Source organism: Pelobates fuscus, chromosome 10 (assembly GCF_036172605.1).
Source record: "Pelobates fuscus isolate aPelFus1 chromosome 10, aPelFus1.pri, whole genome shotgun sequence".
NCBI lineage: Eukaryota > Metazoa > Chordata > Amphibia > Anura > Pelobatidae > Pelobates > Pelobates fuscus.
Window position 1 is genome coordinate 139,506,524 of NC_086326.1, and position 72,089 is coordinate 139,578,612.

The following is a 72,089-nucleotide window of genomic DNA, read 5'->3' on the forward strand; positions in this document are numbered from 1 at the left end:
CCAGCCAAGAGCCAACCAGCTGTGAGTCAACCAATCCAAGCTCAGCCAGCCAAGAGCCAACCAGCTGTGAGTCAACCAACCCAAGCTCAGCCAGCCAAGAGCCAACCAGCTGTGAGTCAACCAGCCCAAACTCAGCCAGCCAAGAGCCAACCAGCTGTGAGTCAACCAGCCCAAGCTCAGCCAGCCAAGAGCCAACCAGCTGTGAGTCAACCTGCCAAAACGCAGCCAGCCAAGAGCCAACCTGCTGTGAGTCAACCAGCCCAATCTCAGCCAGCAAACAGTCAGCCAGCTGTGAGCCAACCAGCTGTGAGTCAACCAACCCAAGCTCAGCCAGCCAAGAGCCAACCAGCTGTGAGTCAACCAGCCCAAACTCAGCCAGCCAAGAGTCAACCAGCTGTGAGTCATCCAACCCAAGCTCAGCCAGCCAAGAGCCAATCAACTGTGAGCCAACCAGCTGTGAGTCAACCTGCCCAAACGCAGCCAGCCAAGAGCCAACCAGCCCAAGCTCAGCCAGCAAACAGCCAGCCAGCTGTGAGCCAACCAGCTGTGAGTCAACCAACCCAAGCTCAGCCAGCTGTGAACCAACCAGTCCAAGCTCAGGCAGCCAAGAGCCAACCAGCTGTAAATCTACCAACCCAAGCTCAGCCAGCCAAAGGCCAATCAACTGTGAGCCAACCATCTGTGAGTCAACCTGCCCAAACACAGCCAGCCATCAGCCAGCCAGCTGTGAGCCAACCAGCTGTGAGTCAACAAGCCCAAGCTCAGCCAGCAAACAGCCAGCCAGCTGTGAGCTTACCAGCTGTGAGTCAACCAGCCCAAACTCAGCCAGCCAAGAGCCAACCAGCTGTGAGTCAACAAACCCAAGCTCAGCCAGCCAAAAGCCAATCAACTGTGAGCCAATCCACTGTAAGTCAACCAGCCCAAACGCAACCAGCCAATATTCAACCAGCTGTGAGCCAACCAGCTGTAAGTCAACCAACCCAAACTCAACCAGCCAATAGCCAGCCAGCTGTGAGCCAACCAGCCCAAGCTCAACCAGCCAAGAGCCAATCAACTGTGAGCCAAGCAGCTCAAACACAGCCAGCCCAAGCTCAGCCAGCCAAGAGCCAACCAACTGTGAGCCAACTAGCCCAAACTCAGCCAGCCAAGAGCCAGCCAGCCAGTCTTGTATAGTCAGTTTGCATGAAATAAGAATTAGAATTTAAGGCTGCAAGGAAGCTTGTGCTTGAAAAACATTGCATGCCAATATATGTTGCTTATTTACTGATTAAATCTCTTATTCTGTTTACTATCAAATTAATGTAATCATAATAAATTAAATTATTTAACGCAACTTAAGATTGCTTTTCATCTCTGTTACTGAATTTACCTAAAATAAATATACAGAACTAGAATTTTAATTGTAACCTTGGTCAATGACTGAATGGAATATACACACCCCGCGTGTCTCATGGTGTCATACAATTATTACATTATTAATTATAATAATATAACAAAGAAATAATTCATTTAAAAATTATTGTAAAAATATGTAAAATTCATTAACCTAAAACTAAATCAGACCTCACACCTATCAGAAACAGTAAGTAGAACCATTACATACCTTAACCTATTGATGCTCATTGTAATACTGGGGAGGCAGAAGCAGAGGCAGAAAGGTAGTATTTATAAAGATTAGAAATAACCTCCCCTTAAAAAACTTAATATGAGAATGTTTTCTTACATGAAGCCAAACCTCCAACGTTATCATAAAGCTAGTAAAATGTTCATAAATGCAAAGTAAGCTCTTTACTGTAAAACAAGCTCAAAACTATGAACATATATATTTAAAAAAAAAAGAAAAATAATTATCTAACTCGAAAAAATGAAGTCACAAGCATAAACTTGCACTATCCGTATTGTGTGCACCCGATGAGTACTTGATTAAATATCAAGTTCTTTATAATTATCTAGACAAATAAAATGCAATTTACTGTAAACCAGGCTATGGATATCCTTTCTTATAGTATTGAAAGAGCTTAACTATTCCACAGCAATAACAAATGTATTATCTGTAGCCGACACGAGAGCCCCCATATAGACGTTCCTGTAACTACCAATTCTGAAATTATGTTAATTATTTTATGAGAATTGTTATGTTGTAAATCTATTATCAGTATTTGCAAAAAGAGAAAAAAACAAACCACACTCCAATCACGTGAAGGTCCGGGTACTAAACTGGACCAAGGGCCAGCACCAGCCCCAGGGAGTAGATATCAGTAGAAACTACTGTATCTTCAAATGTGTTTATTGGGACAAGTTAAACACCACGTTGAAGATACTTGGAGTGGTTAAAAATAGCGTCTACCGCACCCAGTTTGAGTATACAAAAAGTTATACCGACATAGATCTTCAGAACTTTAACACAGTAGACCTCAGAATAAAAGAGATATAATAATAATAAATTATTCTGAGGTCTACTGTGTTAAAGTTATCTGAAGATCTATGTACGTATAACTTTTTGTATACTCAAACTGGGCGCGCTAGACACTATTTTTCTTGTTTTCTGTTCATTCACGAGGTCTGGGAATCCTTGTACTGTTTACTGCAGCCGGTACTCGTAATTTATTTTGCACGCAATAGTGAGCGCCTACCATTTCTGTTGTACAAGATACTTGGAGTGCTTGGATCCTCTTTCTACCAATGGTAGATCTATTATCAAGCATTTCAAAGAGATGCAGAGTGTAGGAGGCAATGCACACACTCACTTGGGGAATACTCCCACCTGGATATTCCAAACCATAAGGGTCAACTCATAATCAATCCAACTGAAACAAATACATACATCTAGGCACCCCCAATGCTTTCTTCTTAATAGGCCGTCTGTTATTTGGAGTTCAGAGGAAAAAACATTTCAACACTATCCAATGCCGTACCTTTGTCAAGTCTAAAAAAGGCATTGGACAGTGCTGAAATTTTGTCTTTTCCTCTGAACTCCAAATAAATGACTGCCTGTTAATAAGAAAGCATTGGGTGTGCACAGATACCGTGTTTCCCCGAAAATACACCCTACCCCGAAAATAAGCCCTAGCTGGATTATCAGGGTGGGCTGCAATATAAGCCCTACCCCGAAAATAAGACCTAGACCTTTAAATGCCTCAGCCGCCTGAGCGCTCTATAGAGAGCGCTCAGACGGCTGCCGCACTGCCTCACCTCCCCTTCCCTGTAGCGTGGCCGAGCTCCTCTCCGGTCTGCGACCTGCCCGGACTGACAGGAAGTGCACACTGAGTGTGCACTTCCTGTCAGTCCGGCCGGGTCGCAGACCGGAGAGGAGCTCGGCCACGCTACAGGGGGGGTGAGGAGAAGATTGGAGGGGGGGGAGTATTACAGGGAGGGAGGGAGGGGGGAGAATATTACAGTGAGGGAGGGGGGAGAATATTACGGGGAGGGAGGGAATATTACAGGGAGGGAGGGAGGGAGGGGGGAGAATATTACAGGGAGGGAGGAGGGGAGAGTATTACAGGGAGGGAGGGAGGGGGGATAATATTACAGGAAGGGAGGGGGGAGAGTATTACAGGGAGGGAGGGGGGATAATATTACAGGGATGGAGGGGGGAGAGTATTACAGGGAGGGAGGGGGGAGAGTATTACAGGGAGGGAGGGGAGAATATAACAGGGAGGGAGGGGGGATAATATTACAGGGAGGGAGGGGGGAGAGTATTACAGGGAGGGAGGGAGGGGAGAATATTACAGGGAGGGGGAGGTGAGGGTCTCTGGGGGGGTTTCACAGCGCGGACACCGGCTGACAGACTGGCTCTATAACGGGGGGGCTGCAACACCAACACAGTCCGTGGATTCAACACCGCCCGCCGCTGTCACCCAGACACCGCCACGACATCCTCCCGGGCCTGTCCGTCACCATAACCCCCAGCGCGCTCATAGCGAACTGGCCCCCAGGCCAAACACTCCGACCAGCACCACACAACGGCCGCCATGTTCTGTGACATCGCACTGGGCGAAGGCGGGAGCTACGGAGGGAGGGGGAGGCGGCTTCTGACTGTGCGCGCGTCAGTCAGGGATCTTGGCTATTCTGTTTGCTCCCCTCCTCCCACCAGATGTCTTCAGCACACTGGCTCTGCTTTTTCCTCCTCTCCTCCCGCGGACATCTGCGCCCCCCTCCCTCTTTAGTGCACGGAGCGGGCTGACGTCATCACAGCCGAACTTCTTCTTCTACCGGTACGGTAATCATCAAAAAAGAATAAAGCTGTTTGTTTTTTGTTTTTTGTTTTATGCATAAATAAGCCCTACCCTGAAAATAAGCCCTAGTGTGTTTTTTGTGACTAAAATTAATATAAGACCCGGTCTTATTTTTGGAGAAACACGGTATTAAGTCTATCAAGAGGACAGGAAGAGAGAAAAAGAAAAAAAATATTCCTTTCCTTTCTCTTTTCTTCCCTTCTTTCCCTCTTCAACTTCATCATAAGTTATGAGTCACTCTTCTTTTTCTTGAGCCCTTTATTGTGACAAATCTAAATACTTGTTTAATTCCTGTTTACCTGTTAAATAGGGTTAGATACATCCCAGACCTATATATTATTTTAAAAAAATGACTAATTTACTAAACACTCTGGTATCCTCTATTTTGTATACACAAGTGACTGTGGGTTGTTGTTTTAGCATTGACATAAATTGGTTTAATCTTAATTTAATCATCCGATAGTCGTCATCAAAATCCATATGGACACAGAAAATCTCCCTCATTGGATTTGCAAAAAACAAAACAAAACCAAACTAAATATTTTATTAATTAAATCACTTAGTGACAATTATAAATGTCTTCCTCTATCGCCCTCTCTCTCTCTCTCTCTTTCATTCTTTTTTCTTTCGTTTCCTGTCTCTCAAATATATAAGCATATGTGCACAACTAAATAAGTAACCACTCTATTATCTACTATTGTGCATTAGTGACTGTAATGCAATGCTTCAGTGTTTATATATATATATATATATATATATATATAAATACAAAAATCCCCCGCACTCACGCTTTAACCACTTCAGTGCCGGGCGCATCTACCAGGGCTCCATATGATACAATTCCAAAGTAGAAATGGCTGCTCTCCGGTCTTTAAAATTAAAGTTTTATTGAATAAAGTTTAAAATGACGACCAACGTTTCAGTCCCCGTTCGGGACTTTCTTCAGGGTCAAAAATAACGAGACAACACCCTGTTGTCTCATTATTTTTGACCCTGAAGAAAGTCCCGAACGGGGACTGAAACGTTGGTCGTCATTTTAAACTTTATTCAATAAAACTTTAATTTTAAAGACCAGAGAGCAGCCATTTCTATTTTGGAATTATATATATCCATTTGTCTCATTATGACCCTGAGCATTATATTGTGACAAAAACATAAATTAGCAAACTTTGAGTTAAGTCATGCAAAACGTTGTGCATGTGCCTATGTATAAAGTTGTGTCTGTTATGTGCGTGGCTGTGAGTGTAATTATTACATAGATCTTGTTTCTAGGTGCGAGTTACACAAAGTGAATGATTAGATGTACATGGGGGTGCAGACACTTGGTCCGGCTTAGAACAGAAAGATTATTACCTCAATGGATAAAACCTCCACTTTAAATATTGTTTACACAGCAGCTATTTACATCGTGAAGAACTATGATTAATTAAAAGGAGCGTTTAAACAATAAATGGGATTTTGAGGTGGCATGTAACATTTAGAATAGGCTAGTAGTTCAGTATTTCAAATTCTAGGTCCTTGCTCTAAGCAATGTTATTTAGAATAACAATACTGTATGTACTATGACCATGTTTTATGTAGTTCTTTAGCCAGTTAGTGAAAGACTGTTATGCTCACTCACGTTTCTGGCCAAGCTCCTGCTTCCAGTCTCCACTCCAAGGGTTCCAACACCGGCCGCTGTACCTCGCCCCCTTTTAACCCCTTAAGGACCAAACTTCTGGAATAAAAGGGAATCATGACATGTCACACACGTCATGTGTCCTTAAGGGGTTAAGATGCAGCGCACACACGCCAACGTCATGACGCTAATGACATCACAAAACTTTAAAACTTTTTCAACCATAGTTCTTTGTCCTGTTGTGGATCTACTCACAGTTCCCAATAGCGATTTGCTTTTCAGTGTGTTCTTGTGTTGATCTCATCTTTCTGACTATTCTCATTTCTGTATTCCTGACCCGGCTTTGGTATCTCGCTACTGTGTTTTATGGTTCCCTTGACTCGGCTTGTAACACACGGTGAGGTGAACTTTGTAATATGTTTGTGCCATAGGGCAAGTAATGGATATAATATAGATCACACAATTTTAACAAAGACCAAGTTTGACTAAGGCCATCTATAGAATTTACATACTGCTGTCATAGTTTGAAACAACTGTTTGACATGTGAAGCACAAAGTATTTAGGTTTGTTTTTCATTAACAGCCATTGTGAATCCTGTTTTACCAGAACCAGCCCAGAGCCAACCTGCCCCATTTCAGCCAGTCTCAAGTCAACAAGCTCAATGTTAGCCAGGTCTTCCAGCCACTACCCAGACAACCCCATGTCAAGCCAAGTCAGAATATAAGAACTAAGGACTTTGCCAGCATACATGATATGAAAGCATTCATGATATGAAAGAACATATGTGTGAATATAGCTCACTAATTTAATCAATGAGCTTTTTAAACTGTCTGAACCTGGGCCCTAGGAAGCCCCCTTGTTTGCCTAACCGGTAATCCAGCTCTAAATTAAGTCCTTGGCCTAATCAGCCAAATAACCACTAACATAGAATATGAAAAAAAGCTTAACACAAAATATGGCACATCACAACACATGTAGAAGCCAAACAGTGGTGGGTGGAATATAGGAACAAGATAGAGGAGGACAGGGAACCCAGAGAATCATAGCAACATTAGGGATCGGGGAGTAGGGGAGATTTGGAGCACCAACTCAGCAGAAGTCAAAAATCGGTGTAGAATTAAGAATGCATTATAACGAACAACTGCATGTATATTCTTATATAGTTCAGACAACAGAATGCATACACCAGTTAACAGTCCCATCAAAGAGGCTACACTTCTGCAAAGTTAATAAAGGCACTGCGTTGCCAAACATGAATGATGTTCAAATTGCAAATGTATTGATGTCTTACCCTTCCCTTTCTTTTTCTGTTCTGTACCCAAATGTAACATTGCAATCTGCAAATTATTGACAACTCCCCCTCCATTCTCTTGTTCTGAACATCAATTATCTGAAAATCCAATAAAAAAAATTTAATGTAAAAAAAAAAAAAAAAAAGAATGGCACACATATTTTTTTGTGACAGAGAAATGAAATAATGAAAACTCTTCTTGGAGGCAAAAATATTTTTCTTAGGTTATCCCAAAAACGAGAATTTCACATTGCTAATTAACACTTACATTGCATAGTGATAAAAAAAGTATAAACTTTTAATTGTATAATTAGATATAAATTAGATATAAACTTTTAATTTTATAATTATTAGTAAAACAAATATATTGCTGAATAAATGACTTTGAAATAGTATAATTATCAAGTCATAGTAAAGTGCAAATTTGTTTTGCTTTATGATGTAACTGACCTCACCTTATTGATTAGGGAGATGCTGAGTCCACCCAAAATCCCACAATGTTATATTCTTCAAATACCTTGGAGAACAATGTAAGGGACACAAAGTTCATGGTGAATCATGAAATGGTTAAGCAATTGAAGGGGGTTTGAGGGTGGAACATCTGTCAAAAGGTATGTGAAACAATGTTGGCAAACTTGAAAAAATTATCCCAAATATATGCATAATATAATGACATAATCTGACATTTCGTATCCATTAGCGAGTATTAAAGAGGCTCCTTTGTGGAGAAAAGTCAAACATTCATTTATCGTTACTCAATTTGGAGTTGAACAGGCCAGTCCAAAGCCATGTCTGGAGCCATAGGAGGTCAAAGTCAACAGAATGATCAACCAAAAGATGTCAGTTATTCTGAGAAGCATCATCAAGAGGACACAAAGAAGGATAGCAGCACACCACAAGGTAAGTTATTCACTATAAAAAATAAATAAATAGAAAAATGGCTTGTATTAAATGTTTTTTCATACCTGATACAGTTGCATCTTAAAAGATATGTCTTTCAGTTTTGAATTTATTTTGCTTTTTGAGCAAAGATGTCAAAGTATGTCCCTTACATTTTACAATCCCCCTTTGTTCTGAAGGTTTGCCTCCGTCATAGCTATGGCTACGATGTTTGTTTATGGCACACCATATTGTTTGCAGATGGAAATACTTTGTAGTTTCATACTAATTGCTGGACTTGAAACATGAATTCCCATTGGACAGTTGGCTTTATGCATTTGAATTTAAACATCACAACAAAGTCATTTAGTTGCATGAATGCCTTGTCCGCTATAAACAAATTTGGCTATGGCCATTGGAATATTTAATGTAATGCAAGCTGTATTAAAGACTCAAGGTCTCTATATAGCTTGACAGGGGGCTTTTACGTTCTTTGAATTAGTGCTTTTAATTAGGATCAATAAAGATCATCATTTAGATCACAAAACAAGAATAACAACTTCAGTAATGGGATAATGTTAGCACCTGAAAACACCAGAAGAATCTTGGATAGCTTACTACTAATATTCCTCTTATATAATGCTCGGATATGGCTGACTGAGTATTAGTTTATCTTGTTCGCTACCTTCCACAGGTGTCTTGTGTTCTTATGTTTTTTTGTTTTTTTTATGTTTTCGTGATTGTTATAGTGTCTTTTATGTTAATGTATGGAATGAAATGCTCACCCATTTATAACGCACGTGCAATACTTTTATACAAAATTAAATATGCACCTAATAATAGGATTTCAACTTTTTGATCTTTGTTTTTGATGTACTACTATGCACTTTAAGGATAATTCTATTCTGGAATTTGTATATGTGAATATTCTTGTTTAAAATCAAATAAAAAATTGAAAGTGGAAAAAAAATATAAATATATATAAATCTTAACTATAAAAAGGCCCAGTGGAAAGCATTAATGCATTAGACTCTTCCTAAATGGCTGATTATTTTGTTGTCTTGGCAGTGCAGACTTACAGTTTTTGGAAAGCATCTTATGCAGATAAATGTGAATTACTTTTTTATCTTTTATTATTTGAGTTTGGTAGTTTGTTCATGTATTTCAATCCCTTATCTGTACATTGCATTTCAAAAAAACTCCAGCGTGGAGAGCAAAATTCAAGAACGTGTGCAGGAGTGGAGGTAAATCAATACTTCCAGACAATTAATGTAGAATGGAGACTATACCCTGATATGTTTACAAGTACACACCAGTTAAATAATACAAGTTACTCAAAATGTGACTAGTAAGTCTGAATCAAGATGGCTGCATTGATGTGAATGTGCTAATACTATATCAGCACTAAGATGTGCCACAGAGATAAACAATTGAAAGAATAAAGATCATAGAAACAAATATAACAATTATGATCTAATATAAAATGCACATATAAATCTTTGTTATTTAAACTATATTTATTTATATATGATATATTTTTGAAATAATTTTTGTATTTTTATAAATTTAAAATATGTCCATGTGTGTTTGTCAATAGTAGACCCAGTGGCACCTCTGGTACCTCAGCCAACTGCATCCCAGCCAGCTAAGAATCAACCAGCTGTGAGTCAGCCAGCCCAAACTCAGCCAGCTGTTAGCCAACCAGCTGTGAGCAAACCAACTGCGAGTCAACCTGCCCAAAGTCAGCCAGCCACAGGCCAACCAGCTGTGAACCAGCCAGCCACAGGCCAACCAGCTGTGAACCAGCCAGCCACAGACCAACCAGCTGTGAACCAGCCAGCTGTGAGTCAACCAACCGAAACTCAGCCAGCTGTGAGCCAACCAGCTGTGAGCCAACCAACTGTGAGTCAACCTGCCCAAACTCAGCCAGCCACAGGCCAACCAGCTGTGAACCAGCCAGCCACAGGCCAACCAGCTGTGAACCAGCCAGCTGTGAGTCAACCAACCGAAACTCAGCCAGCTGTGAGCCAACCAGCTGTGAGCCAACCAACTGTGAGTCAACCTGCCCAAACTCAGCCAGCCACAGGCCAACCAGCTGTGAACCAGCCAGCCACAGGCCAACCAGCTGTGAACCAGCCAGCTGTGAGTCAACCAACCGAAACTCAGCCAGCTGTGAGCCAACCAGCTGTGAGCCAACCAACTGTGAGTCAACCTGTCCAAACTCAGTCAGCCACAGGCCAACCAGCTGTGAACCAGCCAGCTGTAAGTCAACCAACCGAAACTCAGCCAGCTGTGAGCCAACCGGCTGTGAGCCAACCAGCTGTGAGTCAACCAGCCCAAACTCAGCCAGCCAACAGCAAATCAGCTGGGTGTTAACCAGCCCAACTCAGCCAGCCAAGAGCCAGCCAACTGTGAGCCAACCAGCTGTGAGCCAACCAGCCCAAACTCAGCCAGCCAAGAGTCAGCCAGTCACGTGTAGTCATTATGCAAGAAATAATAATTTAAGAAGGGCACAAGGAGGCTCATGTTTGGAAAAAAAAAAGCATGTCAAAATATATATATATATTGCTTATTTACTGATTACATATCTTTAATCTCTTCCATAAAATTATCAAATTAACATACTTACAATACATTAAATTGATTAACTCAACGTATTATTGCTTGTCATCTCTGTTACTGAATTTACCTAGAACAAATATACAGAAATAGAATTCTAAGTGTAACCTTGCTCAAGGACTTAATAGAATATACACACCCCTCCATACACACAATTTCTATCTTAGCGTGTTTCATGGTGTTTTACAATTATTACATTATTAATTATAATAATGAAAAAACAACTATATTCATTGTAAAAGGATTCATTGTTAAACTCTGTAAATTTAATTAACCTCAAGCTAAATCAGACCTCACACACAGAAACAATAAGTACTAGAACTGTTATATACTGAAACCTATTGATGTTTATTGTAATATTGGGGAGGCAGATAGGTAGTATTTGTAAATATTTCCAATAACCTCCCCTTAGAAACAACTAATACAAGAATATTTTCCCATAGAAAGCTTCCAAAGAATTTTCATCAAGCTAGTAAAATATTCATAAACATGCTCAAACATATGAACAAATATATAAAAAAATAAGAATAATCTAACTCCAAAAAAATCAAGTCACAGGCATAATCTCTCCCTATACCTATTTTGTGCATCTAATGAACTGAGTACTAAATGAAAGTTCTTTATAATTATCCAAACAAATAAGATACAATTTACTGTAAATCAGGCTATGATATCCTTTATTATAGTTTTGAAAGAGCTTATCTACTCTTTATTTGAGATGGATCTACTACTTTGGACTCAGGGGAGACATAGAGAATCACTCTTGTTTTGTTAAAAAAAAAAAAAAAAGACACTTTAAAACCTGAATCCACAGCCATAAAAACGTATTATCTGTAGCTGACACGAGGACACCTGCATAGAAGTTCCTGTAACTACCAATTCCCGAAATTGGTTCATTATTTTAACTAATGTTAATTAATGTATCAGATGGTTCCTCAAGTGAAAATACTCTCTAAAGGTTCCATGAAGGAATCCAACATTTCAGATGGACTTTTACATGAAGAGGAATATTTATCAATCATTCTGTTTTGTTTTTTTAATTCATTCAAAAAATTAATCTGCATGCGTCTTCAATAGTGATGTCGCGAACACAAAATTGTCGGTTTGCGAACGGCGGACGCGAACTTCCGCAAACGTTCGCGAACCGGCGAACCGGGCGAAGCGCCATTGACTTCAATGGGCAGGCGAATTTTAAAACCCACAGGGACTCTTTCTGGCCACAATAGTGATGGAAACGTTGTTGCAAGGGGACTAACACCTGGACTGTGGCATGCCGAAGGGGGATCCATGGCAAAACTCCCATGGGAAATTACACAGTTGATGCAGAGTCTGGTTTTAATCCATAAAGGGCATAAATCACCTAACATTCCTAAATCACAATGGATATGGATTGACACCTGACATATAATCCAAGAAGAAAAAACTCACAGGCACTCCAAATTTCAAGCCGAAGGCAGATTTATTGTGACAGAATGCAACGCAACGTTTCGACCGGAAAGGTCTTTTTCAAGCTGACACTGTTATGGTACTTTTTCAGTAAACCAAAATGTTTAAGTGTCTATCTGTTCCTGTCCAAATTAAAGAGAATTGAATTGCGTATATACGCTGAAGTAATTCAGTCTGACACACGGAGTTCAGGTTAAAATAACTTCGAGGAAATTTATTGGCAAGTGCAGAATCAGCGGGCGCGCAGGCCCTTTTAAGAGACATTTTCGTCATCATTGATTATCAAGATATCAGTGAATAAACATCATTAATTGGATTAATTGTTAAGTGTCTGGGTTAGTGTCCACCTATCAATATAATTAATTGGATCAAAAGCTAAGTGGTTAGTCCCGTGTCCACCCACCAAGAGGTGGTACTTTTTCGGACACGGGTGGGGGACAAGGGGTCTTGAGCGTCATTTTACTCGGTCGGTGATGTCAAATCTCGTGGTTAGGTGCAAGGTCTCTTATGAATAGAACATTTCATTACTACTGTGTTCTCATGGCCTTTAAATTATACTATGTTGCGAGTTAGGGGAAATTCAACAGTTCCTGGGTTAGTCATATCCTTATGGAGAATACAGTCCTTGTCTATTGTATTAGATGTGCTGAGAAATACTGTCATGTAATGTAGTTTTCATATGAAGAAGTCAGGTTATGAGGACAAAATGGAGGATTTGTCACAGTATCAGGTTAATACAGAGTTAGAGCAGCAATTCAATATAAATACAATAAGATTTTTTTAATAATTCTACATCAGTCCCCCCTATGAAATGTTAGATTCTAAGAGATAAAAACTTTATTTGTTAATACCAGAAGACGTGTTAGCCCAAAGGCACAGAAACCCCGTGGCCGCTAGCTAGGTGTTAATGCAAAGTGCAAGTCTGTCCCTATTTTCTGACCCTACTAGGCTAGCTCATCTGTCAGTATGGCTCTCGAACACTTCACACCCAAGGGTATCCCATGGCAGCTAACCCACCACTTCTCCACATGGGGCCTTTACCATTCACCGACAGATGCTGTCCCTAAGGTGGTCCCTTCCTAGAACTCTCGCACTTTATCATCAAAAGGGATGGATTGCAGCGGCAAACAGGGTGAGTTGAGATCCTGGAAATCTTGGTCATCAACATCAAGTAGTGTGAAAGTGGGTGCCGCTTGGTCAATAGTCTTCGTGAGAGCTTTCCTCAGGCAGGGGAAGACACAACAAAAGAGAAGAGCAAAGATAAAAAAAGAAATTAGTATTGCCATACCAATATGCATTAAAGCCTTTTTCCAACCCGTCATCCAACCAAACCATCTGTCCCAGGGATCTTTTATCCCGGAATTCCTTTTTAATTCTTCTGAGAGGTCATTTAATTTTGCTATGGCTAATGTAACTTTACCATTAGGACCTGTGTTTTCTGGGATGTAGGTACAACATGTCATGGTGTCGGGCAAAATTTTACATACCCCTCCTTTTTCGGCTAGGATCATATCCAGGGCTATTCTATTTTGGAAGGCCATTTGGGATGTTGCCTGCAATTGTTCGGCTAATCCCTGGAGGGCATCTCTGGTGTAATTAACGAAACGCTGTTGATTGTAATAAATGTAGTTTATCCAATTTAAGTTCTTGTTTGCAGTAACTATGGTAAAAATTGATTCAAATCCTGCAGCAACTTCATCTCTTGCTTTAAATTCATTGGGTACCCCCCTAGGCACCCCAATGGCATCAATGTAAATGTGAGGGTCAAAACTTCCTTTTACTGGGGCTTCACGCTTGGCCTTAGTGTGGCTGGACTCATGGGTGTTGGTGTGTGTGTCAGAAATAATGTGTATAGGCATAATGGCCTTGGCCAATGTACACTCCCCCCACCACTCTGTGTCCATTCTGGATCTTAACTGTAAATCCCCACACAACCAGTAAATATCTCCCAGTGACCTAGTGTGCTGCTGCAGCAAACGTACAGGAACAGTTCTATATGTAGTACAATAACCTGCGGGAAAGTTACCCACAAATTTACCAATCCCATCATGTTTGACATAGCAAGTGTAATTACCTTTATATACGGTAACACCATGAGGAGGTCTTACATTTTTGGCTATAAGAGGATACTCCGCTGTCCATGCTTGACATTGAGACCTGTTGAAATTATATTGGTAGGCAAAAAGACTTAAAATGCATTTTTCTTCATCTACTGGCAGGGTTAAAGGTACAGTGCCCAGATGAGGCCGGGCACCACCACACACATAGCATGCGGTTCGGTTATGTTTGTTGGCATTATATTTCATCCATTCTAACCATAGGTTAACATCATTAAAACCTGTTTCAGCGGCCATAGTATCTTCAAAGGTGGGGTTAGCAATGGCCATCATGTCCTTAAAGGACTGGATGTGTGGTTTTAATGGGTTTGTGACCATATGAGTAGCTCCTTGCCACTCAGGGGAATTACACATATCTTTAAGGTAGAAATGCCCTAATTTAGTATAGGAACCCTTTTTCCAGTACATTCCCAATACATACTGGTCTGCATCTGTTGGGCTTGGATGCTCAACATTAAGAATTAATTTCATTGGTGTGCCTCCTCCAGGCTTTCTCAGAGTCATTCTTTGAAGGAGGGACCTACCATGATCATCTACTTTAGATAAGGCACTTTTTGGCTTGTAGCCCCAGGAAGGTCCGGCATTCCTCCCCGCCGCCCCCCAATGGCCACAATTATGCCCCCATTGTTTGTCAACTACACAAACATATGGATCTTTTACATGAGGGATATCTCTATAGATATTCTGGATTTGTGTTGTAGTGAATGGGCATTCTACGATGTCACAATAATCAAAGGTATAGGTAGCCACACGGGTACATGATGAATTATACCAGAAGGTGTACCCACTAGCATCTTTAGTGATGGCTACTTGCTGGGCCTTAATTAAACTAATTAAGGAGACAATGTACCAGAGGTACATGGTTGTGCGGTATCTGCTTCCTCTGGGGCAGGAGACTTCTTGCAGTGGGAAGCGTGGATCCAATGTGGCCTGCCGGCCAATTTGACGGAAGTTGCGGTGATCAGGAGAACTTGGAATGGCCCGTCAAATCTTGGTTCCAGGGTGCTTTTCCGCACGAACTTCTTAACCAGAACCCAATCTCCGGGAAGCAGGTTATGGGTACCTGTGTTCAGATCAGGATCTGGAATTGAAGAGAAAACTTGGGCATGTATTTTGTTCAAGGCACTTGCAAGTTCAGTTACATAGTCTACTAAAACATCTGATTGAAGCTGTAACTGCTGTGGATAATAACAACCTAGCCTGGGTGCTGTCCCAAATAGAATTTCATATGGGGATAACGAGTGTTTCCCTCTAGGTGTGTGCCTAACGCTGAACAAAGCTATTGACAGACTTTCTGGCCAGGGCATTTTTGTTTCTTGTGACATTTTTAACATTCTGGCTTTTAGAGTGCCATTCATGCGCTCTACTTTACCACTACTTTGTGGGTGGTAAGGGGTGTGGAAGGCTAGGGTCACTCCCAGAGCAGTCCAAATTTCTTTAGTCACTGTTGCTGTAAAGGCTGGGCCTTGATCACTTTCAATGACTTCTGGAAGTCCAAATCTACATACAATGTCTGTAAGTAGGCGTCTTGCGGTTGTTTTTGCAGTGATATTGGCTACAGGGTAGGCTTCTGGCCATCCTGAGAACATATCCACCATTACTAGTGCATATTCATGAGACCCACTCTTGGGCATTTGGATATGATCAATTTGAATTCTCTGGAATGGGTACATGGGTTTTGCTAGGTGCTTTGCAGGCACCTTGATTGGTCTTCCTGGATTGCATTTTGCACAAATGACACAGGCCCTGCAGAAGCTGTTGATCAGGGTTGTGATTCCAGGTGCTTCATAATATTTTTGAATGAGGGCGGCCATTAGGTCTTTTGACAGATGTGCAGGCCCATGGGCCCATTGGACAACTGCTGGGTATAAGCTTCTTGGAAGGCAAAATTTAGAATTGTTGTAGTAAATTCCGTCCTTTAGGACAGCTCCTTTCTTCTTCCATTTCTGGATTTCTTCAGGGGTAATTATAGCTTGTTGTTCTCGTAGAATTCTTAGGTCAGTAGGAAGAGTTTGTAAGGTAAAGATAGGAACTTCTTCTTCTTGACCGGACACTTCTTCATCCACTTCCTGCAAATCTCTGGCTGCTTGCTTAGCAGCCTGATCGGCCAAATGGTTGCCCTTTGCTTCATCTGAATCCAATTTCCCATGTGCCTTTACTTTCAAAACGGCCACTTCTTCAGGGAGTAGGAGGGCATCCATTAGTTCCTTGATTGCAGAACTGTGTTTGACTGGTGTACCGGCAGTGGTAAGAAATCCTCTTGTCTTCCAAATGAGGCCGAAGTCATGTGCCACACCCAGAGCATATCTTGAATCTGTATAGATGTTGGCACGCTTTCCCTTGGAAATCTTGCATGCTGAAGTCAGGGCTTGCAATTCAGCTTCTTGCGCAGACATTGCTGGCGGTAGAGGTGATGACTTGAGAACTTCCCCTGTTGTGGTTACGGCATATCCTGTATGGTATTTTCCTTCTTCATCAGCATACCTTGAACCGTCCACAAACAGAGTAAAATCCGGATCCGGTAATGGATTCTCATGCACAGTTGGTAAGTGTACTGTTTCCATTTTCATCTGTTCGAAACAGTCATGAGGAGTTTCTGGGTCATAGTCATTTGTTATAACTAGGTCTTTAAATTCTTTTTCCAGGAAATGTCGTGGCCATGCTTCAAGAAGGTCAGTTGCTGGGTATTTGGCAATGCCATTTTCCTGTAGTTGTGATTCATCCATGGTGGCCCATAATTTTGCCATGGGCCCAAGGTCATTCCATGATCTTGTCTTTAACTTGGTAACAGGAATATGTGGAATAGCAGTATCCCAATGATGGTATAGGTAATTGAGTTCTGGGGGCAGTTGGATCAGGACCATGCTGTTGCCTTCCGAGTCACAATAGAAATCTTGGGCAGTGAGCTTTACTTCAAACCAGTGGTAGAGCTCATCTTCATAGCAAGGTTCAGGAGTAATGTCTGGCTTGTACCACATGGTACAGAAGGCGTAATCTGGACCTTCACAGAGAGGTGTCTTGTCCTCGTGAAAAGTTAAATGTGGATGCATTTTCTTGATACATCCGCAGAGAAGGTAAATGTAGGTTTCATCTGTGACAAACCCATAGTAGATACCCCCCTCAGGGAGTGGAAGAAGAGTGGATGGGTTAAGAACTTGACACCTTTGTATAGAAATGTTGTCAGGCAGAAGAAGATGACATTGCAGACGTAGGTGTCTAGCGGGAGACACGTGCTTGAGCTGGACTTGGTTGATAATGGCAGAGATGTCATGAGGGGCCAAAACAACCAACGGGTGGCCAAGGACCAGGTCTGAAGTTCTTTCAATAAGTTCTCTTGCAGCAAAAACAGCCCTAAGGCAGGAAGGGGTCCCTCTAGCCACAATGTCCAGTTGGCATGAAAAGTATCCAATAGGCCTCTGGCGGCCTTTTAAGTCATTAGTTTGGGTAAGAACTCCTGTAGCATGACCTAGTCTTTCAGAGACAAATAATTTGAAAGGCTTGGTATAGTCTGGTAGGCCCAAGGCAGGAGCAGAGACAATGGCACGTTTAAGAGATTTGAAATTGTCCAGAGCTTCGTTGGTCAGGCCGAATGGATCTGACTTGAGTGCATCGTAGAGAGGTTGCATAAGCAGAGAGGCCTCTGGGATCCATGCTCTGCAGTAGGAAATGAGGCCTAAGAAGGCATGAAGAGATTTTGAAGTCCTTGGGGGTTGAATGTCCAGAATTGTTCTGACTCGGTCCCGAGTGAGATGTCTGGTACCTTGAGATAGGCAATGTCCAAGGAAAATCACAGAGGGTTGACAGAATTGCAGCTTGAGAAGCGAAGCTTTACATCCTTGTTCTGCCAAATAGCAAAGCAGACTAATTGAACATTTTTCAGTAGTGGGTATATCATCTCCACAGAGCAACAAATCATCCACATACTGGAGTAAAACAACTTCTGGGTGTTCAGCTTGCCATGGGTCAAGAATAGTACACATGGCTTTGGCAAATTGACTTGGAGAATTTTGTGCCCCTTGGGGCATGACAGTCCATGTATATTGTTGCATTTCATGGGTGAAAGCGAACAGGTATTGACAGGATGGATCTAGTGGAACACTGAAAAAGGCATTAGCTAGATCAATGACTGTGAAATACTTTGCAGAAGGTGGGACGCCAGAGAGCAGGGTATGGGGGTTTGGTACAAGAGGGGTGTCCAGGACAGTGGCTTCATTGACCGCACGGAGATCCTGAACCATCCTGTACTTTACTGGCTCACCTTTTAGAGTCTTCTTCTTCACAGGAAATAATGGAGTATTACATTCTGATTTACACTCCACTAAAGCACCCTTTTCCAGGAGCGCTTTGATGTGAATAGAAATGGCTGCAGCCTGTGCTGGTTTTAGAGGATATTGTGGTTTCCTTGGTAACTTAGCTCCTGGGATAAGCTTAACCACCACAGGTGGGACATTTAGATGACCTATATCCTCTGGGCCTGAGGACCATAACTTAGCAGGCACCTGAGTTTTTAACTCATCTGGGAAATTGGACCTAGGTTCTGCTGCTTGCTCATTGGGTATATCTAATTGCAGCATCAAAGGTAAGGAGCATAGGGCTGAAGTGTCAGAAACAGATAGAGGTGTAGACATTTCTACCTGTCCATCTGGAGTGAAGGTTATAGACGCCTGCAGGCGTGAAAGGACATCAGCGCCTAACAGGTTAATTGGGCATGTGGAGGAAACTACAAAACGAGCAAGTAAGCTTGTGCCAACCCGCAGAGGGGTTGTTAGAGGACTGTGTCTCGGTTGGCCATCCACTCCAACACAGGAGACATCAATACTTGACAAGAAAGATGGGTCTGGCAGGTCTTGTTCTCTGAGAACACTTCGGGCTGCGCCTGTGTCGATAAGAAATGTGGTAGGTTGGCCTTCAATGGGTAAAGTCACTGTGGCAAGTGGCCCCCCCCCCTTATCCCCTGTAAACACTGCCATGACAGGGGTTAATGACACAGGTTTGCCAATTTCCTAATCATCATCTGGTTCCTCAACAATTGGAACCGTTTTCATGGTCTTAGGGACCGGGGCAGGCTTGGGAAACTTTTTGGGCTCCCCTGTAGGAAACTTTTTGGGCTCCCCCGGTTCCCTTTTGGGTTCTGGACAGTCACTTCTGTAGTGTCCCTTAGCCCCACAATTAAAACATGTTACGTCCTCTAACTTGACACCCTTGGTGCCAGGGGTGATGGGGGTGGCACGGGCCACCATGAGAGGAGCTGAATTGGGTCTTCTGGGGGTTTGGGCAGATTCCAAACCCCTAGCAACTAGGAGTAACGTATCTAGGGGAACAACCTTGTATTCAGGGCGTGCAGCAATGATTCCCTTGCGTATGGAATCTTTAACACCTTGGACAAACGCACCTGATAGCATTTGTGAATGAATTTTGTCAGTGAGATCAAATCCCAAATCTGTAAACATTTGATATAATCTTGCATGAAACCTTTCCACTGATTCTCCTTTGTCTTGCACAACATCAGTAAGGCCAGCAGCTTGATCTGCAAGTTTATCCTTAGCCCAATCTCTCAATTGATTGCAAAAGGTTACTCCGGAGGGATAATCAACATCACTTGTAAGCAGATCTGTACTGAGGTGGCGGGCCATGCTGGGCCAATATGCATCCCCTGCTTTAATAGCACAAATGCTCAGTAGGTCACGCCAGGCGGCGGAATAAGTCTTTTGTATCTGAACTATCCCTCGGTAAAAAGGCATAGGCTGTTTCTCTGGGTCAGGGAGAGATTTCATTAAAGCACTAGCTTGTGTGGGGTTAAAAGCGACATATTTAGGAGGGGCCTGTTCTCCCCGACCCTGATGGCCGAAGGGATCTTCAATAGAACGGTGGGCTCTCGCAGCCTCCATTGAACCCTGGGACAGCCTGTCATCCTCTTCCTCATCTAGCTCTATTATCTGGGACCTTCTGCGTGAGGGGAACACCTGAGGAGACAGGGCCGGGGGATAGGAGGGAGCTCCGGAGGCGGGAGTTGCCATTGGGTCATAACCTTGGGACCGGTAATCACCGGGAAGCACCGGCATCAGGGGTGCTGAATGGCTGGGGGCCGCCATATTGGAGGTGGGGAAGGAAGTTGCATTGGGGTTAAGGGAAGACGTGGCGGCCATGTTGGATGTGGGCACATCCGGGGCAGACTGAACCGGACTGGGCATGACCGGAACCTGGGGAGTGACTTGGGGAAAGGGGTATGGCCAGTGAGGATAGGGGTATGGGAAGGGGTATGGCCAGGCCATTTGGGTGGGAGTTGGGGCGGAACCTGGAGTGGGCAGTGAGGTTGGGGAGGGATTAGCAGAGGGGGTGGGAAACTGGGTTGTGGTCGGGGCGGGCGAGGGAGAGGGTGGGGAAGAGTCAGTAAAGGTGCCTGAAGGAGGAGGAGCCGGAGTGGGATCAGCAAGATTGACAGTGGCAGGAGAGGAGGGGTTAGTGAACTGGGCAGATGCAGATGGGAGGGTAGGATTATCTACGGAGACAAAGTGTGAGGAAGGAATGGCAGATGAGATGTTAGCATTAGACTCAGAAGGTGGCTTGGGGATGGATGAGGATGATGGGAATGTTAGGGAGGGAGAAGGGGAAAAGTAGGATCCATCAAAATTTAGGACCGGGCAAACGGGAGAGGTGACGGGATGGGGATTGGGAGGATTAATCAGCTGGCAATCTCCCATTACTGACTGGATCTTTGGGATAGACATCCCCCGGGCGCCATTTTGGAGCGCTGGCTGAGGAAGAGCCCCAGCAACACAATTATTATGGTACACAAACATTTTCACACCCTTGTGAATTATTTCTTCTTCAACCCAACCTTCTTGCTGAATAGCCTTTGCTACTCTGTACCATGCTTCAGCTGTTTTTAATAAATCATAATTTGCAAGCTTGCCTTTCTTTTCCATCAACAATCTACGCCAACTTTCTGGTTGTAATCTACCACATGTCGGCACAGCTATTTTACAAACTTTTGCAATCTTTTCAACACCTTTAACCATCTCCTCACCCTCTCTGTCATCAACTAAATCACATGCTAACCAGCCCTTACTGGGCTTACTTAAATCCTGCCCCATGATCCCTTCTCCCCTACACCAGCGTCCCAGATATAGGGAAAGATAAGGAAAATTGAACCGGAACGTCTACAATGCTCGACTGCCACCTGAGAATCGTGGGTCTTTCTCAAGTGCGTCTTCCCAAAACGTAGACTAGTCACTGAATCCGCCTACCCGGGGTGGTAGACACGGATTGGAGCGAGGTGAGAAGTGTGTGACCAATCACTTCTCTATTAAGAGGAATGGGAGTGGATAGTATAATAGTACAGGAAGTGTAGAAAAGGTAAAGAGTAAGGGAAGAAAAATCCTTAGAGACAGATACAGGAGTTTAAATGACTCCACATTAAACAAACAAGACAACAATACAGTTGAAATACAGTGCATGCATCACAGTTCAAATGAAATCAACAGTAATCCCTTTCCTTCTACATGTGCTTACTCCAAAGTCACCTTTCTCAACCTCGTAGTGTCCCCGCTCGGAGAATGACTTCCTCAAGTCTCACTACCAGCGGCCAAGGATAACAGCTAACACCGGTCCGAAATCCTTTCTAGCCTCCCTCGTTACAGCAGTCCACTTAAAGTGGCCACGCCACCCTCACTCCCGTAGTGCCCTTATAAAACCCACTCTATAAGTCTCACTACCACGTGATGCGGAAAACAAGCAATGCCTGCCTGAATCCCCCCAGGAAACTGAGTCCCCTGCCACAAGGCTAAGTCTCCTACCACAGTTAAAATAATCAGTGGACCTTCAACTCAACTAGAGCCGAAGGGTCCGGGTCAGGACGTCCCCAACTCAACTAGAGCTGGATGGTCCGGGTCAGGACGTCCCCAACTCAACTAGAGCTGGATGGTCCGAAAGCGCACAGTGAAGCTAGCTAGGCTATCAAAGTGACACAAAATTGGATCACAGGAAACTATGATTCTACACAGATCCCACAATTCCACAAACTTCTTTTTCCTTACAGCCACAGCCACGAGGCTCCTAAAAGAAGTAAACAGGCAAAGAAGACCCCCAGGAACACATCCACAGGTCAACCCCCCTTTTTCCCTACAGCCACAAACACGTGGCTCCTAAAAGGAGTAAAACAGGCAACAGGACTCCAGGCAAATCCCCCGGGTCCACCCCCCCCTTTATCCCAAAAAGGGGAAAACAGACAAACACAGGACCCTCAAGCAAACTACCACTGGTCCACCCCCCCCCCTTTATCCCATAAAGGGGAAACAAATAAACATTCAGCCCGGGCAACCAAACTAGACACACCCAGGCAACAGATAGACTAAATGCAGGTAACAAATGGGTAATAAGACTCCGGGCAAGATATTACCTGTCTTTGATGTCCTCCCGGGAAGCAGTCACAGACACGTGGACGGGTCAATCAAAGGGGCCGGAACATACCGGTGGCTCTGCAGAAGTCTCTACCGTGTACCTGGAGGTGATCAGTCTCCCTTCCTTCCCCCTGGATTCCTCCGTCCACTCTTGTCTTCCTTAGGACGGCTCACCGGCCAGACATAGCCCGGAGTCCCTGTTCGGGCGCCAAAGTTGTTATGGTACTTTTTCAGTAAACCAAAATGTTTAAGTGTCTATCTGTTCCTGTCCAAATTAAAGAGAATTGAATTGCGTATATACGCTGAAGTAATTCAGTCTGACACACGGAGTTCAGGTTAAAATAACTTCGAGGAAATTTATTGGCAAGTGCAGAATCAGCGGGCGCGCAGGCCCTTTTAAGAGACATTTTCGTCATCATTGATTATCAAGATATCAGTGAATAAACATCATTAATTGGATTAATTGTTAAGTGTCTGGGTTAGTGTCCACCTATCAATATAATTAATTGGATCAAAAGCTAAGTGGTTAGTCCCGTGTCCACCCACCAAGAGGTGGTACTTTTTCGGACACGGGTGGGGGACAAGGGGTCTTGAGCGTCATTTTACTCGGTCGGTGATGTCAAATCTCGTGGTTAGGTGCAAGGTCTCTTATGAATAGAACATTTCATTACTACTGTGTTCTCATGGCCTTTAAATTATACTATGTTGCGAGTTAGGGGAAATTCAACAGTTCCTGGGTTAGTCATATCCTTATGGAGAATACAGTCCTTGTCTATTGTATTAGATGTGCTGAGAAATACTGTCATGTAATGTAGTTTTCATATGAAGAAGTCAGGTTATGAGGACAAAATGGAGGATTTGTCACAGTATCAGGTTAATACAGAGTTAGAGCAGCAATTCAATATAAATACAATAAGATTTTTTTAATAATTCTACATCAACACCACATGGTGCAAAGTGTGCTTATATAACAAACACTGACAAACAGGAAATCAATCAATCAACCAATTAATGATAATTAGTAGAAATTATTAATTGATGAAAAGGTAATTAAAAAAGGCATTATAAAAGAAACACATATCAAATGCAAAAGTGTTACAATATATACATAAATCAAATCAATAATGCACACTATATCAATAACTTCATACAAATAAGACATGAATCACTCTACGATTATATTATTGCTAGGAATTTAGGGTGTATATACATAGGATACCCTGTTGTACCATGAGTATTTTCTTCTTGGATTATTGTACTGAGATTGCTGGTCCTGGCCGTTGGGACTGAGTGCGGTTCTCACCACTTACTCTGCTTGACACCTGACATATGACATATTGACACCTTGACATATGGATTGACACCTGTCCTCAGAGCCCCTGATACACACTGACACAGAGCAGAATAGGGACTGTTCCGCCTACATAGGGACACTTGGCAGATATGGATTGACACCTGTCCTAAGGATCCCTGATACACACTGACACAGAGCAGAATAGGGACTGTTCCCCCTACATAGGGTCACTTGGCAGATATGGATTTACACCTGTCCTCAGAGACCCTGATACACACTGACACAGAGCAGAATAGGGACTGTCCCCCCAAATAGAGTCACTTGGCAGATATGGATTGACACCTATCCTAATGATCCCTGATACACACTGACACAGAGCAGAATAGGGACTGTTCCCCCTACATAGGGTCACTTGGCAGATATGGATTGACACCTGTCCTCAGGGACCCTGATACACACTGACACAGAGCAGAATAGGGACTGTTCCCCCTACATAGGGTCACTTGGCAGATATGGATTGACACCGGTCCTCAGAGACCATGATACACACTGGCACAGAGCAGAATAGAGACTGTTCCCCCTACATAGGGTCACTTGGCAGATATGGATTGACACCTGTCCTCAGAGACCATGATACACACTGACACAGAGCAGAATAGAGACTGTTCCCCCTACATAGGGTCACTTGGCAGATATGGATTGACACCTGTCCTCAGAGCCCCCGATACACACTGACACAGAGCAGAATAGGGACTGTTCCCCCTACATAGGGTCACTTGGCAGATATGGATTGACACCTGTCCTCAGAGACCCTGATACACACTGACACAGAGCAGAATAGGGAATATTCACTAAATGCCAAACATTGTTATACAGGGGAATATTCCGTAAATAAGGATAAGGGGGAGGCCTACTGTCCTCCCCCCCCCCCCCCCGGCCCCCACCCCTGCGCGGTGGGTGGGGGCCATAAATCACAATGGGGGGTACCTACTGTCCTCCCGCCCCCACCCGTGAGCGGTGGGTGGGGACCATAAAAATAATGAGAAGGGGGACCTACTGTATGATGTTTTATCGATCAGGTAGTGTAAGGGTTACGCCCGCTTCACAGTGACAGACCAAACTCCCCGTTTAACGCACCGCAAACAACCGCAAACAGTCCATTTGCACAACCGCAAACTCCCCATTTGCACAAGGTTGGATACCAAGCTAGCCATGTCCGTTCCTTGTCCTCACTGATGTCATTGAAGGTCTCTTCCTCCACCCAGCCACGTACAACACCAAGGGTCCCCGAAAGTATGCTAATAAACTGAAAAAATAAAAAATCTCCCAAGAAGGAGATCTAAAACTGGCATAGGAAAAGGTTAGACAACTATAATAAAGTGATACCTACAAATCCTAGTGAGCATAGGTGTATAATAGAGGGAGAAAGGGAAAGTAGAGTAATGCTTCCTAATACCGTGGTTAGTACCCTGTGTTAAAGTAAATTGAGTAATGGACAAAAGTCTTTATTGTATAATTTATAAATAACAAAGGGATACTATACTCATTCCCCTATAGTGGCTAATTGTGTAATAATGGTAATACTATTACCTATTATATAATATTGGCAGGGGCAAGGAAATTCCCTCTAAATAGATGGGTATAGGCCTAGAGTATGGAGACCGGAGTGATAAAGTGTCAATAAGGTGATATAAAGTTAAATGTATCACAGACACACAGCCACCCTTTCTCTTAGCTAGTTTCAAGAAATGCTGGATAGGTAGAAGGGCTATAAAGACTCAGAGAGGTCTAAGAAGAATCCTCTAAACTAGCCCTAATCTCCTTAAACACCTTCAAGGGTGTTCTAAGCTAAAGCTCAATCTAAACGTTTAGATGACTGCCTGATTTCCCATCACAGATGCTGGCTAGGAATAACACTGTGCAAGACAAAGAGTGGGTCTAAGTGCCCATAGTGCAGTAAAGTGTCCCTAGTGAAGTGAAAAAGAGAATACCGAGCTGGCGCCCAAGAGAATAACGAGCTGGCACCCTATCAGGGGACGTGTATATGGCATAGATTTTAGGAAGCGGGAGATGGAAAAAGATGCTTGGTCGGTCCTCCTACTTCAAATTTGGGGCACTGCGCATGCACTCTAATGTGCCACCACATAGGAGTGGTGTGTTAAGTAGTACTATTCCTATCAGTTTAATCCTTGTTATGTGCCTTTTTTTTTGTTTGGTTTTTGAAGCCACAGTGCAGCACCAGAGGCCCGAAAAATTAGGCATGTACACATGCCTGAAAAATTAGGTATTGTTGCAGCCGCTGCTATAGCAGCGGCCAGAAAAAAATTATGTTTGTTTCCCAGGCAGAAAGTGCCCTAAAACATTGCGGCTTCAACCCTAGTTGGTGGCAGATAAGTCACGCAAGTCAACCGGCATTCAGAGCTAAAATACAGCAGCGTGTGGACCATTTTTAGCCCAAGGCAGCTCATCTCATCAGGCCTTTTTTAGTCGAATGTATCGCCCACTGTCAGTCCCTTCGGGATCCATCCCTCATTCATCTTAATAAAGGTGAGGTGATCTAGACTTTTTTGACCTAGGCGACTTCTCTTCTCAGTGACAATACCTCCTGCTGCACTGAAGGTCCTTTCTGACAGGACACTTGAAGCGTGGCAGGCCAGAAGTTCTATCGCAAATTGGGATAGCTCAGGCCACAGGTCAAGCCTGCACACCCAGTAGTCAAAGGGTTCATTGCTCCTCAGAGTGTCGATATCTGCAGTTAAGGCGAGGTAGTCTGCTACCTATCGGTCGAGTCGTTCTCTGAGGGTGGATCCCGAAGGGCTGTGGCGATGCGTAGGACTTAAAAAGCTCTGCATGTCCTCCATCAACAACACGTCTTTAAAGCGTCCTGTCCTTGCCGGCATGGTCGTGGGAGGAGGAGGATGACTTTCACCTCTTCCCCTGTTAGATTCCTGTTGTGCTGTGACATCACCCTTATACGCTGTGTAAAGCATACTTTTTAATTTATTTTGCAAATGCTGCATCCTTTCCGACTTGTTGTAATTTGGTAACATTTCCGCCACTTTCTGCTTTTACCGGGGGTCTAGTAGCGTGGACATCCAGTACAGGTCGTTCTCCTTCAGCCTTTTTATACAAGGGTCCCTCAACAGGCACGACAGCATGAAAGACCCCATTTGCACAAGGTTGGATGCCGAGCTACTCATTTCCCGTTCCTCCTTCTCAGTGATCTCAATGAAGGTATGTTCTTCCCCCCAGCCACGTACAACAACACGGGTACCAGATAGGTGACAACGAGCACCCTGGGATTCCTGTTGTGGTTGGTCTTCCTCCTCCTCCTCAAAGCCACATTCCTCCTCTGACTCCTCTTCCTCACAATCCTCTTCCAGCGTTGACGCAGGTCCAGCAAGCGATGCTGATAAGGCTGTTTCTGGTGGTGATGGTGACCACAACTCTTCCTCTTCCTCTTCAAGCTCATCTACGTCCTGATCCAGCACTCTTCGCAGGGCACGCTCCAGGAATAAAACAAATGGTATGATGTCGCTGATGGTGCCTTCGGTGCGACTGACTAGGTTTGTCACCTCCTCAAAAGGATGCATGAGCCTACAGGCATTGCGCATGAGCGTCCAGTAACGTGGCAAAAAAAATCCCAGCTCCCCAGAGGCTGTCCTAGCACCCCGGTCATACAAATATTCATTAACGGCTTTTTCTTGTTGGAGCAGGCGGTTGAACATTAGGAGTGTTGAATTCCAACGTGTCGGGCTGTCGCAAAACAAGCGCCTCACTGGCATGTTGTTTCGCCGCTGGATATCTAAGTGCGCCATGGCCGTGTAGGAACGCCTGAAATGGCCACACACCTTCCTGGCCTGCTTCAGGATGTCCTGTAAGCCTGTGAACTTATGCACAAAGCGTTGTACAATCAGATTACACACATGTGCCATGCACGGCACATGTGTCAACTTGCCCAACTTCAATGCCGCCAACAAATGTATTCCGTTGTCACAAACCACTTTGCCGATATCCAGTTGCTACGGAGTCAGCCACTTTTCCACCTGTGCATTCAGGGCGGACAGGAGTGCTTGTCCGGTGTGACTCTCTGCTTTCAAGCAAGTCAAACCCAAGACGGCGTGACACTGCCGTATCCGGGATGTAGAATAGTACCTGGGGAGCTGGGGGGGTGCCGTTGATGTGGAGCAAGACACAGCAGCAGAAGAGGACTCAGCCGAGGAGGTTATGGAAGAGGATGGAGTAGGAGGAGTAGAGGAGGTGGCAGCAGGCCTGCCTGCAAGTCGTGGCAGTGTCCCCAACTCCTCTGCAGAGCCACGCATTCCATGCTTGGCAGCCATTAGCAGGTTTACCCAATGCGCAGTGTAGGTGATATACCTGCCCTGACCATGCTTTGCAGACCAGGTATCAGTGGTCAGATGGACCCTTGCCCCAACACTGTGTGCCAGACATGCCATTACTTCCTTTTACACAATCGAGTACAGGTTGGGGATTGCCTTTTGTGCAAACAAATTTCGTCCGGGTACCTTCCACTGCGGTATCCCAATAGCCACAAATGTTTTGAACGCCTCAGACTCCACCAGCTTGTATGGTAAAAGCTGGCGGGCTAATAGTTCAGACAAGCCAGCTGTCAGACGCTGGGCAAGGGGGGGACTTTCTGACATTGGCTTCTTACGCTCAAACATGTCCTTGACAGACACCTGACTGTGGGCAGATGAGCGGGAACTCAAGGAGAGAGACGGAGTGGCGGATGATTGAGAGGGGGCAAGGAGGACAGCAGTGGTTGACGTGGCTGAAGATGCTGGACCAGGAGGAGGATGGCGGCTTTGAGTTTGTGTGCTGCTTGTACTCATGTGTTGATCCCATAGGCGTTTGTGATGTGCGATCATGTGCCTACGCAAACAGTTGTACCTAGGTGGGTGTTGGACTTCCCACGACTCAGTTTCTTTTGGCACAGGTTGCAAATGGCATCACTGTTGTCAGAGGCAGACACACAAAAAAAATGCTGAGCGGGCACCCACGTGACATCCATGGACACATCGTCATCATCAACAGCTGGAAGAGGATGGTGCGTCAAGGTTCTGAGCGGAAGCTGTAGAAGATTGGGTGTCCTGTGTTAGCCAGTCAACTATGTCCTCAGAACTTTTCAAGTTCAGGGTACGTGGCCTCTGAAAACTGGGCATTATTCTAGGGCAAAAGGGAATCACAGCACCACGACCACGATGGCCTGCCTCTGCCTGTCATTTTTTGGGGGATTAGTGGTACTATGCGTGGAAGCTACTGTGAGACCAGACCTGGCAGAGGTTGGCAGAGTACACACTGAAGGCCTGACACCCGCTTGAAGGACACTGACTGCTATTAGCTTACAGTGAAAAACCTCTTCTTTTTAAAGGCACGTTGTAGTGACACCAGATATGAGTGGCAAAGTGCACTTTCAGAGGTTGGCAGAGTACACGCTGAAGGCCTGACACCCGCTTTAAGGACACTGACTGCTATTAGCTTACAGTGAAAAACGTTTTTTCTTTTTAAAGGCACGCTATAGTGACACCAGATATGAGTGGCAAAGTGCACTTGCAGAGGTTGGCAGAGTACACGCTGAAGGCCTGACACCCAGACGCTTGCAGACAACTAACTGCTATTCAATCTATTACAGTCAAAATTGTATTTTTTATTTTTAAATGTACACTACTGTTACACCAGATATGAGTTGCACTGGTGTGACACTGTGCCCTGGCAGGCCCTGAAACGCACACGTGTGAAGGAAACTGACTGCTATTATTTCACAGTCCAAAAAGTTTTTTTTTTGTTTTTTTTTAAATGCAAGCTATTGTGACACCAGATATGAGTGGTGGCACTGGGCAATTGGGCACAGTATCCACTGTGAGCCTGACACAGAAGCTGGCAGGCAGGCAACTGCAATTACATTACACAGAAAAAAAAATAAAAAATTAAAAAAAAAGCAGACTGATGTTCTAGCCCGAAAAAGGGCTTTTTGGAGTGCTGTCCTTACAGCAGAGCTCAGATGAGTCCTTCAGGACTGTAGTGGACACTGAATACCCTAGCCTAGCTATCAATGTCCCTATCAAATGAGCAGCAGCTACACTTTCCCTCCTCTATCTAAGAATGCAGCTTCAGAATGAATCTAAAATGGATGCTGTACAGGAGGTGGGAGGGTCTGGAAGGGAGGGTCTGCTGCTAATTTGCTGGAATATGTCTGCTGACCGTGAGGCACAGGGTCAAAGTTTACTCAATGATGACGAATAGGGGGCGGATCGAACCGCGCATGTGTTCGCCCGCCGTGGCGAACGCGAACACGCTATGTTCGCCATAAACTATTCGCCAGCGAACAGTTCGGTACATCACTAGTCTTCAATTCCATTGGGCCAATCTCCCCAAATCTATTGTGGAAATGAGAGGTGCCTTTATGTAATTTCTTGCTCTTATACACTTGTTCATCATCTTCTGAATTTTCAGATGTATATTTGAGATTCTGTCTGTCAAAAGTTGTACGGAAGAATTTACACTGTCTATTGCTGCACCTAAATATACTATCTGGTGGGAGAGAATTAAGGAGCTCTTTTTCACTTTTATGACCCAAACATGATTTTGTAGACATTTTAGAGCAATCTCTGTATGATGGTTTGCTCTCCTGAGAGATGATGCCGTGGTTTAGAAGTTGTCTAGGTAGTGGTATATTCTTATCCTTTGTTCTCTCAAGAAGGCAATGAGGGTCACCGGTACCTTGGAATATTTTCTGAGAGCTAGGCTTAGGAGGAATAGGAAACATTTGAACTAGAAGTTTTTCCCAAAAATATAGAATCTTAGGAATTTGAAGTGATGAGGATGAACAGGAATCTGATATTAGGTCTACCTGAAATCTATAAAGGTGATCCAACCTCCTTTTGTGATTAAAGGGATCATAGTGGATATTGATTTAATCTAGATGAAAAGGTTTCTGAGTTCTTGGTTTATGTCTTTTAGATCTATAATCAGTCTCCATTTCCCAGGTGGCTTTGGTGCCAGGAACACTCTGGCCTTGAAGATATTTGTTTAACCCCTTAAGGACACATGACGTGTGTGACATGTCATGATTCCCTTTTATTCCAGAAGTTTGGTCCTTAAGGGGTTAAAGACATTTTGCATACGCCAGCTTGTAACCTTCTCATATAATTTTCATAGCCCATAAATCTGAGATAATGTTGGTCCAGTCTTCTTCTAGTGAGTTTGGAAGATGATGTGAAAGTAGACTGGAAGTTCCTCCAGTTAGATTATCTGTTTTATTCTCTCCCGGGTCTGCATGTTTTGCTCTCTGGAAATGGCAGATTTCTGAAATGTGTGTCTTTTTAGGATGAAGTGTTAGATCTTCTTTCTCTTGAGCTTTTATACTATATGCAGCTTTTTATATACTTTTGCCTAGTTATTTTCTGAACTACAACTCTGTTTGGTATGGAAGGGAACAGAGAGATGCTTTTGATGCAAAATCTGCAATTCATATGTGAAGCCATATTTCCCTTCTGGATGCCATCGATATTTCCATACTTTTATTTTATATATCATTTTTGTTATGTCTAATGATGCTTCTGAAGAAAAATAGAAAAAACGTCCAGGCACTCCAGAATACAAAACGGCAAATTTATTGAACCCACTGCCACTCACAATGTTTCGACCTACACGGTCTTTGTCAAGCTCGAGATTCTGTCTGTCAAAAGTTGTACTGAAGAATTTACACTGTCTATTGCTGCACCTAAATATACTATCTGGTAGGAGAGAACAAAGGAGCTCTTTTCCAATTTTATAGCCCAAACATGATTTTGTAGACATTTTAAAGCAATCTCTGTATGATGGTTTGCTCTCCTGAGAGCTTGACAAAGACCATGTAGAGCTTGACAAAGACCATGTAGAGCTTGACAAAGACCATGTAGAGCTTGACAAAGACCGTGTAGGTCCGACAAAGACCGTGTAGGTCCTTGACAAAGACCGTGTAGGTTGAAACGTTGTGAGTGGTAGTGGGATCAATACATTTGCCGTTTTGTATTCTGGAGTGCCTGGACCTTTTTTCTATTATTCTTTATTACCTGGGTCAAATTCTGATACCTGGGTCAAAGTTCACTCCAAAATGGGGACTGCTGCTGACCGTTTTAAGCATTATGCTGATAAACGTTGAGGTGCCAACCCTGTTTACCAGGTGGGTCAGAGGGTTTGGTTATCGTCACGCAACATCAGGCTTAAAGTCCCTAGCATGAAATTTGCTCCCAGGTTCATTGGGCCTTTTCGTGTCTTGAAGTCGTGAAGGTCTCCTTGCAGACTGACCAGAGAAATTTCAAAACTGTGAGTCATGAAGCCGACCATCGCGCCTCAGTCACTGGCACACAGCGTCATCCTGGGTGGCTCTATGCTTTCAATACTTACTTTGCGTATGTTTCCTTTCGTTTATGCCATTCGTTTACATCAGTGGTAATCAACCTGGTCCCTACTACCCACTAGTGGGCAATTCAAGCTTTCATGGTGGGTGGTGGGTGGTGGGTTTTATCCATGACCCTCAGTTCTCTGGCACAACCACAGGCTCTGCGCAGGCTCCCTCCAGCCATCGAGAGAGACTTCACAAAAACGCCCAACACACTTTGCGTGAACACCTCTGTTTGCTAAATCTCTTCTGATGGCTAAAAGGAGTATGGCTACACTTCTGATTGGGACGGACGGGGGTGTGATGATGCAAAACGCCGGAAGAGGAAGGGAGCTGATACACTCGATGTGAAAGCAGGGGCAGAAAGAAGCGTGATGTTTAGAGTGGCTGATATTGATATTGGCAAGCTAATTTCTGTTACTTTCCTTCGGCAAGCAAAGTTCTGTTATTTTCTGTTTATTTGGTTTACTTAACATGAAATAAAACAAAGAAGGAAAAGAAAAATAACCTGTTCGGCTACAATACTCACAGATTAGATTAAGTTTAGAGTTTTGCTTTTAAGATATCCTAGTTACGGAACGTTCAGTTCATAAACAAGTCTTACTTCACACGTGGGCCATTTGTGTATTTGTAACCGAACGACCTATTCTATCCTTATAGGTTTTACTAAGGTTTATGCAAGAATTACACAAAATGTATTAAACTGTGTTCCGTTTAAAATTCTGGTTTATGTCGGCCTCTAGTGGCTGGTTTAGGTTAAGTTTCCTCTTAATGTAAGTTGTTTGATGGATTTAGCAAGCTCATTGCTTAATTATTTACATGTCATGTCTTTATTACGTATATTATGACACAATGCTGTTTTCCAGGTTGCTTAGGCTACAGAATTATTGCTCTGTCGTCAGTCTGTGGTCCGGGTCTCAACTTGTCTAGAGACTAATAGGTATGGTTTCTCTTTCACGGGTTAAGCTTAAATAAAGGTCTTTGGCCCTCTTGTCATTTACTTTTTATGTGGTCCTATAGGTATCATATTAAGGATTCCTGTTCAGAACTCCTGTGATCCACTTGCATTTAAGTGGGTCCATACGTACAGACTAGTTGTAGTTATATTAATTAGTCTCTATTTTCTGAATTATCATGTATTATATTTCAGGTTTACTAGGTGCTCAGCATTTGAGCAGCAATCACTGCACTCCTCATACTTTACTGTTTATTTAGGTTAATGGTTTTTATAGTTATTTGGGTCCTAGCAGCAAACCTAATACGTGTTATTAGGTGCTAGGCCCCTGCGAGTTCAACAACCGCTTACACTTAGTGGCGTTTCAACATAGGCCAAGCCATAGATGCTTTTGTTACTACAACAACTACTATTACTCTCATAGGTATTACTCGGGTTCGCTACCTATGACCTACTCCGTATCTATCTAACGCCACAGGTATGTCAATCTCGAAATTGTTATAGCCCCCTTCCCCCCTCCCCCCGCCTCACATTCTTATTACACACAAAGCTTTAATATATATCACTATATATGGAAAATTACCCCCTTGGTCTATGTTCTTATAGATTCCTCACACTTGTATAGAATGTTTTCCAGATTGACCATTATAAGTTATGTCTTAATATGTATATTCCACTATCTATAATTAGTATAATGATATTAGGTACATCATTAGAGCAGAAATTATTTTTACAACTCCTACTACTCTCTAATGACTATTAATTAATTTTAAATCCTTAAGTATTCTAATGTCTTATCTTCCACATTTTTCCAACTCTGTTCTTTAATGACGTCCCTTTTATACAATATGTGATTTTTTTTACTAGCACTTTATACAACACTATGCAATGGTATTCTCTATGTTTTCGTTTATGTCATATGTGGATTTTTTACTACTAAGCACTTTATACAACACTACAGCATTTTACTAAGCATTTTATACAACACTATGCAAGGGTATTCTCTATGTTTTCTTTTATATAATATGTGAATTGTTATTATCAAATGTTTTATACAAAATTATGCAATACTATTCTCTATGTTTTTTCCATTTGGAACGCATGTGCGTTCCACAACAATAACGCATATAATATGAGCGCGCCTGCGTTCCAAGAAGGGCCCACTAAGATGACGTCCGACGCACGTTGGAACGCACGTGCGTTCCATTCGAATACGGAAGTAAGTACAAGAATATGGGACGCGCGTGCGCTCCATCATAGACGAAACCCGGAAGTACAACACAGACGTCTGGAACGCACGTTGCGTTCCAACACGCGCAGAAGCACCTGATTGGAGAATAAAACCCGGCGGGAACATTTAAAAGAAGACAAGCAAACCAAGTAGATTTTATCCAACTGAGGAAGCCTGAGCAATAGGCAAAACGCGTTTTGGACATTTGGATATAATCCTAATCAAGAACATTTTAGAGACTATTTATTTAAATCAGTCTTTAGTTCCTGTATTTTAAACCAGCTGTTTCTGGTATATATTTACATATTTTATTTTTATTTTTATTACAATAAATTTACTTTTAAAGCACCATCTGGATCTCCCACAAACCTTATTTTGGAATACCAAAAAGGAGAACCAAAAGGAGAACACCAGGATCCTGGCTTCAAAAGGGTCTGGACAACCCCTGAATGGTCCAAAGAAGCATACTAAGAGAGTCATATGATGGTATGACTCCAACATTGTGAGTGACACTACTACCATTTATCTTTCACATTGTCTAGTATAGACATACTACGCTATTTTGTATATACTATTGTGTTTTACAGATTACTCAAGATTTTAGCGGCTCCACCTATTGCTTTGTATGTATAGTTAATTTTTTAGTCCTTTATGCCTTAACATCCATCCTCATACTCGGAGGTAGTTCACCCATCAGTCCAACTCATAATTAGTCACGTCGCTTGGTTGCGTAGGGAGGGCCTCACCTGTCATTCCCATTGTATCTTATGATTTACAAGTCACTGAGAGGCTGACACCCCACCACATTGTTTGATGGCCCCAAAATCTCCTTGGGCCAGTGCATAGATAGAGCCTCTCAAGCCGCTTGGCAACTAGCAGGGCCTCACCTGTCACCAAACTTAGGTAATATTTTTGCCACTTGGCATTAGTTAGCCAGCCAGTACAATAGAGGTTCTCCTTCGTAACTTACTAGTCTTTAATTTCTAGCATGTTGCAACTACTAGAAGGTGGGGATGAATTGTCCATCCCTAGCACCCCAGCTAGGTCAAATACTCCATCACATGGAGGTGACAATGCTAGCCCAACCCGAGAAGAAACTTCCCTTACCCTAACACCACCAGGAAAGCAGAATTATATAGACTATTTTATACCCCTACTGATAACACTGGGGCAGTTTTTTCATCGGTCCTGTCCTCATTGTGTCAGATCTACTACAAACTGGATCAATTCTAGTCAGAAAATCATCCTAATTCACCTTCCAGACTGGTTACTCCTGAAACTGTAAACCTCCCCAGCGTTTAATCGCGTAATGCTCCAACTTGCCAAAAAAAAAGCGAATATAATCAACCCAGCGCATATGGTCCCAGCTAACAGATATCTTGGAAGGCAAAGATGTTAACCTGGTCTTGCTCCTGATTGCCTCCTGGGATATCCTAGAGAATAAAACATATTTCTCCGGTGATGTGTCTGTGGTTTTGAAGGCCAGGGACCCAAAGTTGAAGACAAAATTATCAATACCCAAGTTTGTCCTGGCATTTGGTATATACAGGGATGTGGTCTGCTCGTTGTACCCAAACCGTAGGGAAGAGTTTAACCTCTACCCAGGGCCAGCCCAAAGCATTGTGCTACCTGGATCCAAGCATGAAATGCTGCCCCCCTCCAACAAAACCACACCAACCAAAACACACCCACGTCCATTATGTGATGCAGTGTGTGTATTGTGTGCAGTGTGTGTATTTGTGTACTGGAAGCAGTGGATGAAGTGTGTGTGTATTGCAGTGTGTGTGTGTGTATAATGGATGCACAGTGTTTGTGTGTATAGTAGATGCAGAGTGTGTGTATGGAAGTGGATGCAGCGTGTGGATATTGGATGCATTGTGATTGTGTGTGTGTGAGTGTATAGTGGATGTAGTATGTGTGATAGTGGATGTAGTATGTGTGTAGTGGATGCAGTGTGTGTGTATAGTGGATGTAGTATGTGTGTAGTGGATGCAGTGTGTGTGTATAGTGGATGTAGAATGTGTGTAGTGGATGCAGTGTGTGTGTATAGTGGATGTAGAATGTGTGTAGTGGATGCAGTGTGTGTGTATAGTGGATGTAGTGTGTGTGTGTGTAGTGGATGTAGTGTTTGTGTGTAGTGGATGCAGTGATTGTGTTAGTGAAGTGCATCCAGTGTTTGTTTGTGGTGATAAGTACATTTGTGGTGATTGAGCTGTTTTTTATTTTTTACTTATTTCCCCCTCTCTCTACACTAATTCCCCCCTCCCTACACTTACTTATTCACCCCTCTCTGCACTTATTCCCCCCTCCCTTCCTTACTTATTCCCCCTCCCTGCACTTACTTATTCCCCCCTCCTTGTCTCTTATCAGTGGAGCTGGAGGACAGTGAAGAGGGAGCCCTGAGAGTGATCTTACATCCCCAGCAGCATCAGGTATACTGCTCTCGCAAGCCGCGAGAGCGTTACTATCTAAAGCTTAGTGCAGCATGCAATGCATGCCAGAGCGTTGCTATGGCAACCTGTGGTGACGCTCTCGCGGCTCGCGAGAGAGGAATACCTGCTGCTGCTGGTATTGTAAGATTACTCTCAGGGCTCCCTCTTCACTGTCCACACCAGCAGGGCCCAGAACAGCACATATATATAGCCGTACTCGCTATATATATGTGTAAATAGGCGGACCGGGCCCTGCTCCAGATTTCTTAAAGGTATAGGGGCGGCAAAATGCTGCACCTGTCACAGTGCCGCCTGAAGCCATTGCCACACTCCGACCAATGTACAGGCCGGCTCTGCCTCTACCTACACAAACTGGTGGACTTGGGGCACAAATACAATGGTACATCGTTTTATGATTACCACCATTCATTTTCCACAAAGACCTCTGCAGCGCTGGCACAATTTAACTTTCATGTGATCTAATTAAGAAAAGGTAGGCACACTAGTAAAATGACATAAGAGTATATTAGCAGAAACAAAGTAGCCAAATAGGGTGCTCACTCAAAGGCCCTATTTCCCCAAGGACCTAAACAATCTACAAATAATACTAAATGAGGAGATCAACCATAAAGATAAAAAAACATTCTCCCTTTGATGAAGGCAATTCTGCTGAAATGTTGTTGTTTTTTTTATTTACTCTCTACTCAATATTTCTGTTATTTTTCTTTTGATGGTAATGTATTATTTGTTTGGTAGCTGTTTCTAAGTATTCATATAACTCTGACTCTGGAATAATATTATTGTATTTTCTATCTGGTTTCTATGCTCACATGTGATTGTGTATACCTTGTATATTGATTTGATATCATTGCTAAGGTTTCCTGGCATGTATGTTGGGATACCTGGTATATTGGACCCAATTAATAACGTTTTTTTTGTTATCTTTATGGTTGTGCTTCTCATTTAGTATTATTTGCAATCTAACTTTCAGTCAGACTGGAGTCAGTTGGATTCAAAACTTTTCTGCAGGAACTTTGTGCCCCAATAAAATGTACCCCAAACTTTATCTATCATCTATTAACATGTTCCTTTTACAAGAATTATTACACAACCAAGGATTCTTACTGGGTCCTTTCAGCTTTCCACCTTTTTTAATATGGAGGACAACCCCATAGGTGTAGTCTCAGGGAAACATTCCTCTAAACAAAGGTTGATCATCGACCTCTCTGCTCCCCACTCCACGACGACACCTAGCCTCAACTCTCTAATTCCGTCAGAGGAATTCTCCCCCCAATATGTCACAATTGATAATGCCATAGATGCAATCTTGTTGGCAGGGGTCGGAGCATGGCTCAGTAAGACCGACATAGTGAGCGCTTTCAAGCTCCTCCCTATCCATCCTTCACTATGGCATCTGAACGGTGTTAAGTGGCAGGGGTCATACTACTTCTTATCACGTCTCCCGTTATGTTAAAAAAGGAGCCCTATGATGTTTTTATATATTCGCTGAGATGTTGTGTTGGCTGATACTTAACATCTGTAGATGCCCCTCAGCCATTCATTATCTGGATGATTTCCTGACAATCAAGAGTAACCTACTACCGCCTAATAGCCTTAAAGCAGCAATTCAATTGTTTGAACATTTAGGTGTTCCACTTTCCCTGACTAAGATGGAGGGACCTGATACAGTGATTAACTTTCTGGGGGTAATTTTAGACTCGGTTCATATGCAAGCCAGCCTTCCCAAAGAGGAGACGGAGCGCATATTGTCATACATAGATCAGTATCTGTATACGGGTTCATGCAATCGCAAAGAACTGCAATCTCTTTTGGGTTCCTTCAACTTTGCGATAAAATTTATTCAGCAAGGTCGTACTTTCATATCCAGACTACTTAGCCTTTTTCCCCATTTTCATTTGGATACGTAGTGTATTGCACTTGACCAACATGCCACCTCCTATTTGCGTATGTGGAGAGAATTTCTACTAAAATGGAATGGAAAAAGTATGTTCATCCTCTTATTAACCGACGAGTCCCTTACAATTTTGACAGACACGGCTGCCACTTCCGGGTTTGCAGCAATTTTTGGCAATAAGTGGTTATGGGGAGGTTGGCCAGAAGAGATTAAGAACATCCTGGAATTTTCTACTACTTCTGCCTTTTTTGAGCTCTACCCAATTGTGGCAGCAACAGTAACTTGGGGTGCATTATGGTCAGGTCAAGCCGTCAGGTGTTTCTCCGATAACCTGGCTACATGCTGCATTATCAACAAAGGACACTTTGCCTCTCTGACCATAATGCGCTTCATGAGAAAACTGACTTGGCTAGCTGCTACTAACAACTTTTTCTTGGGATATGTGCATATACCTGGAATTCATAACGTTGCCGCTGATCACTTATCTCGCTCTCAATTACAAGAATTCTGCAGAGCGTTACCAACAGCAGCCCATTATGGCAAGACATGACTATGGACTAAGCAATCTTTTATCTCATGGCCAGCACCTCTCACAGCTGGTGATTTCCAACAATACTAAAAAGTCATATGACAGGGCTTTCCATATTTTTAACCGGTTCTTGCTAGAATTTAATATTGTAAACAAGTTTTCTATAGAGACAATGGTTGCTTTTACTTCTTTTTGCCACCTTCACTTAAAATTGTCTTTTAACACTATTAAATTATAATTAACCCGGTATACAACACCACATACTCACCCTATGGCCTAACGAGCACAGTTTTCTGTCATCCTATCAAATTAAAACCATTTGGAAAGGCATTAAGAACTCAAGTACTACTCCTCCACCCTCTAGATTACCTATCCATACTCAGCTTTTCCAGTCACTTTCCGATCTCACTGATACTGCACCTTTCGTCATGAAAAACACCATTTATCTATCTTCCTATGTGTTTCTTGGACCAAGAGAATTTACTACCATGACACTCCCAAAGACTACATCGAGAGATCTCACGTCACAAAGATACAAGACCACTATGTGTTATCTCTCAGCCATACTAAAACTAGCCAAAGGGGACAATTGTTAAAGATCCCCTGTTACCCTACTGAAAACCAATGGTACCTAGTCAAAATTCAAGATAGCTACCTAACCTCTGTTCAAGGTTCCCATGATCAGCCTCTCCTAGCTTTGCATAGCAATATTCTAATGACAAGTAATGACAAGTAAATTCATGCTTTATGTGAGGATATTACTGGTAAGATTAGGTCTTAATCCGGCTAATTACTCAGTTCACTCCTTCTGCATCGTTGCTACCACCACTGCCTACAGCAAGAATATACCAGTACACATTATTAAGACCTTAGGATGGTAGAAGTCCTCCGCTTACTCCAGATACATACCTCAACCTGTTCTGGAAATGCACCGAGCCTTCCGTAATATGAATATGTAATACAAGCATGTCAAACTTGCGGCATGCGGGCCGCACGCGGCTCACAATGAATTTATTTGCGGCCCACCTGCCCTGGGGCTGCTTTGTGCTGTGGGTGCGACCAGCCGACAGACAGGAAAGTTCTGACCTGTCTTATACTTGTCTTCCCTCCCACAGCCGTGAGAGGGCAGAGTGGCTGTCTGTCGGCAAAGGAGCATCTGGCCTGCTTGAGCAGAGCAGGGCTGGGAATGACGGGCGGCTCATCTTAATACCTTACTACCGCTCACCTTAATACCTTAAGATGAGCCGTCCATCCTCCAGTGCCAGCCCTGCTCTGCTCAAGCAGGCCAGACGCTCCTCTGGTACTGTGAGCAGGAGGGAAGGGGGAGTGGCTGGCCTGCTCACAGTGCCAGAAGAGAAGAGGGGCTAGGGGGATTTTTTCTGTGTAGTGTGTTAAATTGGGGAGGGTGAGTAGTGTATTCATTTGGGGGAGAAGGGAAATGTATTAATATTGGGAAGGGAGCAGTGTATTAATTTGGGGGAGGGAGGCATTATTAGAGTGGTGGTAAGGGGCAGTGTGTTAAATTGGGGGAGGGCTGTGTATTAAAGTGGTGAAAGGTGGGGCAGAGTATACGAGGGAGGGCAGCAGTGTGTTAAGTTGGGGAAGGGGGCAGTGTGTTAAATTATGGGAAGGGTAGTGTAATAAATTGAGGCAGTGTATTCAATTAGAGTGGAGGGAAGGGGGCAGTGTATTAGAATAAAGGGCAGTATATTAGATTGGGTGGAGGGGGCAATGTATGAGAGTGGAGGGAGGGCTGACAATGTATTAGATTGGGTGGAGCGGGCAGTGTATAAGGGTGGAGGGAGGAGGGGCAGTGTATTGGATATGGGGGCAGTGTATTGGATTCAGGTGCAACGTATTAGTTCTGTGGGCAGCAGGGCCGCCATCAGGGGGTGACAACCATGATGGCTGTCTTGGGCCCGGCGGTCCTGGGGGGCCTGGACAGCTTTTGCCGTCCTGGGCCCCACATTCCCTCTCTGCACTTATATATAGCGATGATCGCTATATATATGTGCAGCCGCGGGCCCCCAGCTCCCTATACTTGCAGAGGGGGCCCAGCAGACTGCAGCTGACTGTTACAGATCTTCCAATTCTCAGAAAAGAGAAGATAAAAGAGACAACCAATAGTGCTCACTGTTTGACAGTCTCAATATAAATTAATTAAAATCGTACTTACAAGTGGAGAGCAGACCGACTGCTCTTTGGTATCAGCATAGGTGGATTAATTCCCACCTAGGATTTCTTGGGGTGCAGGGAACTTCCAAGAGTTATAAGACCTCATGCTTTGTCAGGGGCCCCAAAATTTCTGATGGCAGCCCTGGTGGGCAGTGTATTGGAGTAGAGGGTGAGGGGCAGTGTATTGGATTTGGGGGCAATGTATTAGAATAAGGGGAGGGGGGGGCGTGGCCTGGAAGCCGAGGAAGATGGCAGCGTGATTCCTGAGCTCCCTTCCAGGCTCGGCTATTTTCAGCGTTTATCCTCGCCAAAAGCACCTTTCTGCCCCAACAATGGGCAAATCTCATAAGGCAACACCGGCCACTAAGTCTGCCGACACTCCCAGAGGGAGCAGCCATCATTCCCTGAGGCAATACCTGATCGCCCCGGCGGACCCGGACACGCAGGCCTCCAACGACTCTGCGGCCTCCGAAGGGCCTTTCCCGCCATCACCACACAGGGGGGAGACCCTCATCGGGACCCCCCTAGGGGATACCCCAGCCACCCACCCTGACTGGATGGATATCCTGCGTAACTTGCCTACCAAGGAAGACCTGCGAGCGGCGAACAGCGAGCTCCGCGCCTCCATCACGTCGGAGCTGCAGGCCATGAGGGAAGAATTTTGCGGCCTGCGCCAGAGGGTCTCTCAGCTTGAGGCGGACTGCGACCACATGTCATCGGCGCAGTCCGCAACCGCAGACTCCCTGCAACTCAGCACCCTTCAAATCCGACAAATGGCTTACCATCTAGAAGACCTCGATAACCGGGGCAGGCGGCAAAACCTAAGGATTCGTGGTGTGCCGGAAGAAGTAGACGACACAGCCCCAGTACAACACACCCTTACGGGCCTATTCAATAACCTACTGGACAGACCACCACAGGCCCCACTCGAGATGGTGAGAGCCCACAGAGCCCTCAGACCGAGGGGACCGCCTGGGGGCACCCCCCGAGACATAATATGCTGCTTAGCCAATTTCCAACAAAAAGAGGAGATCCTCCGCAAAGCAAGAGAACTGGGCAGGGTACTACTAGATGGCACAGAGATCCAGCTATACCCGGATCTGTCACCCACTACGCTGGCGTACCGCAGGGCTTTGCGCCCTTTCACCAGGCAGCTACAATCCAACAAAATTAAATACCGCTGGTGTTTCCCACACGGACTCCAAGTACAAACTCCGAAAGGCCCTTTCGAAATTCGAGAAAAGAACGACATGGAAGCGATTGCGAGAGAGCTGCAAATAACACCTGCTTCCTTAACCTGGCCTGTCCCCCTGATGCTTTACACGCCCGCCCAGAGAACCGGGAGACAGGCCGCCGGATCCCAGATACCAAGGACCACACGCCAACAGGCAGCAGGCCCACGCGGCCTATAAATGGACACAACACCCGAACGGCACCTGTCCCGGGGACTTTGGGCCCGGCAACGGGACGCCCACTTCACCGAGCTCCACGCAACCTCTACCGTGATGACTGCAGCCCAGACGGTCCATCTCAGACCTTACAACCCACACCTGGAACTATTGACACCACCACCCACCCCTACTCACAGACCCCCTCACCCAGCAGGGAACCACGACCCCGGGGCGCTGATCCAAGTAACGAAGAGCTCAAGGAGGCCCTAGAGACCGCCACAGAGCGGGACACACCAGCCACAGACTCTGTTGCACAACCACGGAACCGACCTGGGTCACCCCAGGCCTCAGGGCCGGCCAGGACTGCATGGAGCAAGTGCTCTGGGGGACTCTATCTCACTGCCTGAGAACCGCAAGTACAAATCTAACACCGGCCTCGCGGCCCAGGGGCCTACCCACTCCTGAAGGGGGACCGGGGGGAGGGATAGGCTGGGGATACAGCTAAACGGGAGCGGGATGGGGGGGATTCCCTATGTATGCTATGCAATTGTATCCGGAGATCGGGGGCTGCGGGGCGGGCTGGGTTACCGTATCCTCCTTAATAGACCAGTGACGACCTTATCAGGAGCGGGCCGAGAGGGTGGGTGGGGGAGGGAGAAAACCCGGAGATGGAACACTGTTTGAGGGGGAGACACAGAGCCTTAGGAACGGGGGCCGCAGACCGGACCGGGCAGCTGCACCCCCCAAGTTGACCTGCGATGACCTACCCAGGAGCAGGCGGGGGTGCGGGGTCCCGGCCTGCTCGGGCCCTCGGATGGCGAATGGATTACACTCATCGTGTCCCCGAGAGGGTAACACGGAGGGGGGGGGGGACAATAAAGAGAGGCCCACTTAGGCCCCACGACACGGACCTCGAGAACACAACACTGGGCGGCCTGGGGGCTGGGCCATCACGACATGGGATAGGTGCCACCATATCCTAACGCCTGTATTCATATTTAAATGTAAATTTTAATACATGTTTACTGTTATTGTGTTTAACTGCTTTATATACTGTTGCTTGCTGTTGCCGAAATGCATCTGCCCCACACACCTCAGGCGAGGACACGCATACTTATGCTATAGCTACCGATAGAGCCACGAAGGGGACATAAGGGAAACCGACTGTGTAGGACGAACAGGGTTGACAAGAGATCACAAGGTGACTCGCCCACGACAGTCCGCACACAGCGGGACCACGGTTTACCCAGAGGCCTAGGCCTTCCTCCTACTCCCCCAAGAGACAGGCGCCACGCAAAGGCGGCCGAGACACTGGGCCCCCTACCAGGCTCAGGTCTTAGGGACCGCCTGGACGCCACACTCCAACGCCTCTGACGCGGCGGAATCCCACAAACCTAATCCCTAACCCCCTCACACAGACGCTACATAGACCCCTTACTAACAGACGACTGACGGACTGACGGGTCCTAGAGATGTCACTCACACCGGCCAACCTTACGATCCTATCCCTGAATGCGAGAGGCCTGAACAAGCCTGAAGGCAGAGCAGCTGCTCTACGGGACTTTCACGCAGCCAGTGCATCCATAGTGTACATACAGGAGACACATTTTAGAGAAGGGTCCAGACCCAAACTACGGGACCACCGATACACTGCAGGGTATTTTAGTGATTACCACGGTGGCAAGGCAAGAGGTGCAGCAATACTCATACACAAAAGGGTACCCCTCCAGGAGACAGGAGTCCAAACAGACAGGGAAGGTAGATATGTGTTTCTGAAGGGGACAATAGCGGGCCAGACGTACACGTTCGCCAATGTGTACGCCCCCAACCAGAGACACCATAGGTTTTTCTCGCAGACTCTCCGCAAACTGGCAGCATTCACTGAGGGCATACTAGTCTTGGGCGGGGACTTCAATCTGACGCTAGACCCGAGGTGGGACTCATCCACCGGCACCTCACAAGTCCCGACCCAACACCTATCCACAATCAAAACTCTCCTCGTTAAATACAAACTAGTAGATAGCTGGAGGGCCCTCCACCCGGACGAACGGGATTACACATTTTTCTCACACCCACACAACACATACACCAGGATAGATTACTTCTTCCTCCAACACTATCACCTACCACTGGTCCTACAAACTGAACATGGTACGGCGACATGGTCAGACCACGCCCCGGTGACGCTCACACTGGCCTCACCATTATTCCGTCCCAGAGTAGCCAAGTGGAGACTCAATGAATACCTCCTGTCCGATCCCACTGTCAAAGCGGACATAGCATCGACCCTCAGGGAGTACTTCTCCATCAACACACCCGACCAAACGACCCCGACGATAGTATGGGAGGCACACAAAAGTGTAGTCAGGGGTCACTTCATCAGACAGGGCGCCACACAGAAAACATTGAGGGAGAAGAGAATGACCACACTCCTAGCAGACATTCAGGCCATAGACACCCTCAACAAAACCCAACAGACACAAGCACAACAGGAACAACTGCTTTCGTTACGAAGGGACCTGACCAAACTACTACAAACTAGATACCACAGAGACGCGCTGCGGCATAAGGCATTCTTCTCGTTGCACGGCAACAAGAGTGGCAGACTCCTGGCACGGATGCTTGCTAAACGCAGACAACAGACATATATTGACCGCATCCGCGACAACAAGAACACACTACACAGACTCCCCGCCAGGATACAGGAAGTAATCAGGTCGTACTATGCCGACCTGTACGCACTCCCGAGCCCGACATCAACACAGGCAACCACGCGACTGTCGGAAGCAATCGATAATTACCTTGCCAACCACACTATACCCACACTAGACCGGGACACGGCAACCTTACTTGACGAAACAATCACACAAGAGGAGCTAGCCGCGGCTATCAAACGGACGGCACCAGGCAAAAGCCCGGGCCCTGACGGTCTCCCGCTGTGCTACTATAAGGCATATTCCGACATACTGTACGCCCCCCTGGTTGTGGCATTTAATGCCATAAGGGAGGGACACTGCTTCCCCAAGCAAACACTGGCGGCCCATATCACCATCCTCCCTAAGGAGGGCAAAGATGTAGAACACTGCGGGAGTTATCGACCCATATCCCTCATAAACTGCGACCTTAAATTACTAGCTAAAATATTAGCCACGAGACTGCAGGCACACATACCCACACTGGTACACCCGGACCAGGTGGGATTCGTGACGGGGAGAGAGGCCAGGGATAACACTATACGCACCCTCACGCTGATACACGGTGACAAACGCAGAAGAAGCAACCTTCTCCTGCTGTCGACAGACGCGGAGAAGGCCTTCGACAGAGTCAACTGGAACTATCTGTTCCGGACACTGACACACGCCGGCCAAGGCCCGGGAATCATGGGGTGGATAACAGCTCTCTACTCACAACCCTCAGCCCAAGTGATCATCAACGGGGCGCTATCAGCGCCATTTGACATTCTCAATGGTACCCGACAGGGATGCCCTCTCTCCCCGTTACTCTTCGTCCTGGCTCTCGAACCACTCATGGTAGCGATTAGGGATAACCCCGACATAATGGGAGTCCAGGCAGGGATGAACCACCATAAAGTAGCAGCGTATGCAGATGACCTGCTTTTCTATGTAACAAACCCGGAAATATCCCTTCCCAATATCCTGAAAGCCTTTCGGGACTTTGGGAAGATATCCAACTTCAAAATAAACCTTGCGAAATCATACATACTGAACATCGACATCCCGGAACACAGGGCGACACAGATGCGCCACCAATACACATTCCAGTGGGCTACACATAAAATTAAATACTTGGGTATTTGGCTCACACGAAAAGCAGGGGACATACTCAGGGAAAATTTCGACGCGATGCACACACGGTTCCGCACTGAACTACAGGAATGGGCACACCCCCACATCTCGTGGCTAGGTAGGATACAGGTAGTTAAAATGAATTTCCTCCCCCGCCTCCTATACCTCCTCCAAACCATCCCCATCACGATCCCTCGCACGTTCTTTACCACACTCCGCACAGCCCTGGGCAGATACGTCTGGAACGGGAAGCGGCCGAGACTTAGACACACACTACTGACACAGCCGAAGGATAGAGGTGGCCTGGCCTTACCAGACTTCACCCTCTATTACAGAGCTTGCCACCTTCTTAGGATAATAGAATGGACCAAACCGGGGGTCCAGAAACAATGGAAACAGGCAGAGGAACACGACGCAGGTGCCCCAATCTCAATACTACCTTGGCTGCCCCCAGGGATAAGGAACGAGAACAAGAAATGCTCCCCATACATAAAAGCGACTCTGCAGGAGTGGCACAACTCTAAAGGGAAACACGACCTATCACCGTACCCATCGCCCCTGCTCCCCCTGATACACAACCCGAGCTTCCCCCCTGGACTGGACCCTAGAGCGTTCAAATCCCTCATACCTGACCCACTACCTAGACTCAAACACGTCTACAAGACGAGCGGACTAAAAACACTAAGGGAACTAGGAGGGGAAGGGGAACACAACCTCTTGACGCGCCTCAAGTATAAACAGATCCAGACATACACCGCGACGCTCCCGCAGGGGCCCGCACTGACAAGAGCCCCCACATACTTCGAAGACCATTGTATGACCTCAGACCCGCTGACACACGGAGTATCCCTCATGTACACCTCACTCCTGACACGAACGCAGACTGCACAGCCTAGCTTTATGGGAAAATGGGAGGCAGCACTGGGACGCACATTCAGTAACGCGGAGTGGGAAAAAATATGCTACTTGACGCACCACTGCTCCACTTTTAGTAAGACCCAAGAAACAGCGTACAAACTGCTCACTCACTGGTACTGCACGCCCGCCGCATTGAGCATGCGTATCCCTGACTGTCCCCCAGAGTGCTGGAGATGCGGCACGGAAAGGGGCACGCTCCTGCACATCGTCGGTTCCGGCACACCACAACCAACTTTTTTATATTACTGTATATCTCATATAGGGACCTTACATAACTACTTCTAATATGCTCTCATTATGCCTTTTATGCCCCAAACACATACATGCTTTACAAAATAATTACAGAAAAAGGAAAACACGATTTATAGTTTATATATATATATATATATGTATATATATATATATAGCCAAAGAAAATCAGCACTCCCAGGATTTGTATCAAAAATGAAAATAAGTCTTTATTCCAACGGTCAACGTTTCAGTTCCGCTAGGGAACTTTCATCAGGACAGAATACACACATTTAAAAAATATACATTGTTTAAATAAGGAAGGTAATCAGTGTTCAGATGTGCAGGGGGCTAATCATCCTTCCAAACGAGCGTCTGGGCGATTGCAGGAGGCAAATGTCTCTCTGTTCGCGCGCTCAGGTTACTTCCTGGTTACTCGCGTCCTCCATCACCATGGAGACGTCGGGCGCATGCGCATTGTATCAACTGATACATAGTTTCAGAACCCTCAAACTGCCGGACAAAAATATATACTCATTTGGTTAATAGCATACAGAGAAACACTACTATTATATATAAATAAATGTGATTGCAAAAACATAAAGCGTGCTAGTGTATATGAATGCCATATTCCATGGCCCAATGTTACATTAAAGTGGACATTATGTCATATCATTATGTCTCTCAGTTAGAATATACAATATATACAATATATACAATATATATATACATAAATATATATAAAGAATTATAATTACGTGAACCTCCTAGGTGTTACTAAATATATATTTGTTATTGATGTATTATCATTATTATTATAAAAAAAGGAGTTGACTAATCAAACAAACTGGTATGGTGCATATTGAAAAAAGAATAGTGCCTAATCCAAGTGCTATTTTTACAAAAATACTCCAAAGACTCCCTGATACATAACTACATCAGGATATATAAGAAAAAAATAAAAACTTGATTAATGTGACATAATCTGTGCCAAATCTGTACATAAGTTCCTGTATGCCACTGTGTCCTGGACTGTGGGGAAAATTCTTTACCTCTAAGAAACTGAAAGGATAAGAGGGCACAGGTCAAGCATTAGGTTGGCCTACAGGGACAACAAGTCGGATAAACCTGTGGCACGTCACTTTCTGGAAAAAGGCCATCCGTTGGCTTCTTTAAAATGTGTGGCGATAGATCATCTCCCAATATCCAGAAGAGGTGGTAACAGACGGGAACAGCTACTACAGAAGGAGGCTTGGTGGATTCAAAAACTGGGAACAGTAGCTCCAGACGGACTCAATGAAAAATTGACCTATACCTCCTTTCTATAAAGGGACATGCGAAAGAGAAGTCTTTAGCCGCAAAGGATCAGTATGGACTCCAACTCAGTTCGGACATATGGTGAAATCCATTAACTCTTTATTCTAGAACGATGTATAGAATGGAGAGGTCTCTAGTCATAATATAGTACATTATGTCTCTAAGCGTATAGTGAGTTGTCCAAAATGTATTGATGGCCTATTTTTATTCTTAATTTATGTTTTTTTGGTTTTTAAACTAAAATCAGTTTATGAGGTTGTATTGATTATACATCAGTATATATCATCAGGGTAATTGGTTTGACCATGGTTCTGGACATGGTGCAGGAGGAGTTAAGGATTTTCTGCTTGTGATGCTTCATATATTATTTCGGTTTCTTAGAGGTAAAGAATTTTCCCCACAGTCCAGGACACAGTGGCATACAGGAACTTATGTACAGATTTGGCACAGATTATGTCACATTAATCAAGTTTTTATTTTTTTCTTATATATCCTGATGTAGTTATGTATCAGGGAGTCTTTGGAGTATTTTTGTAAAAATATCACTTGGATTAGGCACTATTCTTTTTTCAATATGCACCATACCAGTTTGTTTGATTAGTCAACTCCTTTTTTTATAATAATAATGATAATACATCAATAACAAATGTATATTTAGTAACACCTAGGAGGTTCACGTAATTATAATTCTTTATATATATATTTATGTATATATATATTGTATATATTGTATATATTGTATATTCTAACTGAGAGACATAATGATATGACATAATGTCCACTTTAATGTAACATTGGGCCATGGAATATGGCATTCATATATACTAGCACGCTTTATGTTTTTGCAATCACATTTATTTATATATAATAGTAGTGTTTCTCTGTATGCTATTAACCAAATGAGTATATATTTTTGTCCCGCAGTTTGAGGGTTCTGAAACTATGTATCAGTTGATACAATGCGCAAATCCTAACTTCCGAGCGAGGGGTGACTGCAGTGAGAGCAGATATACCTATTGCGCATGCGCCCGATGTCTCCATGGTGATGGAGGACGCGAGTAACCAGGAAGTAACCTGAGCGCGCGAACAGAGAGACATTTGCCTCCTGCAATCGCCCAGACGCTCGTTTGGAAGGATGATTAGCCCCCTGCACATCTGAACTGTGAGTTTCACTGATTACCTTCCTTATTTAAACAATGTCTATTTTTTAAATGTGTGTATTCTGTCCTGATGAAAGTTCCCTAGCGGAACTGAAACGTTGACCGTTGGAATAAAGACTTATTTTCATTTTTGATACAAATCCTGGGAGTGCTGATTTTCTTTGGCTATATCTATTTAGTGCAATCTAGCACCGGGTCTACAATCAAGTAAGTTGGAGTGCAAGGTCTCTTTTTCTTTTTTATATATATATATTATATTTTATATTGTTATAGTAGTTATGGCTTCAAAACTAGTTTGTAGAATGGAACACCTTGACATATTTTCAGAATAGTATAATTAAATAAAACAATGATAGACTAATAATAACCATTGCTTAGTGATAATTGTAGCTGACTTCATCGTATTGATTAGGGACATATTCGCTGAGTCAACCAAACATAACATGACCTTATGTTTATGAATACCATGAAGAACAAAGTCTGTAATGCGAAAATACTGGTGAATCATTCCATTTTGATTCAGTTGACGAGGGCTCAGGGTGGAACACCTGTCAAAAAGGGTTTTAAAGCATTGATTCCAAAAATATTGACAATCCTAAGAGAAGAATGACATTTCTTACATGTAAATTCACTAACAACATCGTCTGTCATCATCTGCTCACTCAGAGGAGTATAAATAAGGCTCCTTCGTGTAGAACACTAGATAGTTTGGAGAATCTCTCTTAAATTTTGGTCAATGAGAAGATAGCACTAATCAAAGCCATGTCTGGAATCAAGGGAAATCACAGCCACCACAAACATGAGCATTGTTCCATAGTTGAACGTAAGTCATTATATATTTATATATCTCTCATTAAGGTGTAATGATGAAAATAATAATTCTAATTATTTGGCACAAACTTGTATGTACCTTTCTTATAGTAAATATTACTTATCTAACTTATACAGTTTTAATTTTCTCTTACTTTGTCTTTGTATCTAGTACTTAAGCAAAGTATAGCAAATCCAGTCTTTAACCATCTGACATTTTATAAACTGTTCCAACGTTTTAATGACCATCCCGACTTTAAGTCCAAGACTAACCACTAGACAGCTTAGCTCATGTACTAAGCCGTGTCCCTACAGTTGTAATAGAAGAAACAGCTTCACCAGCCTAGACCAATTTTGGAAATGCCTGTAAATAATTATTGCAAGAATAGCTAATAATTTTATATAGCAAAAAAATAAATAAAACTACAATTAAACCTCTGACTGGTTGCCCGCTTTATATAAAAAAAAGCTACAACTAAGACAAGCATCATAAAAATACTTTGCTTTTTGTTTAATAGTATTAATAAAGTTACACAGAAATTTGATTTTTATAATCTATTTTGCCATTTATTATATTAAAATGTAAGAACTGGTTTATATAAATTATCACTGCATGTTTTAGTAATGCGTTAAAGTGAGCTAAATGTACACTCTGCCCCGAAAGGTTTACTTATCACACACTTTTTTTTGTTTTCTTTCTTTAAAATGATATCTTATTAGCAGAATATTTTAATTAATATGACTCTGATATGCGATACACCATTATGTGTTCTCATCCTGTATTTAAGGCATTAAAGGGACTCTCTAGTGCCAGGAAAACATATTCGTTTTCCTGGCACTGAAGGACCCTGCAGTGCCCCTCAACCTCCCACCCCCCATCCCATGTTGCTACCCCATCCCATGTTTAAACCCCTTCAGACACGTACCTCAATCCAGCATCGATGTCCCTCAGCTCTGCCCACGCTCCTCCCCGCCGACGTCAGCTAGCGGGGGAGACCTAATGCGCGTGTGCGGCATTTACAAATATACAATTTGACACTTTAAGTAGCAATTCTGAAAAACTGCAGAGTTGCAGAAAATATCCCAGATCAGCCTCTCGCTTCCGATTACCTTGATTTTGTAGCCACGTATGTTTTATTTTATTATTCACTGTAAATAGCTGTGGAATATTTTGACAGTGTGTATATAATTATTATTTTGAACTATATGTTTCAATGCTGTTTTCAATTCACTGGAATTCACTGCTTAGTAAATAACCCACCAGCTTCTGTAAGGTCAAAGATTAAAAATGGCACCAGTGCGTTAACATTTCAAAAGTTCACAATTATCAATCAATGATAATAAAATGTATCAGCCGTACTTCCTGATGTGCATTAAAACAAATCATGTTTCACGTGTATATATTTATCTCAATTCACAATGTAAAACATGCTTCTCGTCATATTTTATTTTGCAGCTTCCCAGAACGTAGAACAGCCGAACCCTCATTGTGTGACTCCAGGTATACACATATGGTATATTTTTTATTGTAACTGTGTGAATCTACAGGTGCAAGATGCAGGTGGTGCCCAAATTTGATCTGAAACTTTATGGTATCCATAGTTACCAGACACAAACAAATAGTCCCATTTATGTACTAAGCAGAAATCATATAATAATAGCAATCAGTGTTTTCACATTTCAGTTTCTACATTGCCTCCTGCTGAAATACTTTTATTCTTATTTACTTTCTAACATTTTTATAACCAGTTTGAATTGACTTGAATATCTAATTTTAAAAATATTTCATTTTGCTGATGATACATAGCATTTGCTTGCATGATATTGAGAATCAAGGCTAGTAGCTCAGGATTTCAGATTCTTCAAAGCGCATGTTATTTAGAATAACACTGTATGTACTACGACCATGCGTTATGTAGTTATTTTGCCAGTTAGTGAAGGACAAATATATTGTGAGGTGCAATTTGTCATATGTTTGTGCCATAGTACAAGTAATGGATATAATATAGATCACGCCACTTTAACAAAGACCCAGTTTGGGTAAGGCAAGGTAAACCCATTTGTTCATGGCTGAATTTAATTAGTTTAATTGGTTGCAAAGTGTTTGTTTTTAGGATTTACAGACTACCATCATATTTTCAGACAGCTGTTTGACATGTGAAGCACAAAGTTTTTAAGTGTATTTTTCATTAACAGCCTGTGTGGATCCTGTAATACCAGAACCAGCCCAGAACCAACCAGGCCCGTGTCAGCCAGTTGCGTATGAACGAGCTCCCTGTCAGCCAAGTCATCCAGCCACTACCCAGACAACCCCATGGCATTCCAAGTCAGAATATAAGAAATAAGGACTTTGCCAGAAAAGAAGCCTTCATGATATGAATGAACCTCTGTGTGAATATAGAGCACTAATTTAATCAATGAGCTTTTTAAACTAATATAAACTTGCAAAATGAACCTGATGATAATAAATTCAGTTGATTAATCCATTTTCAACTCCTGTCTGTTTGTAATAATGCATTTATCTAAAATAAATATTAGATGAAATTGATGATCGGAAGGGAAAAGTAAATCTAAAGAAAGGGATGTATAAGGTAAACATAAATACAATTTCTATAACATAATAATGTGAGTTACATAGCGTGGTCGGTTGTACTTGTTCCACACAAAATGGAGCGATTGATTAATAGCCATCAACATAATATCTGAGATTACACAAACTGGCGGGAACATAGGGACAGGATTAAAGGATGAAAATATTCTAGAAATGGAACTGTAGGGGATTCAGGTAACACCGTCCTGTTGGCTGTATGTTAATATCCAAATAAGCAAAGTTCTCTCTATTATAAGATGATCAAGAAGTTGGTTTCTTTCTACCAAAACAAATATGGTGTGCAGAAAATGTAACTTTGTGCTTGAAGACCTACATTAATCTTTTGTAATTCTGTTCTTTCCCGTTGATCTCATTTCCCTAGCTCCTCTAAGATAATGTTTCGCTCTGGTTGTTTTTCTTTTTCCCCTCCCTCACTATTTGGAAGCAGTAACCTTATGCTTACAGGTTCCAGACACACAGACAGCCCAGGGCACCATTAAGATGACACATGCCATGACTGCATTGCACGCCTGTCCAAGACAGTTTTTCAAGGTGGTTATGGATCGGTTAATTATGTTTTAAAGAAAGTATAAATTGCTGCAACTTACCCCCAAACCCGCTCGACCTTTTTGGCTCCCGGGACAGCCTGGTGTAAATTTCCCACCCACCCTCCTTTCTTTATTCCTCATTCTCCTTCTGCTCTCTTTCTTTCCCCTCCTTATTTCGAGTATTGGAAGAGGGGGTTCCCGCCATGGTAATCGAGTGGAAACTGAACTCTAGTTCAGACAGGAGTGGAAGTTAATGGCGGTTCTTTTGAATGTAAAATAAAGCTGTCACCAAGCCCTTTACCCTCATAACAGTGTGGTGGGTTTTTTCAAGGTGGGAAGAAGGTTTGGGTGGGTTTTTTGGTTGTTTGGCGAATCCTGTATGGAAATAGTAAGTCTGCTTAATACACACAGGTTAATTCACTAAAGAAAGGGAATTCAAAGTGAATTTTAAACGTAAGGCTAAAGTATAGATGAATTAGAGAATGTTTACAGTTCAACCATTTATGCCTTAAATTCACTTTGAATTTCTATCAAGTCTCCCCTTAGTGGATAACCCTGTCAGGCTGCACTGTATCTGAAATTAAATAGGGTTAAATGTATTATATGGGTATTTAGGGACATTTGCGTCATCAAAAGATAGATTTATGTAACAAGATATTTAATATTGGAATATGTACAATAAACATTGTAGAGAAAATATTTCATTCACTTTATCAAGAATCACTTTTATTTCTTCATATATAAAGGGACACTATAGTCGCTACAACCGTTAGCTTAATGAAGCCATATTTTTAATGTACAGATAATGCCCATGCAGTCTCACTGTTCAGGCCCTGGGGAGATAGCGCAGCTAAGCGGACAAGGGCACATGTAGGAGTGTGGGGATAGATGCATGGGATTGGTTGTGAAGAATCTGTGGGTGTGATTATGTTCTGTGTAAGACAGTGTGGGGGAGGTCTTACCTCAGTGCCACTTGGGATTCGGGCCAGCAAACAGCTTCCCTCCCGCCCACCCTCTACTATATTTTGTCGCAGCTAGCCGGGGGTATGTCCTTGCCAATTGAGTTTGAGGTTACGTTTAAGTAGATGGAATGAGATGAACAAGTCTTTTAAGGTCTCAAACCTCCCCTGCTCTAAAGGTTTAACTTTAGGTTGCCTGAGGTCTCGTGCCCATCGAGCGTGGATAAGGTCGGCTGATGGCAGGCATTGGAAGGATTTTTATGACGAGGGGGGAGGTGAGAGGGAGTGGTGATTAGGAACCACTCCATGTTTTTATTGGCAAGGACGGTTGGGTCACTGTATAACACTATGGGTGGAGTTATATATGTATATATGTTAATTTATGCTTATTTATGTCTAATGTTTTGGTTACAGAAAAGAAGAGATTTAATAAATAAAGTTATGGATGTGTTATGCAGTAATTTAGTTTGTCATAATAAATGCTGTGGCCTGTTTCATCCATACTAAGTGGTCTGTCGTTACTGGGGGGTTTAATGGGGTTAGATTTTGTTCTAGGCTGCATCGCGATTCCCCACTACGTACATACAAGTTCTCTGCCATTTAGGAGTGAAATCACTTTGTTAATGCAGCCCTCATCACACCTCCCTGCATGTGACTTACTCAGTCTTTCTAAACACTTCCTGTAAAGAAAGATCTAATGTTTAAACGTCCTTAAAAGTCAGTTACATCTCAATGAAAATGAAACCATTTTGTTTTCATGCAGCCAGAAGGGGTGTGGCTAGGGCTGTATAAACCGAAACAAAAGTGATTAAACCTCTTAAGGACACATGGCGGAAATATTCCGTCATGATTCCCTTTTATTCCAGAAGTTGTGTCCTTAAGAGGTTAACTCCTAAATGGAAGAGCAGTGAGACTTCAGAAGCATGATCTATACACCCAAACTCAGGGCTGGACTGGTAAAAAACACGACCCAGGCATTTTTCAATCACAACAGCCTACTGAGTGCGGGGCCAGAGAGGGGGTGTTTTGTCATCACCAATGACAAGCACTCCCCCTCAAAGTTAGCATGTTGGTTCAATGCTTTTTCAGGGCAGAGCATATGTAGAGCACTGCTAAAGAGCTCTCCCATGAGAAAAAGGCCCTGTATTTGTTCTGTGCAAGTGAATTTTATTTTGACTTGTCTCTGGGGTCTCCATAAGTGGAAAACTAGAGACAAAACGGTCAGGAACGAGTATTGTGCATGTGTTTGGAGGCTGCTTGTGGGATTGTGTGTTTAGAGTGAGCTAATTGTGGTGTGGTGTTTTAGGTAAACAGGTTTCACTTGTCTTGTGTAATATGTGTGGTTAGGGGCTGTAGCATAGGCGTGCGCACGGGGTGTGCCGGGTGTGCCTGGGCACACCCTAATCACACCTCCGTGCTGCACTGCCTCTGGGCAGAGACTGACATGTCGGGTCCTCGAACCGACACAGGAGGGGGCCCGGCGGCGTGCCCACAATGCCGCCGGGTGTGAGGCCCCTCCTGTCAGTCTGCCCTGACAGAGATCCAGCATCAGTCTGCAGTTCCGCAGGGAGCGCGCTGCAGACTGAGGTGTCTCGCGATCTCCAGCCTGTAAGAGCGTTGCCGCGGCAACGCTCTGACTGGAGATCGCGAGACTCACCATGTGGTCTGCAGCTCACTCCCGGCGGAGCTGCAGACTGAAGAGAGAGGGCACCCACTGGACCACCAGGGCAGGTATTTATAAACCCCCCTTCTACCCCCTGTCACTCACTGCTCCCCCACCCCCATCTACTCACTGACCCCCCACCCCATTCACTCACCCCCTTCTACCCACTGCCCCCTCTACCACCTGTCACTCACTGCCCCCCATCCAACCCCCTGTTACTGCCCCTCTACCCCCCTAACCCCTGTCACTGCCCCTCTACCCCCTTACCCCTGTCACTACCCCCCTACCCCCTGCCACTGCCCCTCAAGCCCCCCTAACCCATGTCACTAACCCCTACCCCCTGTCACTGCCCCTCCACTCCCCCACACACCCTGTTACTGCCCCTCTACCCCCCTAACCCCTGTCACTACCCCCTTAACCCCTGTAACTACCCCATACCCCCTGCCACTGCCCTTCCACTCCCCCACACCCCCTGTTACTGCCCCTCTACCCCCTTACCCCTGTCAGTACCGCCCAACCCCTGTCACTGCCCCTCTACTCCCAACCCCTGTTACTAACCCCTTACCCCGTCACTGCCCCTCCACTCACTCACACCCCCTGTTACTGCCACTCTACCCCCTAACCCCTGTCACTACCCCTAACCCCTTACACTGCCCCTCTACCCCAACCCCTGTCACTAACCATCTACCCCTGCTACCTCCTGTCACTGCCCCTCGACCCCCCCTACCACCTGTCCCTCTACCCCTTTACCCCCTGTCGCTGCCCCTCCACCCTCTACCCCCTGTCACTGCCCCTCCACCCCCTACCCCCTGTCACTGCCCCTCCAACCACCTAACCCCTGTCACCCACACAGTGCACCCCTCACAATCATACACACTGTACCCCACACACATTGCATCCCTTACAATTACACACACTGTACCCTTCACAATCATACACACTGCACCCTTCACAATTACAGCACACTGTACCTTTCACAATTACACACACACTGCACCTATGTATATTTGTATTTGTGTGTATGCATGTATGTATATATATGTATGTGTGTGTATGTGTATATAAAAATACATATACACGCGGCGTGTGTTTGTGCTTTAGGGTGCACACCCTAATGCAACAGGCTGCGCACGCCTATGGGCTGTAGAGAGTGAGATAGCGTGTGCATGTGTATGTGTATAGGTGGCATAGTGAGTATAGGAGCTATAGTGTAAGTGTGTGTGTAGGTAATGTAGTGCATGTAGGGTCTGTTTGTATACAGGGAATCTAGTGTGAATAGGGGATCCAGAGTGTTTGTCAGGGGTATGGTGTGTTTGTTTGTGGTACAGTGTGTTTGAAAGGGGTACAGTGTCTCTGTGGGGGGTGCATAATGTTTATAAGTTGTATAGTGTGTGTGTGTGTGTGTGTGTGTGTGTGTGTGTGTGTGTGTGTGTGTGTGTGTAGCGCACTGTGTTTGTGACGAAAAGAATGTGTGAGAGATGCAGTGTGTGTGAGTGGTGCATTGTGTTTGTGAGGGTACAGTGTGTGTGTGTGTGTGTGTGTGTGTGTATGTGTGTGTAAGGGGTGCAGTGTGTTTGTGTGAATGTGTGTGTGAGGGGTACAGTGTGTTTTTGAGGGGTGCAGTGTGTGCTAGTAGTACAGTGTGAGATGAAAGGATCTCTCCTGCTGGCCTCAGTCTATGGCCATCATGGCCCACTGGGCATATGCCCGGTTTGCTCAATGGTCAGTCCGGGGCCTGCCCAAACTGCTTCATTATGATAAATTTGTTTTGGTGACTATAGTAATTTACACAAAATAGAGGAAACCTCACAAGTGCTGCAGGCCCAGGGCTGGCAAACCCCAATGAAGTAGATAAGAAGTAAATCAGGTCCAGGCACTTAGGATGACACGTTGCTGCACTTTCTGTTCTAATAAAGCTGCTTTATAAGAGATCCAAGTATTTAATAACATGATTTTATAAACAAAAATGCTTTTTAAAGTAACACAAGTTTCACTCTGTCTTGTTTCATTACAATTACATTATTTTTATGAGTCAACCATATACTAATTTCCAGAGGCGGCTCCAGATTTTGTGAGGCTGTCGGTGAAACTCAAACATGAGTCCCCACTAACACCCAAAGTAAAATATAAATCGGGGTTGCATTATGTGTGTGCAGGAGCAGTCGCTGTATTGAAAGGCGGGCTTGCAGCACCTGATACAGAGAATTAGTCTCTGCATTCATTGTTCAGAAGCTTGCAGTGTCGGGGCTCCCAGTGCCCCGGCATTGTGGGCTCTCTGGCTGTAGTTGTAGCATAATTTGCAAACAAAATGAATTTGCAATAAACAAATGTAATTTGCATATACGAATGCCAGGCTATACAACCATACCCCATACACAATTGTGTATTTAAGTGCTGGTGTGAAGGAGTTTTTGGAAACAAATACGAAATTTAATTTGAGGGAAAAATCTTTAAAAAAATTATTTACCAAATAATAAAGTTACAGATAAACCGTGCCATAGATATCTTCCCCACATATTCTATAATACTTTCAAATATAAATTATCCTATATAATGCACAGAGGCGGCTCTCTAATTAGGCGGTTTAGGCGGCCGCCTAAGGCCTCGCGCTGGCTGGGGCCTCGCGGCCGCCTAAACCGCCTGTGGGCAGAGTGTGTCAGGTCCTCGGTCAGTGACCGAGGACCTGACACCAGGAGGGGGCCCGGCGGCTTGCCCGGTATGCCGCCGGGTGCGAGGCCCCTCCTGGCTGCCCGGCCAGCCACCGCAGACACTGGTCTGCAGCTCCGCAGTGAGCAGAGCTGCAGACCATGTGTCTCGCGAGAACCGGCCAATCAGAGCGTTGCCGCGGGTTACCCCCTCAGCCTCACCCCCACCACCCTCAGCCCCACTACCCCCCACACCACCCTCAGCCTCACCCCCCACCACCCTCAGCCCCACTACCCCCACACCACCCTCAGCCTCACCCCCACCTCCCTCAGCCTCACTACCCCCCACAGCCTCACTACGCCCCCCACTACCCTCAGCCTCACTACCCCCCACAACACCCTCAGCCTCACTACCCCCCACCACCCTCAGCCTCACTACCCCCCCACCACCCTCAGCCCCACCACCCCCCACCCTTAGCCTCACCCCACCACCACCCTCAACATCACCCTCAACATCACCTCTGCCTCACCACCACCCTCAGCCTCACCGCCCCCCCCCTCAACATCACCCCCACCCCCTCAGCCTCACCACCCCCCTCAGCCTCACCACCCCACCACCCTCAGCATCACCCTCAACATCACCCCCACCACCCTCAGCCTCACCACCCTCCTCAGCCTCACCCCCACCACCCTCATCCTCACCACCACCCCCACCACACCACCCCACCACCCTCAGCCTCACCACCACCCCCAGCATCACCCTCAACATCACCCCCCCACCACCCTCAACATCACCCCCACCACCCTCAACATCACCCCCACCACCCTCAGCCTCACCACCCTCAGCCTCACCCTCACCACCACCCCACCACCCTCAGCCTCACCACCCGCAGCCTCACCATACCCCACCACCCTCAGCCTCACCACCCTCAGCCTCAATACCCCCCACCACCCTCAGCCTCAATACCCCCCACCACCCTCAGCCTCACTACCCCCCACCACCCTCACTACCCCCCCACCACCCTCAGCCTCACTACCCCCCACACCACCCTCAGCATCACCACCCCCCACACCACCCTCAGCCTCACCACCCCCACACCACCCTCAGCATCACCACCCCCCACCCTTAGCCTCACCCCACCACCACCCTCAACATCACCCCCACCACCCTCAACATCACCCCCACCACCCTCTGCCTCACCACCACCCTCAGCCTCACCGCCCCCCCACCCTCAACATCACCCCCACCCCCTCAGCCTCACCACCCCCCTCAGCCTCACCACCCCCCTCAGCCTCACCACCCCACCACCCTCAGCATCACCCCCACCACTCTCAGCACCACCCCCAGCATCACCCCCACCACCCTCAGCACCACCCCCAGCATCACCCCCACCACCCTCAGCCTCACCACCACCCCCAGCATCACCCCCACCACCCTCAGCCTCACCACCCTCATCCTCACCACCACCCCCACCACCCTCAGCCTCACCACCCCACCACCCTCAGCCTCACCACCCCACCACCCTCAGCCTCACCACCCCACCACCCTCTGCCTCACCATCCCCCACCACCCTCAGCCTCACCACCCCCACCACCCTCAGCATCTACCCCCCTCAGCATCTACCCCCCTCAGCATCTACCCCCCCTCACCATCTACCCCCCTCACCATCTACCCCCCCCCACCATCTACCCCCCCCTCACCATCTACCCCCCCTCACCATCTACCCCCCCCTCACCATCTACCCCCCCCTCACCATCTACCCCCCCTCACCATCTACCCCCCCTCACCATCTACCCCCCCTCACCATCTACCCCCCCTCACCATCTACCCCCCCTCACCATCAACTCCCCCTCCTTCTCACATTACCCCCCCTTCTCACATTACCATCACCCCTCTCACATCACCCCCCACACCATCACCTCCCTGTCACCCTCACCCGCCTCTCCTTCTCACCATCACCCCCCCCATACACACAACACACTTCAAGCAGCTACCCCATACACATAGGGTCTCAGACAAAAACATACATTCACACACAAGGATACTCTGTCAGACACTCTCAGGCACATACACTGACACTTTTTTGTTAGTGGGGCCTCATGTTTGAGTTTCGCCTAAGGCCTCATAAAGTCTAGAGCCGCCTCTGATAATGCATATGTGTTTTCCTATGTAATGTATATGTTGGTGTTGTAGAATTATTAGGCCTCATAAAATTGTCTTAAAAGAATGCTTTGTTAGAAGGAAATGTGCGTCAGCGGAACATTAGATTCCTGTTGAATGAAACATTGTAGCAAGTGAACAACATGGTTTGTCTTAATAAAGTATGTGTCAGCTAAAGCATAAAATGTATATTTACTAAAAGCCTTGAAAACTAACCTTGAAACTAACAGTGCCAACTACTCAAAATGGCTGCCAAAGCACCCCTCCCATCGAGTGAACACTTTCATTTCCAAGATGGTGCTGGAATCCGGGGGAGAACTTCATGAAGACAGTAATGACATAAGATGGCACACCCAGTAGGACGTGCTTTGAATGAACCACTTAACACTTAACCAATTACTGATTTATAATTCTATGTTATCTTGAATTCTTTAGTGATGTAATAATGCCTTTATAAGGGTCTGCGCACCCATTTTTCAAGCTAAGCCATTAACCATTAACTTTCATTAACCTGAACCTTGTGTCTCAGTGTGAATTTACTTCTGCGTGCACGCAACTTTGTTATTTTTAATTTGGACAGGAACAGATAGTCATTCAAACTTATTGGTTTGCATAAAATAATCTACTACATTGGTATATTTTATATATTGCCACTTTATATTTGCATTGCCCATACCATACCACCCTCAAATTGCAGTCACAGACACAAACACACTAACATATGCACACATATACACACTTTGAAACATGCACATGCATACACACACACACACACAAAACAAACTGATACACAGAGATACACACATTGACAAATGACAAACAGATACACATTGACAGATATAAAGTCATAATGTGTATCTTTGTGTGTATTTTTCGGTGTGTCTTGCACTGTCTAACTGTGTATATGCCTGAGTGTGTGTGTCTAACATAGAGTTTCTTTGTGTGTATGTATCTGTGAGAATGTGTATTTTTGTGCCAGGGACTGTATGTGTGTGGGGTAGCTGCTTGCAGTGTGTTGTGTATATGGGGGTCTCTGTGGTCTTGTGCATTGTGCTTATAGCAAAGCTATGTTTCATGACTGTGTGGGGCACAATGAGTGTGAAATGGTGATGGGGTGAATGAGACAGAATAAGGGAGGGTGAGTGTGACAGAATAAGGGAGGGTGAGTATGACAGGTTTGGTGTGTAAGTGTGAAATGGTTGGAGGACGGAGTGTGAAAGGGCAAGTGTTGGCATGGTTGTAGGGGGGAGTGTGACAGGATTACAGGGGTTAATGTGACAGGGTGAGTGTGGTATAGTTGGGGGGCTGAGTATCACAGGGTTTTGTTGAAAGTGGCATGGTTGAAGGAGGGAGTATGACAGAATGAGAGAAGGGAGTGTGACTGGATTAAGGGGGGTTAATGTGACAGGGTGAGTGTGGCAGATCAGGGGCTGGTGAGTTTGGTATGGTTGGATTAGGTGAGGTTAACAGAATTAGGAGGGGTTAATGTGAGTGGGGATGGATGGAGGGGCAGATAGCGTGGGGGGGAGCTGTGTGGAAATGACAGTGTGGGAGGGTGACAGTGAGTGTGAGAGGGGTAAAAGCATGTGTAGCAAGAGGTGACAGTATGTGAGGAAGGTGACACTACATTGGTGGTGGTGAAAGCACGTGTAGGGGTTGATAGTGTGTGGAGTGAGGGTGACACTACAGTGTGGGTGGTGAATGTGTATGTGTGTGTGTGTGTGTGTGTGTAGGGAGGGTGGCAGTGTGCATGTGGGGGGATGGAGTGTGTGGTGGGAGGGTGAGAGCACAGTGTGGGGGTGACAGTACAGTGTGGAGGGGTGACAGTACAGTGAGGGGTGGTGACAGTATAGTGTGGGGGTGACAGTACAGTATGGGGAGGTGACAGGACAGTGTGGTAGGGTGACAGTGCAGTGGTGGTGACAGTATAGTTAGGGGGTGACAGTGCAGTAGTGATACCGGAGAAACTGACGGAAGCCAAGCACAGAGAGATGGACACAGGTTTCTTCAGGAAGGAAGAGATTCTTTATTCGATTCACCGACCGGGGCTCAGAGGGACTAATGTCACCAAAAAACAGCAAAGTCTTGATCATACAGTGTAGGTCCCTTATATAGGCATGTAGCTCCTCCCATAATCAGTTCAACCTACACATACTCTTATCTAATCAACCGAATAGAGACTAAATTCCTGTTTGACCACATGGCTTGCCCAGCACAAGGGAGGAGGGGAAATACTTGTATATCCTGTATTCCTACATATGCTCCTTACACTACTGATTGTATCTTAGCTACGTGTAACTAACTGATACATCAACATATGCAAGTGCACATACCACGTGGCAATCTTGTCCTAGTAAATTTATTTTTACTGAGATTCCACCACATTCCCCCCTTTGATGCTTCTGATATTTCACAATTCCAGATGCATCACTTAACCATAGTTTGCTTACACCTCAAGTTGCCATGAACCAGACCAGACTTTGCGACTCCCTAAGGACATGAATCTCTCAACATTCCTCTTCCTGTACTAGTTCTCCCTGATTTAGAGCCTCATACCTATATATAGCCATTATCTGTGCAGCAGCCTTTCTCTCTGCTATATTTTCTATAATGCTCTGCACAGACCTAACTACCAAAGGAATAAGACATGGTAGGAGAAGACACAGCATCAAGATTAGCATGACTCCACCTACCAATGCCTTAAGTCCTCCAAACTGCTCATACCAGTTACCAAACCAACTACTTGGATTATACCCTTTCCATACCTGAGTAGGCACATGCGCTAGTTTAACCATATGGCTAATAAGCTCAGCTATTGCTTGCCCTTCATCATCTATTTGAAGACAACAATTGCTTAGGTTAAACTTCCCACATACACCTCCCTCTACTGCCAATAGGTAATCCAAGGCTAATCTATTTTGGTAAATGGCTGTCCTCATCCTAGTATTATGTTTCGCTAGGAGATTGAGCGCTTGCGATGTCTCGTTGGTAATTATCTCAACCACTGCCTGTAACCTTATAATACGGTTGAGCATATATATTGGGGTTCTATATCCAAAAAGTACCATCCTCTGCCCATGAAGCTGGCCCATAATAATCTATAATACGCTGGGGAGGCCATTCATTATCTTCCCAGGTACCTATCTCTAGGGGTCCCCTTTTCTTCCTATGATTTACATCATATACCTTAACTCCCAAAGTCTCTCCTGTTTCAATAGGCAACAAGAAGAAGGATGGTTTGAGCATACCTAACACACATGCCCCTTCCCAGTCCTGTGGTAACTCCGAATAGGCTTTCTTACCACAGATCCAGTACAAATTTGCTGGGGCTTTCCAACTAGATGTAGTAGATAGGTCAAACCACACGTCCTTTAAATTGGGATAACTTGCAAACGGGTTAGGTGGTTCTGAGACATTTGAAGCCGACCACCAAGTTGTATTCTTTGGATTATCATCATAAGATTTTTGCCCTAGACAAGTCAATTCTCCTACAGATGTATTAAACATTATTCCTTTCCTTGCTATGCAAACATAAGCTATAATGGAGGTCTTTAATCGCCACTCAGATTTACCTCTAACACTTATTTGATAATCAGCTTGAGAAGATGTTATCTGTTCAATTGTCTCAGAACCAGAATACATTACCTCCTTTGCTTCCCAGGGCCATTGGTCTCCCATATTAGTACCTCCACACACATAGCAGTTGGTTACATTAAGACTACCAGCAATACTCTCGGCAAGATCAATAAATAGGTTCTTAGCATTATGGGGGATCTTATTTTCTACACTCATCTCTTCATAAAAAGAATGGAAAACCTGATGAGTTTGGGATGCTACGGTATCGGTCTCTATCCCTATAAATAATATTGTCCCAGAATCCAAACCCGTCCCATATATCTGGAACCCAAATAAGTTTCCAAACCTATCCATAAACTGTTCAGGATTATTAATAAGTATATGGACTGGGTTACACTCCATAGACTTACAATATGGTTTGGTAGGCAACTAAGTAACAATCATATCCTTATCTACTGTCTGTCCCCAAGTTGCCCACCCTACACAAGACCAATATGGACAATAATTATAATTCTTATTTGGGCATTTTGGATCTATATACTTGTTCTTACTACTGGGGCAAATATACCTATCATTAGACCTATACGTTCTTTCCCATTTAAGACCCCCGCATACATTCCACGGTTTTCTACCACTTGATATCGCCTTACATGCATCGAATAGCAGAACACCCAAAGAATGTATGGTTTCTAGTATTGTCTTATTTATTAGGGTCCCCTGTGAGTCTCCATTCCAAAGGGTCAACCAAATTGTACGGGGTTGATACTCTGGATTGAAGCACTTAGGTTCTCCTACTCCTAAATGGCATACACTATAATCTATACCTAAGTATCTACACCTAGATACATATCCTTTACACTCATATTGTGAATGCCAAATAAGAGTCTGGGAAATATGATTACCTGTTTTAGTAGTCTTAATGCAAACCTCGCAGCCAGGTGTGTTGGTACCTCTACCTTCCTGAATAATTAAAAACACAAATATATACACTATCAAATACATTTCTCCTGACATCTTTATCCTAATTCTTCATCCGTGCGATGGCACCTCAGCTTCCAGGATGTAAGGGCTACAAGGAATGGAGTCCTTCAAGTCCTCTCTTCCCTTCACAGAGGTCCCTTCAAGACACTCTGGCTATGTAACGTGGGTAGGTGGTCAGGCTTTATTATGGCCGTCAAAACACCCACTTGCTGATCTCTTTGATTACTCTAGAAGTCCCAATATCTCCTCGTCACTCCGACTGAGTTACACGCTTTAACCGGATCTTGCAGGGATTCTCTGGATCTGGTGTAGCTTGCCAAGAATCTACTGCTGCTGGTTTAACCCTGAAGTGATGAATCCACGGAGTCACTTCAGCCACCTTTATAGCTGTAGGGGTAGACAAAAGAACAACATAAGGACCCCTCCACTTTGGCCCCAACGGTACACTGTTCCACTCCTTTATCCAAACTTGATCTCTTGGATGATAACAATGGACAGGTGGATAAATATTCACAGGTAATCTATCTTGTACCCATTTCTGTACCTCCTCCATAGTTTTACCCAACTCTACAACCTGCTGCCGGGTAATTCCTTCTCCCAACTGACTCAAATCCCCCTTAAGTTACCAAGTACGGGAGGTGGACGCCCATACATGATTTCAAAAGGTGAGAGACCCATCCTTCTGGTAGGTGTACTACGAATCCGCAACAGAGCTATGGGCAAAAGAACATTCCACTTAAGTTGAGTTTCTTGACATATCTTTGTCAATTGGTTCTTAATAGTTCTGTTCATCCTTTCCACTTTCCCAGAACTCTGAGGTCTATTTGCCGTATGAAGCTTCCACTTAATACCAAGCATATGAGTCAGTTGTTGTAGGCACTGGTCAACAAAGGCTGTACCATTATCCGATCCTATAGAACATGGTAGTCCATATCGGGGTATTATTTCTCGCAACAGAAATCGCACAACTTCTCCTGCTTTCTCTGTACGAGTAGGACATGCTTCTACCCATGCTGAGTAGGTACACACAACTACTAGTAGGTAGCGATGTCCGCCGGATTTAGGCATTACCGTATACTTTATTTGAAGATCGGACATAGGGAGTCCCCCCATATAATGGACTCCCGGTGGTTTCACTGGTCCTTGCCTTACGTTATTCTTGGCACATATCACACATCTTCGTACAATGGCTTGAGTCAAGTTGGACAATCTTGGTATGTAGAAATGTTTCCTGAGAGATTCTTCCATACTATCTCTTCCAGAATGTGTCCCGTTATGATAATTCTGGACAATTTCTACAGCTAGTGATGCGGGAATGACTATTCTTCCATCTTCTAACTGATACCAATTATTCTCCAAGTACTTCCCAGCTTCAGTCTTTAACCACTCTTCTTCTTGAGCTGTATAAACTGAAGTCCATTGAGACAGTGGGGTCGGTATAAGAGCAGCTATATGTTCCACATACTCCTGTTTTCCTGATTCAGCGGCACGCTTAGCTGCATTATCTGCCATCCAATTTCCTTTTGTTACATCACCATCACCTTTCAGATGTGCTCGACAATGTATGATACCAACTTCTTTCGGTTCCCACACGGCTTCCAGTAGTTGTAATATCTCAGCTGCGTACTTGATTTCTTTACCCTCTGAGTTCAGTAGTCCTCTTTCTTTATACAAAGCTCCATGGGCATGAGTGGTTAAAAACGCATACTTGGATTCCGTGTAGATGTTCACCCTCAAACCTTCAGCCAATTGTAACGCTCGTGTGAGTGCGATTAGTTCTGCCTTCTGTGCCGATGTTCCTTTTGACAATGGCCGAGCTTCTATCACCTTGTCTATGGTTGTCACTGCATATCCTGCATAGCGAATCCCTTCTTTCACATAACTACTGCCGTCCGTATAGTACTGGACATCAGGGTTCTGGATGGGAAAATCACAAAGGTCCGGTCTACTTGAAAAAACTTCATCCATCACCTCCAGGCAATCATGTTGACTCTCAGTAGGTTGTGGCAAAAGGGTAGCTGGATTTAAGGTGTTAACAGTCTCTAGATGCACTCTCGGGTTTTCACATAACATAGCTTGATACTTAGTCATGCGGCTATTGCTAAACCAATGATTGCCTTTATAGTCTAGCAACGTCTGTACTGCATGCGGGACTCGCACGTAGAGTTCCTGACCCAGAGTAAGCTTATCAGCTTCGGCTACCAGCAGGGCGGCAGCAGCTACGGCTCTTAGACAAGGTGGAAGACCACTGGCCACTGCATCCAATTGTTTGGACATATATTCAACAGGTCGTTGCCATGATCCCAAGTACTGTGTCAATACTCCCACAGCCATTCTTCTTTGCTCGTGTACATATAAGTAGAATGGACGTGTATGATCAGGTAGACCTAATGCTGGGGCGCTCATCAACGCCTTCTTCACATCTTCAAATGCCTTTTGCTGTTCAGGGGTCCACAGGAAGGGATCATGTTCGGTACCTTTTATAGCTGCAAAAAGAGGTTTCGCCAATATCGCATAACTGGGAATCCATATCCTACAGAAGCCTGCTGCCCCCAAGAATTCCCGCACTTGTCTTCTATTCTTGGGTATTGGTATTTGGCATACAGCTTCTTTTCTCTCTGGCCCCATTATCCTTTGACCTTCAGAGATATGGAATCCCAGATACTTGACAGTTGGCTGACACAACTGAGCTTTCTTCCTGGACACCTTGTATCCTGCCTTCCAAAGAATGTGTAGTAAATCATGTGTTGCTTGCTGACATATTTCTCTTGTAACTGCCGCTATCAACAAATCATCTACGTATTGTAATAGTACACACTCTCCTGGGATGGACTTGAAATCCAGTAAGTCTTGACTTAAAGCTGATCCAAATAGGGTAGGCGAATTTTTAAACCCTTGGGGCAGTCTTGTCCAAGTCATCTGGCGTTTCGAGCCCATTACAGCATTTTCCCATTGGAATGCAAAAATACACTGGCTTTCCGCAGCAATTCGAAGGCAAAAGAAGGCATCTTTGAGATCCAAAACTGTGAAGTAAGTAGCCCCGCCCGGAATTAAAGCAAGCAGGTTATATGGATTGGGTACAACTGGATGTATACTCACTACCGCATCATTGACTGCTCTCAAGTCCTGCGCAGGGCAATACTCATCTGTACCGGGCTTTTCAACAGGCAACAATGGGGTGTTCCAGGGGGAAGTACAGAATTTTAGGATACCATACCTTATGAACTTATCCAAATAAGATTGTATGTTCTTCTTGGCCTTTTGTGGAATATGATATTGTCTCAGGCTTACTGGATAAACCCCAAGCTTTAGTTTGATATGAATTGGTGGGATATTACGAGCAAGTCCTGGTGGGTTATTCAATGCCCACACTCCTGGTATATTGAACAAGGATTCATCACCCTTAGTGTTTTGGCTAGTCAACACTGTATAAAGTCGCCACTCTTCTTCCTTTGGTACAGATATTGTCATTATACCTGAGGGTTCATTGAACTTCAAAGATGTTGTTCTGTTAGGTAGAAATGTTATCTGTGCTTGTAATTTCGACAACAAATCACGTCCTAGTAGTTGGACTGGACATTCAGGCATATAAAGGAACTGGTGTTTCACTATGTGGCCTCCCAATGTACAGAGTCGACTTTTAAGAACCGGTTTAGCGGCACTCCTTCCAGTTGCTCCTATTACGGTGATAGTTCTTCCTGAAAGAGGAGCGACTAGGTCAGTCACCACCGAATGTTCAGCACCAGTGTCAATCATGAAAGCACTCCTTTTTCCCCCTATTGCTACATCGACCATAGGCTCCGCTCGGCCAAGGGGGATGGAGCCCGGTCGGTATCAATAGTCCTCCATGACTGTGTCAGCCAAACCCACAAAGTCCCTATCCTCTCTCTTGCGGGGTCTCTGCGCTGCTGGGTAGTATCTATCTCCACTAACACTTCCTCTATTATTACTACTATTTCCTCCAGAACCTCCTCTACCTCTCGCTCTACCTCTATAATTACTGCTATATCCTGCCCTAGGTCTGTCTCTCTCATACTGTTCCCTTCGTGGACACTCACTTCTCCAATGCCCTTCTTCCCTACAGTACGCGCATTGGTTCCTACTCAAAGGTTCCCCATTCCACTTACTCTCGCCTTTATCCGTTCCCCTATACACTTCCTTTTCCCTGCCAGGTCACAGTGTCACACCAGTGCAACTCATATCTGGTGTAACAGGAGTGTACATTTAAAAAAAAAAAAATTTTGACTGTAATAGATTGAATAGCAGTTAGTTGTCTGCCAGCGTGTGTGTCAGGCTCACAGTGTATACTGTGCCCACTTGCCCAGTGCCACCACTCATATCTGGTGTCACAATAGCTTGCATTTAACCAAAAAAAACTTTTTGGACTGTAATATAATAGCAGTCAGTTTCCTTCACGCGTGTGCGTTTCAGGGCCTGCCCAGTGCCACCACTCACTCACTGGTGTCTAGTCTAAATACTCTATCAAAAATCTAGTGGGTTCCAAATTTACACGCCTTCCCACTTAGCCAAGATAGGTTGCGACCTAGCGAACGTAATATACACCCTAGAACGCTAGTCTAGACAAGACACCGGTGTCCGGCTTGGGCTATTTACACCAGAACCCAGCCTGACTCCAAACCAAAATTAAACGGGCTGACTACAGGGCGTTTAATTGAGCGGTGTGCCTTCGCTCCTTCCCTCCACTGGAGGGGGCAGATTCCATACACAAATAACCCCTTATGGGTCTACCGCACAATCGGTATCCAATACCCCTAGTGGGTCCACCGTCTAAAACAGTAGTCGTCTTACCTCCTCGTTCCTGAACCTGGGTTCACACTCATCGACGGGGGCACCCCAGCACTTACTACATAGAGGCCGATGATCTCCTGGACAACAGACCAGTGGCGCCGAGACGAAGGGAGGTCCACGCAGAAGTTCAGGGGTGCAGCCGTATAGAGCGTGGGCAAAGATAGACCGTCTCACGCCTCTGCTTCTCAGCTACCATTGAACGAGGAGCTTGCCGGCCAATCGCACCAAATGATACCGGAGAAACTGACGGAAGCCAAGCACAGAGAGATGGACACAGGTTTCTTCAGGAAGGAAGAGATTCTTTATTCGATTCACCGACCGGGACTCAGAGGGACTAATGTCACCAAAAAAACAGCAAAGTCTGAGTCCTGATCATACAGTGTAGGTCCCTTATATAGGCATGTAGCTCCTCCCATAATCAGTTCAACCTACACATACTCTTATCTAATCAACCGAATAGAGACTAAATTCCTGTTTGACCACATGGCTTGCCCAGCACAAGGGAGGAGGGGAAATACTCGTATATCCTGTATTCCTACATATGCGTCTTACACTACTGATTGTATCTTAGCTACGTGTAACTAACTAACTGATACATCAACATATGCAAGTGCACATACCACGTGGCAATCTTGTCCTAGTAAATTTATTTTTACTGAGATTCCACCACAGTAGGGGTGACAGTATAGTGTAGGAGTGACAGCTTAGTGTGATGGGGTGACTGTTTGTGAGGGGGTGACAGTGCAGTGTGGGTTGGTGACAGTGCAGTAGGGGTGAAAGTGCAGTGGGGGGTGACAGTGCAGTGAGGGGTGACAGTATATTGTGGGGAGGTAACAGTTTGTGGAGGGGTGACAGTGCAAGTGTGGGGTGGTGACAGTGCAGTGTGGGGTGGTGACAGTGCAGTAGGGGGTAACAGTATAGTGTGAGGGTTACAGTTTGTGGGGGTTAATAGTGCAGGAGGGATGACAGTATAGTGTGAGGGGTGAC

At 44.7% G+C, this 72,089-nt stretch overlaps 2 protein-coding genes across 2 annotated transcripts in view; both read left to right on the top strand.

The window, feature by feature from the left end:
* Positions 1 to 1,173, top strand: part of LOC134574807 (spermidine/spermine N(1)-acetyltransferase-like protein 1) — a 3,141-nt gene extending 1,968 nt beyond the window's left edge. Inside the window, exon 2 of the mRNA XM_063433873.1 lies at positions 1 to 1,173. This exon is cut by the window's left edge and continues 374 nt beyond it. Within this exon, the coding sequence (XP_063289943.1) occupies positions 1 to 1,173 (1,173 nt within the window).
* A 6,686-nt stretch (positions 1,174 to 7,859) lies between these two features.
* Positions 7,860 to 30,953, top strand: LOC134574808 (keratin-associated protein 16-1-like). Its single transcript, XM_063433874.1, has 4 exons — positions 7,860 to 8,045; positions 9,622 to 9,821; positions 9,863 to 10,484; positions 30,907 to 30,953. The coding sequence occupies exons 1-4, from the start codon at positions 7,934 to 7,936 to the stop codon at positions 30,951 to 30,953; spliced, it is 981 nt and encodes a 326-aa protein (XP_063289944.1). The 5' UTR covers positions 7,860 to 7,933.
* The last annotated feature ends 41,136 nt before the right edge of the window (positions 30,954 to 72,089 follow it).

Excerpts from the sequence above, each read along its gene's own strand:
- LOC134574808 (XM_063433874.1), top strand. The coding sequence starts at position 7,934 with ATGTCTGGAGCCATAGGAGGTCAAAGTCAACAGAATGATCAACCAAAA. Across the intron at positions 8,046-9,621 it reads GGATAGCAGCACACCACAAG|TAGACCCAGTGGCACCTCTG; the intron begins GTAAGTTATTCA and ends GTTTGTCAATAG. Across the intron at positions 10,485-30,906 it reads CCAAACTCAGCCAGCCAAGA|GTGGCTTTGGTGCCAGGAAC; the intron begins GTCAGCCAGTCA and ends TCCATTTCCCAG.